This window comes from Cibotium barometz, chromosome 20, assembly GCF_041138505.1.
Source record: "Cibotium barometz isolate CiBa-2024 chromosome 20, ASM4113850v1, whole genome shotgun sequence".
NCBI classification, from domain to species: domain Eukaryota; kingdom Viridiplantae; phylum Streptophyta; class Polypodiopsida; order Cyatheales; family Cibotiaceae; genus Cibotium; species Cibotium barometz.
In genome coordinates this window covers 7080780-7152868 of record NC_141065.1, presented here as the reverse complement: position 1 = coordinate 7152868, position 72089 = coordinate 7080780, and the positions used below count along the sequence as shown (strand labels likewise).

Here is a 72089-nt window from a genome sequence, read left to right as displayed (position 1 = left end):
CGCAATCACTCACCAATTCTAATGGGTAGCCGAACCTCGAGATGATTTGCTCATATAAAAATTTTGCAGTTGTTCGCGCATCAACTCTCTTTGAGGCTTTGGCTTCTGCCCATTTCATGAAATAGTCCAGCCACGATCATGTATCGGGGATGTGTCACTGGACTAATTGGTCCCACAAAATCTATCCCCCATTTCTCAAATGGTTGTCTTACAATAATAGGGGTGAGAGGCATCTTGTCCTTTTGCCATGTGGAATAGCAAAACGTTGACATTCTTCGCATCTTTTGACAAATTCTATGGCGTCTTCGAATAATGTAGGCCACCATAGTCCTGCTTGAAGCACTTTTCTTCTGTGATTTCTCCAACAAAATGCCCGCCTGCTATCCCCGCTGAATGAGCTTCTTAACTCATCCTCTCTAACGCATCGTCTAAGCACATTATCTTTTCCTAGCTTATATAGTTCTCTTGCAATCAGTTGATAAGGTGCAGCCAGCTTGATAAGCCGCCGCATTTTATCTTTGTTCAATGTTATTTCCTGGCGGAAAACCATAAGCTAGATACTCAGAGATTTCCTCACTCCATTCGGGTACCATGTCCAACTTAAATAAACAAGCATCAGGGAGGTCATCATCAACACCAGTTGCTGGTTCCCTATTTGGAATTCTTGACATATGGTCGGCTAACACACGTTGTGTTCCTTTCCTTACCGTGACTGTAAAGTCGAATTCCAACAACAATAGTAACCATCGTGTGATTCTCCCCCCGTGGTGCAAGGTTTATTTACTAGGTATCGTAAGGCTTGATGGTCCACGAAAAATACGAATTTGTTGGCAATGTCGATATTTCTTGACCGCATAAACCATGGCCAATCCTTCTCTCTATGGTGGTGTAATTCACCTTTGCATCATTCAACTCATGACTAGCGAAGCAAATTGGATAGTCCAATTTGAACTCACCAGGCTGGGCTAGTACACAACCAATAGCAAAATTTGATGCATCAATGTGCACGTGAAATATGAGATCCCAATTAGGGGGTCATAGAATTGGTGCACTTGCCAACGCTTGCTTCAGTAGATCATATGCTTCTAAACACTCCTCGGTCCACTCAAAGACAATGAGGAGCTTGTACAAGGGTCTGGCTATTTCAGCATTAAAAATTATGAAGCTGCAATAATATCCCACATGACCCATAAACCTTTGCACTCCCTTGTAGGTGGTAGGCGGTGGCAGCTCCAATATTAGCTTGACCTTGCTATTGTCTGTGGATATACCATTCTTTGAGACAATGTGTCCCAATATCACACCATGCTTGACACTTCAAGGGGTTCAGTGATATACAATATAATCGACACTGCTCGAACACTTTCCTTAAGCAAGCCAGATGGTCTACCCATCGAGAGTGTGCACATAGATCGTCAATGAATATCCTTGAGAAGGCTGTGCACATCAATCGTGAGGCCGAATGGCATAACCTTGTATACAAATGTCCCCCACATTGTGTTGAAAGCTGTCTTGTACTTTAGTACTATGGAAACTTGATTGTAGCCGGAGAATCCATCCAAGAAGCTATAAGCTTCTCTCCCAACCACTCTTTCCAAAACATGTTCTATATAAGGCAATGGATAATGGTCTTTCCTAGTGGTTGCATTAACCTTTTTAAGATCAACACATACCCTAAGCTTTCCATTCTTTTTTGGCACTATTACGATTGGTGACAACCAATCCGTATGTTTGATTTCATAGATGAAATCCACAGCAATGAGCTTGTCAATTTCCTCCTTTACAATTGCCGCATACTTAGGATTCATCTGGTATGGTTTCTGCCTGGTTGGTCTCGAAGCTTCCATGATTGGAATCATATGTTATACCACCTCAGGCGGTACCCCCTTCATCTCCTTGTAGTTCTAGGCGAAACAATCCTTAAATTCCTTGAGGAGAGCAATGAGCTCATCTTCTTCAACCAAAGTCAAATCCTTAGCAATGTATACGGGCCGAGCTTCTTCCCCTGGTCCTGCAATATCCACCTCCTTGACTTCTTCCGGGCCATCATATGATGTGGACAGCCCATCCTCTTTCACTCTTGTAGCTATCAGTCGGACCACCCCCCGTTCGTTAACAGTGTAGGTTTTGAAGTGGTCGGGTACTGAAAGCAAGTCTGGTTTGTCCTCATTGTCACTTTTGGCTTTAGCCATAATCTTTTTAGCCTCACGTTCTGCCTGTGCTAGGGCTTTATTGCGTTTTTAGCGCCCAGCTTTTGTAAGCTTGGGTGTTTTTGGCTCTTAAAGGATGATTTTCTCTTTGTGCCTTCCCCTCCAACGATATCTTACTCAACTCCTCGCCCCAATCCTTTGAGAACTCATCGTGTACCTTAGTGGCCTCAAGGTACCTCAGCCACTGGGCATCCGTGGGTTTCTTCATAATAATAGGGCATTTCGTCGGGCTATATACCGTTTCTGTTTTCGCCACCGTCTGAGGCGCTAAGCACTGGTGTACGACTTCGTGCTATAGTACCTTCTATACTTGATGTCTCCTCTCCTGATTCCTCATCAATGATTTGCCAATTAACCATGTAGATAGAGGTCGTAGGGGATGGTTCCAGATTCCAAATACTGGGTTCCTCTGGGTTGCATCGCATCAATGGTGGTGGCCAACACATGCATCTAGTTTTCACTAAAGTTTGGAGAAGGGAGTGACGCATACATTTTCATTTCCTCTTCATCCTTGTGGGACCTCCCTCCGACGAGGGTTGGCATATCTATATAGAGGTGGTTCGCTCCGTTTTGTGACTGAATCATTACCAAACAACTGCCCCTCCATGGGGTGTGCTTTCCATGTTCTCAGATCGATCTTTAAGATTTGTGAATCCCTGCGTACATACACATGATCCAAGGCCCAATCATGCACCAATTTGGATTCCCTCATGAAGGGTCTCCTCGATATTATGTCCTATGTGTTAGGTTGGCGCAGGAAGTCCATGACCACAAATGTATGATGATAGCGAAACATAAAAAGTCTGAATTTAACATTCTCCAGAAGCCCAATGGGCCTCAAAGATGTTCCATCAGTCATTTTTACGATCAGATCTGCTTTTTTTAGTTCGGGTTTCCCCCAGTTTTCCTAGCAACGTTTTGTAATGAAGCTAACCCTCACCCCACTATCCAAGATAGCCAGTGCGCTGCTGGTACCCATTATGATGAATTGGAATGGTAACATTTATGTCGCCACTTTTGTAGTAGCGTCCCAGTTGGTTAATTAGTATCTTAACAACTCGGGTTTCCCTTGTATGCCTCAAGGCTCTTTCTGCCAAAGGTGGCAGAGTCTCATCTCTAGTATCGGCCGCCCTCTACCCATTCTTTTACATCTATCCATAAGGTTGGTGAATTGCGTAACATTTGCCCTAATGAAATTTGGACAGGCGTGGATAGCAAAGCCGCGAGACTTCCTATGTCTCTAGGTTTTTTGGAGATAGCAGGTTCTTCCCATGTAGGTGTCTCATATTCTTCCATAGGGAAGGAATGGATGGACTCCCCCAACCCATTTTCCTCAAACATTATGGACAATGTGTTTGATTGGGACTCCTCTTCTGTTCCTTCGAGAATTGGGGTTGGCACGTCCAACTCCCTATCCCAGATTGACTCGTTTTGTGGATAAACTGTATCCCTTACCCGGTTGGTGGCCCTCAGCTTGGCTTCATGAAGTCGTTGGTACTCTTCGACTAAGGCCTTGGCATCTTCGAGCTTTCTTATTTCCTCGTCGGCATTGGGATATTTACCGACCCCCTTAGGAGTTATTGGTTGCTCTCTTTGCTTTTCCTGGTCTGATCCTCTATGATTGATCCCTTGACACCCCTCTTCCTTCAATTGGGTGGATCCGGTATCAATTGTATCTTCTTCGGATTCGTCTTGGATTGTGACCCTTGTATCACCCTTACCTACTTTTTTCACTCTTCTCCTGCGGCCAGTTCTGGAAATAGTCGCATCCGCTCGATTTCTTCCCTTGTCTCCTAGTTGAGCTTGAGCTCTTGTTAGGACATTGAGCGGTGTGATCTTCCCAGATTGTACACTAATGGTCCGGATGGTGGCCTGATTGTTGTTGGCAGTAGAAGTAGAGCCACTTGCTAGGTATAGACAATCCTTGATCAAATGATCAATTCCACATTTAGTACATGTGAGCAATGGCATGTCATTGGGCAAAGCCGCCACTTGTTGTGGTGGTTGATGTGTATGACCCATATTCTTGTTTGGGCACTCGGCGACTCGATGCGGCCCTCCACAACCAAAGCATTATAGTAGTTCTCTTCTCAAATTCGAGTTCATGTCCTTGCCCTTCCATTGTACCGTGGTTTGAAACACATGTATTGGTGTGTTATTCTGTAGGACGTAGTATTCCGGTGTAACCTCAATCGTTTCCTCGTAGTACTCCCCACTAAGTTCTATTTCCCACACCATGTCAACATCTTCTGTCGGCTCTTTGATAATAATTGATTGATCTTAGCCTGTGGTGGTTGTGGTGGTAGAACTGGTGGCGGCAAAGGTGAAGCATCTTGTACCCGGAACATCCCCCTAGGTGAGTAGGAAGAGTTGGGTTGTCCAGTAGTAGCGGTGATTTGTACTGGCACCGGTAAAGCCAATGGGGCTCTAAGTGCTGGTAGCTGTGCAACATTTTGAAACCTTGGAGATCTACACATTGAAGTGTCATGATTTCCTAATTTTACACAGTGAGCACAATAGAGTAATGGCCTTGCTCTTAACTATGGACACTCGGTGGTGGTGTGATTTAATCTGCACATAGAGCACCACACCAATTCCCTGCGGGGGTAACGGTGATTATGCCCATGCCCAAATGCTTCTCTTCCCTCCTTGACTTTCAATTTCTCTATTATGGCATTATTGTGCTCATCCACCATCATGTTTCCCACTTGCTTGCTTCAAGTTCCAATTTCTTGGTGGCTCGAGACACGCGAAGTCGTAGTTGCTGAAGATGTTTTAACATCTTCTGGTTGCGGCAATTCCAACATGTTATCTTTATACTCGATTGCCAATTTGCAACATGCATCAAGAGTAGCAGGTCGGGCTAGTACCAAGCAGATAATCATGCATTTTATAGTCTCTAACCCCTCGAAAACAAGGCAACAACTGATCTCATCAGTTAACCTTTCCCAAAGTTTGCACCTCGAATTTAAGTGCTTCAGACGAGAAACATAGTCTCTCATCGACTCATCTTCCTTTTGTTTGATATTATGTAATTGTGCCACAGGGCTCCATCTGTCACCACTTCGGGCAAAATTGGGCACAAAAACATTCTTTAGCCTTGTGAAGTTAACCTTATCCTCACGCTTAAGCGTTCGGAACCACTGATGAGCTTTTCCTTCCAAGGTCAGTGAAAAGGCATGTATCATTGTCACATAACTCACTGGCCCGCAGGTTTCACATGTGAATTCAAAAATCTCTACATGTTGGATAAGATCCCTGTTCTCCCCAGAGAACTGTTGTACAAGTTTTGAAATGATATGGGGTTTCATTTGGGAAGGTCGGGATTCTAGAGCAATGCCTAGTTCTTTGACCATTCCCCGGCCCATCTCTGCCGCCATATTTAACAGGTTTACTTGTCCCCTTCTTGTATTGGCTCTTCTAGGTATTTCGGGTCCATGGGATGGTCTAGCCGCAGTACCTTGGAGTGACTCCCCATTAGTCGCCTTCATACGTCTAGGTATTTCAGGTCCATGGGATGGTCTAGCTGCAGTACCTTGGAGTGACTCCCCATTAGTCGACTTCGTACGTCTTTGCAGAATCAGGAGTTCCATGTCTTGTAGGAATGTAAAGAGCAGTGCTAGAATTAATTGTCATCTTCAAAGTGTGAGGGACCCAGATTGCTTGATGATTAAGAAAGACTCTATTACTCCTAGTAGATGATGAACCAAAGTATTACACAGGCTAAAGTAAGTATGCCCAGGGTTAGACCCCAATCACCCATGTTCCACCCATCAATCAATCCCATTTTGCCTCTCAGTTCCTCCCACCTGTTCTTCTCTTGGCCCATCAAAATGGTGCTCCCCCCACACCTATCCAGTTGCTTTTCAACCATATTAAAATCTCCCATAAGGATACAATGGCCTTGAATATTTAGATTAGCAATCCATTCTCACATTCCACTTCTAGCACTTCTAACCTTATAGTTGTGAGCTCCATAAGTAGTCACCACCCACATCCTTTCCCCATTAACTTGGATCTCCACCACCAAATCCTACCATTAGGATGATTAGCTACTATATTAGGGTTTAAATTATTTTTAATAATAGTCATTACTCCACTATACCTACCATTCACTCCCCCATACAACACAGTATAGTCTTTATACCTATCCTTTCTAAAGGATTTTAGTCCAAACAAGTTATGCTTCTGAATAGCCATAATGGAAAGCCCCCAATCCTTGACTAATCCCCAAAAAGCAGAGTTCTTTTTCCTATCCTTAATCCCTTTTACATTCCATGTGCAGCCACTAACTTTTAATGACTTACTCGTGTTAAGGTTGTTTCTAGAACCATGTCCACCTCCTAATCATCTCACCTTTGTCATAGCACCATCTTTCTCCATCTCCTTCCAAGCTTCCTCCATATACCAATTAAACCTTTGTATAGAGGATGTCCCACTATCCACATCCCCGAGAGGGCTAAAAGGGTTTGAGTACATAGAGGACTCAGATTGCTTTGGGACTTACTCCCTCTAGTTTCTCTCGTAACCAATTTGCTATGGGCCTTTCTTACCTCTTCCTTAGCTTGTCTGAGATTAGCTTTCCCCTTCGATTTGATCCAAGCTCCCTCAACTTGACCCCCCCCCATTGACTAAAACCTCTTTCCCAACACCTCTGTGCTTGCCTCTCTACCCTTAGCAATGCCATCTCCACAGGCTTCACCAATCTTCCTCTCCTCGCTTATACGGGTTTTGCATGCACCCCCCGATACAATTCTTGGCTATATGCCCAAAGCCACCACACTTGAAACAGGGAATGAACCAAAATTTAGGCTCAACTCCAACTTTCCCAACTCCCCTAAATCTACCTCCAGGGTTTTAGGGGTTTCCACCATGGTGTTCCATGTAATACACACACTATTTGCCTAGTGGCCTCCTGTAAGATCCCTGTTCCCACCGAGCAACGGATTCGGGGTACTGGCAGCGGAAGTAGCGCTTCTCGCGCGGGACAGGGGTCCCACACTCGGGGCCTCGCCCACGGATATCTGGATAAGAGACTAGTCCGTCGGTTGTTCCAAAACCGAACCCGGAAAAACTTCCTTTACCGGAAAGCACGGGCGATTCCACCAGGATAACTTTTTACTCTAACGTAGTCAAGATCATTTCTGATCGAGATGATCCAATTACATCTATAAGGTACTTAGTCAGTTCAAGGAAGAAACTTGCACTTGGATCATTGGGATCAACGCTTTTTTCCCCATTCAAGAGGCACAGCCGTTGATTCCTATCCATAGAACAGTTACTATCCGGGATTTATTTTTTTTCTATCGTAAAAACAAAAGTTTGAGTCTCGATTTACGGATCCATCAGTCCAGCCTAACCCCATCCAATCCCATGGGTTAGCCAACCGCCCAACCACTGTAGTGATGGGATCCAATTAAAAATTTGGTTAGGTTTTGTCCCGGGTACCAAGGAAAAGAGTTCCAAGGCCCCCTAGCCGGATGTTCATGCAAAATAAAACTAGTCACACCACTCACACACCCAATATGAAATTGCCTTTTTCAACCAGATTCAACCAGTTTAAAACAATCCTTTAATAAAACCATAGTATCATTGATCACCATCTTCCAATTTATCCAATTGATTCTTAATTTCCCATCATTCCTTCATCAGAGTATCTATGGCATCATTGGCAACTAGAACGCTCAGGAGCCGTATCGATAGTTCCTAGCCCATAATACTTGGCAATATAATCACTTAACATGATGGACTCTCGTTGAAGATCAGCAAGATCAACCAACAGATCCATATAAGGAGCCATGGACTCATCCATTGAAGACCAGCAAGGTCAATCAACCAGATCCATGCTCGATTTCAGAAAACAACTCCAACTCTGTTCCAATATCTTCCTCGACGCACGCGTGGGTATCCTAGGCGACCCAGAGCCCGAGCACCGTATGGTCAGCACCCTCTAGGATCCTTCGCAGGTAACCTAGCGCTTCACGCATAGGCCGCTTCCTTGGCCCCTCATCCACCGTACCGGAAGCTCACCATTTTAATCGCACCGAGGCTGGTCAAGACCTCGGCCGACCTTGCTACGCGAGACGTCCTTCATTGACTCCCCGTCAGCAGTTGCAACTTTCTCATCACGACCTTAATCACAAGACGGTCAAAATGCTCCCCCCAGCATTCTTGACATAAAACAATCATTTACAGACAGCATTTACAAACAGCATTTACAAACAGTTTACAATACAATTTCTATTTTAACTTTCATTTTTCCACATTATCCCTCCTCAATCTACATTACTTATTCCATATTCCATTTATATGTATACTCATCCCATCACATCATTTCCATCTCATCACTTCAGATTCCCTCACATCACAATCGTATATTCACATCCATACATCCACAACTATATGCGTACATTCACATCTACATGCATACATCTACATCCCTATGCATACATCCACATCCACATTCACATTCACCTCTATACATCTACATCTACATGCATACATCCACCTCTACATCCATATCTACGTCTATACACCTACATCTACATGCATACATCCCCATCCACATCCACATCTACATCTATACATCTACATCTACATGTATACATATACATCTCCATTCACAACTACATCTACATGCATACATCCATATCGCCATTCCCATCTACATCTATACATCTACATCTACATGCATCCATCCTCCTCCACATCCACATCTACATCTACATGTATACATCCACATCTCCATTCACATCTACATCTATACCTCTACATCTACATGCATCCATCCACATCTCCATTTACATCCTCATCTACACATCTATTTCTACATGCATACATCCACATCCACATTCACATTCACCTCTATACATCTACATCTACATGCATACATCCACCTCTACATCCATATCTACGTCTATACACCTACATATACATGCATACATCCCCATCCACATCCACATCTACATCTATACATCTACATCTACATGCAACATCCACATCTCCATGCATAATAAAATTCTTTTAATTAATCTAGGATGATAGTTCCTAGAATATGGTAGGAATTCCTCTTTTTATACTTTGAATGAATTTATTTTATGCGTAATTTCTATAAAAATTTTACCATAGCTCCGCTACTATGACTGATAAATCTCAATTTTTTTCTAAGGGATAAAGCTCATTATTAAAGAAATAATTAGAATGGTCTCTAATTGGATCATCAATCCATAATGGTCTCTAATTGGATCATCAATCCATAATGGTCTCTAATTGGATCATTAAGAAAACAATTAGAATGGTCTCTAATTGGGTCATCAATCCATAATGGATTGAATCATCAATGTGCATAAACTAAAAGCATAGCAAAAAGCCAATAATTTGGCCTCAAGCATAGCTTAATCTTGGATTAAGGAAAGGCTTTATGAAAAGCTTCATTTGGATTGAGAATGGTTCATGAGTATGACCATTTCTTGAGTGAGAGAGAGAAATTACATAAAAACCATTAGAATTTAAACATAAATGGAATTTAACTTCTATAGCATTTATTAAATTATGTAACTCTTCACTACTATTCACCAATTAACTTCAATAGCATTTAAAAAACCATACCAATTAAACTTCTCAAGCTTGAGAGGGGTTGAGAAGAGAGAATCATTGAGAAATTATAGAAAGATCAAAATTCAATATACTTACCTTATAATTTGCTTGATTCTTTATTCACGGTAGAGGCCCCCAACCAATCAATTGGTTTAGTATGTTGATGGAGCCACCAATGGGGATTGAAGAAAGAGAGAAGTATCAAAACTAGTGAATTATTAAAGAATTCACAACTCTTGGCTTAGGTAGAGTAGAGTAACAATGCATAAGACACTCTATATTTTGGCTTAGGTGGAGTAGAGTAACAAGCATAAGACTCTATCTAATTTGGCTTAGGTGGAGTAGAGTAACAAGGCATAAGACTCTATCTAATTTGGCTTAGGTGGGGTAGAGTAACAAAGCATAAGACTCTATCTAATTTGGCTTAGGTGGAGTAGAGTGACAAAGCATAAGACACTATATTTTTTTCAACAAGGGGAGGCTTCTATTTATAGGAAAATTTGAGCTCCTAACCAAACAAACTGATTCTAGAATTTTCCAAGTCAGTTTGGTTGAATTTAGACTAGATTTGGACCTAGTTTGGTTAACTTTTTGATTCGGTTTGGTTCCATTTTGATTTGGTTTGGTTCAAGAGAGATGAGAGATAAAAATATCACATTATTTTTGAGTTTAAAACTCATTCAAGCATGTGAAATATGCACCTCCTTTAAAGAATTCCCCTTCCTTACATATGTGTCAAAGTTTTATTGCTCATAGTTTTTTACTAATAAACCTTGTACATTTTCAACTCTTCATCTTATGTGAAATATGCACCTCCTTTAAAGAACTCCTCTTCCTTACATATGTGTCATAGTTTTTTTACTAATAAGCCTTGTACATTTTCAACTCTTCATCTTATGTGAAATATGCACCTCCTTTAAAGAACTCCCCTTCCTTACATATGTGTTTATTTACTAATAAACCTTGTACATTTTCAACTCTTCATCTTATGTGAAATATGCACCTCCTTTAAAGAACTCCCCTTCCTTACATATGTGTTTATTTACTAATAAACCTTGTACATTTTCAACTCTTCATCTTATGTGAGCATTTACTCATTTTTGGATACCCAAAATATCTCATATTTTTAATATTGCTCATAGTTTTTTTTACTAATAAATCTTGTACCTTTTCAACTCTTCATCTTATGTGAGCATTTACTCATTTTTGGGTATCTTCTTTTACAAATTGGATTTATCTCCTCCCTACACATGGATTGATGCTATTGGCCCATAGGAACCTTAATTGGACCATAATCTAAAAATTTCTGAAAATCTAGACCCTTAGACTAAGGTTCTTTATACTTATTTCCATTTAATTCCAATTGCACATTGGAAAATTCTTTTTGAATTTCTATTTCAGGGGAACTTATTTTAATAAGATGAGTTAATTTTCTATCCAAAAATATTCATAATCTGAATATTCTCTCTCTAGCATATTTTCTCTCTCTAGGTTAAAACAGCCACAAACAAGATCTCTTATATTTCAGAAAAGGAATTGATTACAGGGGAATATACTAGACATCAAAAAGGGGTTGGGGGAGGAATCTTACATTCTACCCCACTTAAAAAACGCGAGATGTCTTTATCTCGCAACTTGGGATAATTTCGCAAGGTGAACGAATATGAGACTTAGAGGAAAATTTTAATCAAGATTAACCACCAAGAAAAGTCTTAAAGAGAGCAAGATTCAAAATAAGAACAAGATTTAAACTTTATTCATTCTCGGAACTTATACAGTAAAGATAGAAGAACTCTTTACACTTCCATAAGCCCGTCCATCATATGGTCACAAAAGCAGTCCTCACAAGCTGCACAAGTATAGGGTAACTCATCTATGGGAATGATTCTGCTGGTTATTGCCGCACCTATCTCAGTGGTATGAGGTGATCTAACAAAAGGACCTCTGAGAGGCAAGCCAAAAATGGGATAAAGGCATATCTTCTCATGAGGAAGAAAACACGCCAATAAGAAGACCCGCTCAGAAAACCCAAGATGCCTTGATCTCATGACGCAGTAGTATCGGGGACCCAAACCCAAAGCTTCAATAACCATGGCCAAGCGGACATTGTTACGAAAGTGCTGCTGACCCCAGGGTGTTACCCTAGTTATGTTTTGATAGGTCCACCATTTGGTCTGCGCTACAGAAGTTCCTAGGTGAGGAAAAAGTGAGCGCTCATACTGTTCTATAAAGTCTTTCTTCACAGACTCTCTTGCGTCTTGAAGGTGAGAAATCATCAGGGATAAAACTAATTCCTGTTGCCAAGCCATGAAGGAGATTAAGAAAGAAAGGAGATTGATGGGAGTAAGATTACTGTGAGTGGCAAGTAAAAATTACGACTTATATAAAGGAAGGAGCTAGCGTAACCTAGAAGCCAACGGTAACTTGCCACTGAAGTTTTACCGTCTTTCCATGATTTGAGTTTGACACATTTTTCTATAGAAGGCATTAAGAATTTTGAGATGAGGGAATAAAAGAAACTTGTAGGCTAAGTCACCTACTTTCATTGAATTCAGATATAAGGGTCACAATATCTGGGGGATAACTTCTTATACTCCCCAAGAGATAAAGAACTTCTTTTGGGCCGTACTCGAATGAAAACCAAAACCTTGGTATCCCAAAACACCGATTCTCACTTCTGGACTCATTGTTCTAAAGCCTTAAAACAGGTGGGACTCCTGAGAAGTATTCTAGGGAAAGGGTCTTCCTTTTTTAAACAGAAACTTTCTTTTATTTTAGAGAGGGAATAATTATAAGATCAGAAAGGAAGATTCTTACCCTTGTATGCTTCGAATGTTGGGGAGGAATCTTACATTCTACCCCACTTAAAAAGTGCGAGATGTCCTCATCTCGCAAGGTAGAGGACAGCTCTTTTTCTTAAGATCCAATTTTATTCTGGGGTTCCTTATATTCTAGTCAACCCAACAGAACACTGGGATAAATATCCCTTATATAGAACTCATCATTAAATAACAATTCATTCAGATTATATCATTCATATCTTTAACATGATAATGGTCCATTAGACTGCAAAGTTTCCTTCGGAACATTCCTCCACGGAAATTTCAGTCAAGTAAGTTCTCAATTTGACATCCCTTAACTCGATCTACCGGTCAAGTATTAACAGTAGCAATCTGACAGCACAACCCACTAATCTCATAGTGATTTGTTGAATTCGTTATCATCTTTCTAGTTATGAATATCATCACAGGGACTCGTCCCATTCCCCCTCATTGAGGTTTCATTATATTTCAACTAATTTTTAAAAATCAACATTTTTCAATCAGCATTTTCAATCAGCATCCAAATCAATTCATCAATTCTCAAACAGAATTAAAAATCATATCAATCACATTCAAAATCATCATCTAGATAGCATTAACGCTTATAATTTCAAGTCTTAGATTTACTCGTATATACTGTCAGTAAAGAGCTGCAGTATACTCTCGGTATATAAGGGTAATCACGGCCCTTGGAATTATAAGGTAAATACTATCATGTCTAGGCCTCAAGCAAGTCAGGGATTCTATATAATTGTGGTACTTCCATCTGAAGACCCAATTACCAAATTACGAGTTTCAGTTTGAATATCAAATTGTATGAATTATCTCACATAATTATAATCTTTTTGTGTCTCTTGATAAATTTTTGATATATTTGTCTTCTCAGTTGATCTTTATTAACCAAATGCGCTGATACCAACTGTAAGATCCCTGTTCCCACCGAGCAACGGATTCGGGGTACTGGCAGCGGAAGTAGCGCTTCTCGCGCGGGACAGGGGTCCCACACTCGGGGCCTCGCCCACGGATATCTGGATAAGAGACTAGTCCGTCGGTTGTTCCAAAACCGAACCCGGAAAAACTTCCTTTACCGGAAAGCACGGATAACTTTTTACTCTAACGTAGTCAAGATCATTTCTGATCGAGATGATCCAATTACATCTATAAGGTACTTAGTCAGTTCAAGGAAGAAACTTGCACTTGGATCATTGGGATCAACGCTTTTTTCCCCATTCAAGAGGCACAGCCGTTGATTCCTATCCATAGAACAGTTACTATCCGGGATTTATTTTTTTTCTATCGTAAAAACAAAAGTTTGAGTCTCGATTTACGGATCCATCAGTCCAGCCTAACCCCATCCAATCCCATGGGTTAGCCAACCGCCCAACCACTGTAGTGATGGGATCCAATTAAAAATTTGGTTAGGTTTTGTCCCGGGTACCAAGGAAAAGAGTTCCAAGGCCCCCTAGCCGGATGTTCATGCAAAATAAAACTAGTCACACCACTCACACACCCAATATGAAATTGCCTTTTTCAACCAGATTCAACCAGTTTAAAACAATCCTTTAATAAAACCATAGTATCATTGATCACCATCTTCCAATTTATCCAATTGATTCTTAATTTCCCATCATTCCTTCATCAGAGTATCTATGGCATCATTGGCAACTAGAACGCTCAGGAGCCGTATCGATAGTTCCTAGCCCATAATACTTGGCAATATAATCACTTAACATGATGGACTCTCGTTGAAGATCAGCAAGATCAACCAACAGATCCATATAAGGAGCCATGGACTCATCCATTGAAGACCAGCAAGGTCAATCAACCAGATCCATGCTCGATTTCAGAAAACAACTCCAACTCTGTTCCAATATCTTCCTCGACGCACGCGTGGGTATCCTAGGCGACCCAGAGCCCGAGCACCGTATGGTCAGCACCCTCTAGGATCCTTCGCAGGTAACCTAGCGCTTCACGCATAGGCCGCTTCCTTGGCCCCTCATCCACCGTACCGGAAGCTCACCATTTTAATCGCACCGAGGCTGGTCAAGACCTCGGCCGACCTTGCTACGCGAGACGTCCTTCATTGACTCCCCGTCAGCAGTTGCAACTTTCTCATCACGACCTTAATCACAAGACGGTCAAAATGCTCCCCCCAGCATTCTTGACATAAAACAATCATTTACAGACAGCATTTACAAACAGCATTTACAAACAGTTTACAATACAATTTCTATTTTAACTTTCATTTTTCCACATTATCCCTCCTCAATCTACATTACTTATTCCATATTCCATTTATATGTATACTCATCCCATCACATCATTTCCATCTCATCACTTCAGATTCCCTCACATCACAATCGTATATTCACATCCATACATCCACAACTATATGCGTACATTCACATCTACATGCATACATCTACATCCCTATGCATACATCCACATCCACATTCACATTCACCTCTATACATCTACATCTACATGCATACATCCACCTCTACATCCATATCTACGTCTATACACCTACATCTACATGCATACATCCCCATCCACATCCACATCTACATCTATACATCTACATCTACATGTATACATATACATCTCCATTCACAACTACATCTACATGCATACATCCATATCGCCATTCCCATCTACATCTATACATCTACATCTACATGCATCCATCCTCCTCCACATCCACATCTACATCTACATGTATACATCCACATCTCCATTCACATCTACATCTATACCTCTACATCTACATGCATCCATCCACATCTCCATTTACATCCTCATCTACACATCTATTTCTACATGCATACATCCACATCCACATTCACATTCACCTCTATACATCTACATCTACATGCATACATCCACCTCTACATCCATATCTACGTCTATACACCTACATATACATGCATACATCCCCATCCACATCCACATCTACATCTATACATCTACATCTACATGCAACATCCACATCTCCATGCATAATAAAATTCTTTTAATTAATCTAGGATGATAGTTCCTAGAATATGGTAGGAATTCCTCTTTTTATACTTTGAATGAATTTATTTTATGCGTAATTTCTATAAAAATTTTACCATAGCTCCGCTACTATGACTGATAAATCTCAATTTTTTTCTAAGGGATAAAGCTCATTATTAAAGAAATAATTAGAATGGTCTCTAATTGGATCATCAATCCATAATGGTCTCTAATTGGATCATCAATCCATAATGGTCTCTAATTGGATCATTAAGAAAACAATTAGAATGGTCTCTAATTGGGTCATCAATCCATAATGGATTGAATCATCAATGTGCATAAACTAAAAGCATAGCAAAAAGCCAATAATTTGGCCTCAAGCATAGCTTAATCTTGGATTAAGGAAAGGCTTTATGAAAAGCTTCATTTGGATTGAGAATGGTTCATGAGTATGACCATTTCTTGAGTGAGAGAGAGAAATTACATAAAAACCATTAGAATTTAAACATAAATGGAATTTAACTTCTATAGCATTTATTAAATTATGTAACTCTTCACTACTATTCACCAATTAACTTCAATAGCATTTAAAAAACCATACCAATTAAACTTCTCAAGCTTGAGAGGGGTTGAGAAGAGAGAATCATTGAGAAATTATAGAAAGATCAAAATTCAATATACTTACCTTATAATTTGCTTGATTCTTTATTCACGGTAGAGGCCCCCAACCAATCAATTGGTTTAGTATGTTGATGGAGCCACCAATGGGGATTGAAGAAAGAGAGAAGTATCAAAACTAGTGAATTATTAAAGAATTCACAACTCTTGGCTTAGGTAGAGTAGAGTAACAATGCATAAGACACTCTATATTTTGGCTTAGGTGGAGTAGAGTAACAAGCATAAGACTCTATCTAATTTGGCTTAGGTGGAGTAGAGTAACAAGGCATAAGACTCTATCTAATTTGGCTTAGGTGGGGTAGAGTAACAAAGCATAAGACTCTATCTAATTTGGCTTAGGTGGAGTAGAGTGACAAAGCATAAGACACTATATTTTTTTCAACAAGGGGAGGCTTCTATTTATAGGAAAATTTGAGCTCCTAACCAAACAAACTGATTCTAGAATTTTCCAAGTCAGTTTGGTTGAATTTAGACTAGATTTGGACCTAGTTTGGTTAACTTTTTGATTCGGTTTGGTTCCATTTTGATTTGGTTTGGTTCAAGAGAGATGAGAGATAAAAATATCACATTATTTTTGAGTTTAAAACTCATTCAAGCATGTGAAATATGCACCTCCTTTAAAGAATTCCCCTTCCTTACATATGTGTCAAAGTTTTATTGCTCATAGTTTTTTACTAATAAACCTTGTACATTTTCAACTCTTCATCTTATGTGAAATATGCACCTCCTTTAAAGAACTCCTCTTCCTTACATATGTGTCATAGTTTTTTTACTAATAAGCCTTGTACATTTTCAACTCTTCATCTTATGTGAAATATGCACCTCCTTTAAAGAACTCCCCTTCCTTACATATGTGTTTATTTACTAATAAACCTTGTACATTTTCAACTCTTCATCTTATGTGAAATATGCACCTCCTTTAAAGAACTCCCCTTCCTTACATATGTGTTTATTTACTAATAAACCTTGTACATTTTCAACTCTTCATCTTATGTGAGCATTTACTCATTTTTGGATACCCAAAATATCTCATATTTTTAATATTGCTCATAGTTTTTTTTACTAATAAATCTTGTACCTTTTCAACTCTTCATCTTATGTGAGCATTTACTCATTTTTGGGTATCTTCTTTTACAAATTGGATTTATCTCCTCCCTACACATGGATTGATGCTATTGGCCCATAGGAACCTTAATTGGACCATAATCTAAAAATTTCTGAAAATCTAGACCCTTAGACTAAGGTTCTTTATACTTATTTCCATTTAATTCCAATTGCACATTGGAAAATTCTTTTTGAATTTCTATTTCAGGGGAACTTATTTTAATAAGATGAGTTAATTTTCTATCCAAAAATATTCATAATCTGAATATTCTCTCTCTAGCATATTTTCTCTCTCTAGGTTAAAACAGCCACAAACAAGATCTCTTATATTTCAGAAAAGGAATTGATTACAGGGGAATATACTAGACATCAAAAAGGGGTTGGGGGAGGAATCTTACATTCTACCCCACTTAAAAAACGCGAGATGTCTTTATCTCGCAACTTGGGATAATTTCGCAAGGTGAACGAATATGAGACTTAGAGGAAAATTTTAATCAAGATTAACCACCAAGAAAAGTCTTAAAGAGAGCAAGATTCAAAATAAGAACAAGATTTAAACTTTATTCATTCTCGGAACTTATACAGTAAAGATAGAAGAACTCTTTACACTTCCATAAGCCCGTCCATCATATGGTCACAAAAGCAGTCCTCACAAGCTGCACAAGTATAGGGTAACTCATCTATGGGAATGATTCTGCTGGTTATTGCCGCACCTATCTCAGTGGTATGAGGTGATCTAACAAAAGGACCTCTGAGAGGCAAGCCAAAAATGGGATAAAGGCATATCTTCTCATGAGGAAGAAAACACGCCAATAAGAAGACCCGCTCAGAAAACCCAAGATGCCTTGATCTCATGACGCAGTAGTATCGGGGACCCAAACCCAAAGCTTCAATAACCATGGCCAAGCGGACATTGTTACGAAAGTGCTGCTGACCCCAGGGTGTTACCCTAGTTATGTTTTGATAGGTCCACCATTTGGTCTGCGCTACAGAAGTTCCTAGGTGAGGAAAAAGTGAGCGCTCATACTGTTCTATAAAGTCTTTCTTCACAGACTCTCTTGCGTCTTGAAGGTGAGAAATCATCAGGGATAAAACTAATTCCTGTTGCCAAGCCATGAAGGAGATTAAGAAAGAAAGGAGATTGATGGGAGTAAGATTACTGTGAGTGGCAAGTAAAAATTACGACTTATATAAAGGAAGGAGCTAGCGTAACCTAGAAGCCAACGGTAACTTGCCACTGAAGTTTTACCGTCTTTCCATGATTTGAGTTTGACACATTTTTCTATAGAAGGCATTAAGAATTTTGAGATGAGGGAATAAAAGAAACTTGTAGGCTAAGTCACCTACTTTCATTGAATTCAGATATAAGGGTCACAATATCTGGGGGATAACTTCTTATACTCCCCAAGAGATAAAGAACTTCTTTTGGGCCGTACTCGAATGAAAACCAAAACCTTGGTATCCCAAAACACCGATTCTCACTTCTGGACTCATTGTTCTAAAGCCTTAAAACAGGTGGGACTCCTGAGAAGTATTCTAGGGAAAGGGTCTTCCTTTTTTAAACAGAAACTTTCTTTTATTTTAGAGAGGGAATAATTATAAGATCAGAAAGGAAGATTCTTACCCTTGTATGCTTCGAATGTTGGGGAGGAATCTTACACCTCCCGCCTCATCTTTTGGAAGGTACAGAATCAGTCCAAGAGCACATGAAATCTCACTCGGTGTAGGTATAAGCCAGGGAGGCAAGCCCTCTATTTCTACCTACACAGGACAAGCTTCTTGCAAGCTTTTATTCACATCGAAAAGAGGATCGAAGGGAATAGCATGTACAAGTCTATGCCCTATGAACAGTGGCGTTTTCGCAAATAACTCAGAGACGGCTTGCCCCTTTGGTGAACAAAACATTGAAAAACCCCTTGCCTAGGTAAAACACCTGAGAGACTACCTTGTCATGGAAGATGTCTTCTTGTAACCACTTGCCAATGTAAGCTTTGGATGGGGGCTTGCCTATACTACACATAGAAAAAAGGCGAACTTGACTCCATGCATACCTTATACGCCCTTGTCTGAACTCGTTGCGTATGGGTGCTGAGCCTCGCTACAATCCAGTCAGGCAGAGTCTTCTTTCTCTCCCTCTCCTCGTCGTCTCCGTCACGTAGGCGCTACATGTCCTCAGGATCCTCCAGCTCTGAGTCCCCCCTAGCCACCATTATATGCCACCTCGTGTGCCCATTCCCTCTCCATTTGGGTTGCCAGCATGCATGCACACTCTAGACGTCACCCGCATGCACCCCACACACGTGAAGTAAATGCCCGTACTCACATGTTGCCACTCACACGTCACCACTTCCTAATATTATCGCCACTCTCACAACTCTCTTGCTTCTATTTTTTTAAAAGGAGTGCTCTTACAATTGTAACCCCATCAAAGACTTATTAAACTTGTATAGTACAAGTGACATTTTGGATGATTTAACCCTATGTTTACTTGTTAAGAAGTGTTTGGAATTTTTTGTGGACAAAAGAATGCAAAAAAAAAAACCATTAAAAGAATACAAAAAAACACTAACTATTAAACTTACACTTGACATTTTTGATTATATGCTTATTTGTTACCTTATGTTTACTTGTTGAGGAATGTGCCTCTATTCAAAAGTCTCCCAAAGAATAGGAAAAAAACCATAAAAATATGATTTGATGGCCAAAATAAATCTTGAGAAAGGGCAAGTACCCATGGCAGGCTACTTCATTAAATACTGGTGGTATAAAGAAGCATTTTAAGAATAAATGTCATGGGCAAATTTGTTTGTCAATTCAAAAAATAGAATAAAAAACCTTAGTTATAAAAATAGTATTTAAATGTGGGATATTCTGTGGAGGGCCCCTGGAACCCCAAAATTGAGTCCTTTTTTTCTTTTGGGGAAAAAGGACCCAATTTTGCCGATCTGGAGCTGAAAATGCTGTTGCAAGGTGCTCAATCGGTAGGGCAAATGCTGCGTGAGACTTTTCTGAACAGGCGATTTGATATGCGTATGCGTGTGCGTGCGTGTGCGTGTGTGTGTGTGTATGTATGAGACCTTAAGGAAAAACTCTGTTTAATTTGCAGGTGGCATGCAAGTCGCTGCTCCTACAGAAGTCTGAATCTCGTCGAGAATGTTCTCGGAGTGGAAGTGCTCCAACTCTGTATCCTTACAAGCTCTCAAGGCTCTACAAGGGCTTTTTAACTGTTGCCTCAAGTGAACGTGATCAGGTTCTCACCGTAGCTGGTTCTGATTCAACGAACGGTGCAGGAATTCAAGCTAATATGAAACCCCTTTCAACCATTTCCACCAGTGAACGCCATAGCTCAAGTGCGAAAATGCCTCACGTCCTCACTGTTGCTGGTTCTGATTCAGGGGCTGGTGCAGGAGTTCAAGCTGACATTAAAGCTTGTGGTGCCCTTGGTGTGTACTGCTCCACTGTCATCACAGCAATAACTGCCCAGAACACACAGGGAGTGCAGGTACCTTTCCTCCAAGAAATGCATGGATGATCTTTATGCATGTTAACTGCTGAATGATACTTTTGCTGAGCATGGTCCTACTATATGCTTGGCTTATCGCATGTATTGACTTGGTAGCTTGTCATTGTTCAGGGTATTCTTGTCGTACCAGACGATATTTTTGCCATGCAGTTGGAATCGGTATTGTCTGATATGGAAGTAGATGTGGTATGCACTGTCTGAACACTTTTTTGTTTTTTTTTAAAAACAAGTTGTGCAAAGAATGAAGCTTCCTTTATATGGCCTCTCCTTGTGCTAGTAAAGCATAACTTGTTCTGGACAGACAAACCCGTCACAAAGTACAATCGACGTTGACAAGTTTGAGATTTTTGTAACGTGGAGAGGTTAGAACTAGCTCTGCAAATTTGCTGACATGGAAGTAAGGAGGAGTTTCATAAGATGGAGACAACAGTTAGAAACCAATGCTCCACCCTCATTATGTGGCCACAGTAGTATTGGCCTTGGTTAGAGGTGTCTCAATCACCTTTCCGATGCACCATCCAATTGTGGGAGAAGGGCATAGTACTTTTTTAGCAAGTAGGTGATAAATGGAAAGCCAACCACGGAGGCCAATGGGTCTAAGTGGGGAATGCAGCCATGGTGTCATCTAGTGAACTACATGTGTGTGGTGCATTCTTTGACTCTACTACAGAACTTTGTCCATGAAGGTGGTTGAATGGGTTTGCGTTGGCGAATCCTTAAAAGAGAGTGGTTGCCTATATGGAGGCTATTGATGAAGACAAAACCTGGACATCCGCTTCCAAAAAGGGGCAATTGAGGGTGGCCTAAATCATGGAAGGTGGTGTGGTTCTGTGAAGGGGGGGGGGGGGGGCGGGGCCAAGGGACACTCACAGTCATCAAATGAGGAACACCACTAGCTATCCTGCAACAACAGAGAAGGCAGGCGCAGAAGAAGACAGGGAAAGGTGAGAGAAAAAAGTTGAGAAAGAAAAAGACAAATGGCAAGGAGGCCAAAGGGCAGAAGTGAGGGGGGCTACCCACAGCTAGTTGCGGTAGGTGGAGATGGTTGGATCAGGAGAGGGCAAGAAAAGCAGAGGAAATGGGACACAAGCTTTAAAAAAAAAAGGGGAGGGAAATGCAGGGCTGGGCAGGAAGTGCAGGGGGCAATGTTAAGGGTAGGTGTGGGTGGGCTCAGCAAAGAGGGAGGAGGGGCTGCATAGGTGGAAGAAGTGGGGCAAATGGGCAGTGTTGGAGGGCAGGGGGGTGCTGCCAGCAGGTGCACTGGGAGGAGGAGGGTTGGGGGATTGTGCATGGCTGGGGTGGGCTTGGGGCCACTGCACGCATGCTATCTCCTTTTTTGCACTGGAGGTACTGGTGTGTACAGGACATTAATGCAACCATTGCTTCCCAACTTTGAGCTGTTATTAGAAGCCCCTTTTTGGAGCTGATTTTGCAATAAATTTAGGGTTGGAGGAGCAATTTTGAGGCAAAATTAGGCACTTAACTTTTTGAGGCATGGCTGCAATCATTCGAAGATTTGGAGGCTAGAGTAGGGCAATGAATAGTGAGTACTGTCTGGGCAAGCAAGGTACAGAAATAGAGACTTTGATGTAAAGGTAGGTTAGAAAGAGATGTTTTGAAGTTGTGAAGAAAGGCTTGCTTCTAAAGGTGGAGGATGGGGAGGGCTATCCATGCATGCAAGGGGCCAGCATGAAATAAGCAAGGTCAAGGGGAGAAGAGACAAATGCTGGCTTTCTTAAACAAGAAATTAAAACCTCTAGCTCCAAGTTGTGTATGACTTCACACCATGCTTAGGCATCTAAAATCGGAGCATCACTTTCAAAATTCCATTTTACTAGGCCTGAAGTGTAACCTATACAGAAAGATTTTGAACACACATTTTGGGCTCATTGTGAGTTGGTTTTGGCCCTTGAAAAGAGCTGCAGAATTTGTGCAAGATCGTCAGTGATGTAGTTGTACTCCAGGAATCTCACTTTCCATCTTTAGTTGTGGCTCAACTCTGTGGAGGCTCAACTGAAAGCCAACCTTCACACTGGTCAAGTAATAATATTTTTGAAAACAATCATCTAACGGGATACGTCATCTTTTATCATAGTTTTCGTAAAGCATACCCTAACAGTAGGCCAAGGTGTAACATTGTGATGGCTGATTCCCCTGATTTTAAGATCCTCCTTCTCTCCCTTGGCTGGCTGCTCCAAAAGATACGTGGAAGATATTTAAAATGGCTATTAGAGACCTCAGAAGGCCTACTTGTGTTAGTTTGGTAGGTGATCTACTATGGTTTGTTTAGGTTGCCCTCCTTCACACTCCTAGTCTCTTTTGTCTATAAATTAGGGCTCACGACATGGTCTGAACCTTTTGCCAATGATTAGCTCTAACTTGAGCTCTAGCATTGGATCTTCTGAGAGCACACTAGCTTAGTGAATTGTTAAGCTGTGAGAACATCTAGCACCAATCTTTGTAAACTTGAAAAAATCATCAAGTCTCCCTTTTGTTATTTCACTTCCTCATGTGTCTATTGCGCACTTTCATTTTGGCTTAAAGGTTTCCAATGCTTAAGAGCTGTCATCACCCCCAATAACTCCTTGTCATACACATAATAATTCTTTTTTGCATCATTTAATTTTTGGCTATAATAAGTCAGTGGGGCGTCCTTCCTGTTGGAGGACAACTCTTGTGGCTAAATTGTTGGCATCAGTAATCACCTCGAAAGGATCATCCCATGAAGCTAATTTGAGAACATGCCCTTGAGCAGACCTGTAAGGGGTGCTACAAGGTTGGAAAATTTGTCCATATGTGATGTGTATGCTTGACAGAGACCTACAAAAGAGCGAATCTCTTGAGCTTTTTTTGGAACATCCATTCGAGAATTGTCCTTACCTTTTTAGGGTTGAGACTAACCCATTTGCACTGATAACATATCCCAGATAGTGAATTTCTTCTACTCCAAGTTTGCTCTTTTTTGCATTGATGTAGAGTGCATTCTCTTGCAAAAGTTGCAAGACCTTTTCAACATCGTTAACATGCTACTCTGCAGTAGCAAAAAAGATGAGTATATCATCTAAAAAGATGGACACACACTTTTCTATAAGCTCCACAAACACCCGAGATATCATCTTGTTAAATGCCGCTGGTGTTTTAGTGAGGCCGAATGGCATCACCACAAACTCGTAGTGGTCACGTTCAGTCCTGACGGCTATTTTGGGAATGTCAACCGTAAAGATCTGAACGTGGTGATAGCCACTCTTTAGATCTATCTTCGAAAAGAACTTTACACCATTGAGTCGCTCAAGGATATACTCAATCCTGGGCATTGGGAACTTGTTTTTCGTTGTGAGCTTATGAAGTGTCCTGTACTCCACACATAATCGTGTGGACTTGTTCTTCTTTGCACAAACAAGATAGTTGCAGCAAAGGGCGAGGATGAGGGCGGGATAAATCCAGCTCGGAGTAACCGGGAAAGATATTGCTCGAGTTCGCCCTCCAATGCCTTGGAAAGGCGATAGGGGAACTTACTGGGCGGTTCTGTCTTGGAGACCAACTCAATGCGATGATCCTCACGACCACTGGGTGGGAGCTACGGTGGGAGATCATCCTTCAGCATGATGTCTTGAAAGTGTGCTAGGAGACCATCCCGCTTTTGCTTTAAAGGGGTTGTTGACTCCTCTCTTCCCGTTTGTTTAATTGGGAGTGTACTATTTCCTATCAATGCAAAGTACATCATGAAAATGTGTGAATAAGTGGCTCCTAGAAGGTATAATGCAAGCCATCTCAAGTCATACAATATAATCATGTAGAACCTCATAAAATTGATGGTAGACCAAGGAGATGGTGGGAAGATGATTTCCACTAATCTGATGAAGAATCCACAAGCATATGTTGATGAAGAATCTTATCCATGGGCACTCAAGTGTGCTACCATTTGTGCGCCGGTGAAGCTTGTCAGCCTAGGCCATCAACGTAGGCCTCCACATACCATAAAAAAGCACTCCATGAGGTAGGCAAGAATCATGTAGTGATAATGGTGTCAATGCTCCATGAGCATGGAATGCTCAAAATGTGGGCCATATCGACCCTATCATAAGTCGGTGTAGGTGATTTGATGTAGCCACCTACTACTGGCCCATGTGTCTGGAAAGTCAGCTTTATCTCCGGAAGTTCGTCTCTGAGAGTTCGGAAAGTTTGCTTCCGCTGTGGGTATCCACAAAGTGAGTCTTTCCTTGGGTCTTGAAATTACAATACCCAAGTAACTGCGTTCTAGAAATCATTACATCATTTTCTTTTATGCTTTTAACATTTTCATTTTGGTTTACATTCTGTTTTTTCTGAACTTAGAGACGACTTGGTAGGTGTGACCGCTCCCTACAGGAGGCCTACAGATCGGAAGACAATATACACATATTTAGAACACTTAATATAACTGTTATTAAACAATGGAAATAACATCAGCAACACAAATACTGGAAATACTGAAAATACAAATGACACCAGCATTGGGGCCGGAAAGGGCCGGCCCCCCCCTCAATACTTTTTGTATTTCTTGGAGTATTTATATTTGTACAAGTGTCATGGGCCTGACAGGCCAGATTTCTCCACAAGGGAGTGAAAACAACCAAATAAAACTGGTTCAAGTCGATGAAGAGGTGTTGGTCGGAGTAGCCTCAAATGTAAAGCTTTTATAGCTTTATTAACATGATTAAGACTTAATTAATAAACATAAGACAAATGCTGTAGGAAAGACTAAGTTGTTTGCATTGAGACAGGGGCCTTTCTTAAATAGCTGTGCCTACTGCATGGAGAACATGCAACACATCCTTCACCTCCTTGGGAAACTCGAGGAAGACGACCTAATGGACATAGACGGTGAGTAATTTGCGAATTGCAAATACATCAATTGTTGAACGTTGCCTTTCAATATTATATGAATTTAAAAAAAACATTAAAAAAGAATGTGGCATGAGGGCCAGAGGAGGTCCCTACCGTGTCGTCTGTAAGTCTAGGAATAAGGCATGAGGGCCGGAGGAGAGGCCCAACGAGGTTCCTATCGAGTCACATGTAAGTCCAAGAATAAGGCATGAGGGTCGGAGAAGAGGTCCAACAAGGTCCCTACCGAGTTGCCTGTAAGTCGAGCATGAGGGCCGCAGGAGAGGCATACTCGGTCCCTACCGAGTCACCTGTAAGTCGAAGAAAAATAGAATGTAAACCAAAATGAAAATGATAAAAGCTTTAAAAAAATTATAGAGGAAAATGATGTAATGATTTATAGAATGCAGTTACTTGTTGGGTGTTGTAATTTCAGGACCCAAGGGAGGACTCACTTTGTGGACAGCTGGAGCGGAAGTAAACTTTTTGGACTCTCAGAGACGGACTTCTCGGAAACATGAAGCAACTGCAGGTGGCTATATTGAATCACCCACACCGACTTATGATGGGGTCGACATGACCCACATTTTTTAGCATCCCATGCTCATGAAGCATTGACACCATTATCACTACATGATTCTTGCCTACCTCATGGAATGTTTTTTATTGTATCTGGAGGCCTATATTGATGGCCTAGGACGGCAAGGTTCACCGCGACACAGATGGTAGCACACTTGAGTACCCATGAAGGAGATTCTTTGTCAACATATGCTTATGGATTCTTCATCGGATTGGTGGAAATCACCTTTCCACCATCTCCTTGGTCTATCATCAGTTTTATGTAGTTCTACATGATTATATTGTATGACTTGCATTGTTTCTTCTAGGAGCCACTTATTCATAGATTTTCATCATGTACTTGGCATTGATAGGAGATAGTACACCCGCAATTAAACAAAGGGGAAGAGAGGTGTTGATTGGTGTGAACACCCCCTAGCATTTTGGCATTAGCTTGGGTGTGAATACCCCCTAGCATTACTAGCATTAGCTTAGGCTAATGAGTTGTGGGATTTGGTCATTAAAAGATGTCATATCAAGAAGTGGTTACAAGAGGACTAGTGGGGAGTTAGGATCTTGTGGAGGTTATGGGAGCCCAATAGTCACATGGGTATCCCAAGAGTCACATGGTTGGATGGCTATATAAAGCCCTCCTTGTATGCAAATTGGACATGGAATATACTATGATGTTTTGCTTGTATCTTTATCTTGTTCTTGATCCATGTCTCTTACTCCATGCTCATTTGTATATGTGTACTCCATGGCTATGTGTTTTCCACCATGTTAGCAAGGTTATGCGCTAATACACTTAACATGGTTCCGGACCACCTAGTCGGCTCCTGAAGAGCAGTGACTAATGCAAGTGTACCCAATGTGACAAGCCAACGTTGGCGCGTTGAGCTGCCGGGCTACCTAAGCTTGGAAAGTTAGTCATGACCACAAGTAGGTTAGTTTCTAGGTCCTTCATGATTCTGGATAGAAGTTAACGTCTGGACAGGAATGCAATTAACAAAGAATAAATACAGAATAGACAGAACTATGCAGTGCAAAATAGAGACAAGTCACAGATCAACCCATGAGACATTCTTTAATATTAGCTTGGAATCATAGAGTACAATACACTGGCAATCACTCAGCTCATGAACTCCTGAGCTCCACTATCCACTCAGTTCTCTATCCTCTAATCCACATGCTGGAAATAATCCCCTTTGCTGCTTACATCCATCTCGGTAGTACCCGTTTGCAAGAAACCGTTACAAAGTTGTTACAAAGCAAGAAAGCTTAACCCATAATAGTTTGTTACAAAATGGGACATTCTAGGCGGCGTCCTGGGTGGTGGCCAAACGGGTTGGTTAGCCGCCAACACCCAGTGATCACGGTGGATGCAACGAAGCCCACAGTTGTTATTGCTCTAAAAATTTTCCAGATCCGGATTGTTTTGGACTCCAAACCATGTTGTCCAGACTGCTATGGCTTGTTCCATCCTTCTCCTTCTAATTCAGCCTGTTTAGCAATGCTCCCTGAAACAAACTTTATTGGTCGATCTTGGCCATACTTGGACTTATAAGCTCTTTTCCGGGTGCTCCTCAGGCATGCCCGAGCCTTGTCTTTTCATCTACTCGTCTGAACTGCACGTTGATGGGTGGTGCCTCTGGATACTTTGCTTTAGCCCTTTTCATAGTATCCACTGCCATGCCGGCCGCAAAGGCATGGGACTCTGTCTGTTTCTGGAGTAATAACATCGTCTTCAAAAACAGTATGGTCCGGTTCTCTTGGCTCTCTTCTCCTGTCTCGGCTCCACTTCCAGCCATAGGGTGGTCTTGCCGATGATTCTGATTTTGGTATCCCCTTCTCTTTGTCTACTAGATGACTCTGTTGGTGAGGGGCACTAGCAGCGTTGCTCTTTGAATGAGCCGTTGCCTCCTCACCCGGATCTGCGAGTCATAAGAGCCCACTGCTTAAATTTGGCAATGGCATCCCAGTTGGAAGGCCTCATGGCACCCGCCTGTCGCGCCAATTGCACCAAATTCTGCATGCATTTGAGGGAAGTTTCCTTCCAGGCACTTAGGCTCTTGTGGCCTAGTTTCTCCTGTAGCTTCTGTTGCATATCTTCCCGTGCCCTCTTTTCTCTTTTGGCCCAACTTTGGAAGTCCCAAAGCATCTTTTCTTTGGACTGTCTTTCCTCAGCATGGGCTTTCTTCATGGCCTCCATCTGCTCGGCCTTCTTCCTGATGTCTGCATTTGGTGTCATCAAAGCGATGCTCAGCTCTTTTAAGCCCATCTTTCCACTCTTTGTCAGAATGCACAGCGGAAATGAAGACAACTGTTGTAGAGAGCAATACACAGATGCAAGAGAGAGAGAGATGCTAGTGTAACTCTGCTATATACACCAAAGAAATCCCGAAATACACAATGTACAGTGTGGGGGGCAAGGGGCCATTTTATATGGCCCCAAGCTGCTGGTTGGCTAGCATAAACACAACTGATAGCAGCCCACGACTTGCTACTGCCAGTCGGCTAGGGAAAAGGTAGTCGACCAGCATCTCTCCAGTCGACCAGGGCAGAGTAGCTAGTCGGGTGAGAATCCGTCAGTCGGCCAGCACACAGAGGTAGCCGATAGCCCTCCCACACCCAGAAAGAACTGGGAAAAAAATACATGGAAGTGAGGAAAAATGGGGACACACCAAAACTGGGCGGGCACACCCACAATAGAGGCACTGACATAGTGTACAGACAGGAGATGACTGCTAACACCCCCTCTCAGCTCCTGGATGTGGAACCAACCCCAGTGAGCTGGAGTGCCGCCAGAGCATAGCCTAAGGTAGAGACTTCGTGAAGAGGTTTGCCGCATTGTCCTCCATCGAACAATAAAGAAGCAAGATGTCACCAGCCAAGATCTTCTCACGAACAAAGTGATATTGTATCTCTATGTGCTTGGTTCGGGCATGGAAGACCGGGTTCCGAGCAATAGCGATACAGCTTTGGTTATCGCACTGGATGACCGTGGGCTCCTTCTGTGGAAACCCAATCTCGCCAAGCAACCTCCGCAGCCACACAACCTCGCAAGCAGCACCACAAGCAGCTTGGTACTCTGCCTTTGTAGACGACAAGGCAATAGTCGGCTGCCTCTTGCTGCTCCATGAAACCGCTCCTGAGCTGAGGGAAAAACTGTAGCCTGATGTGGATCTCCTCGCCAATCTGAGTCACTCCAACCTTGGAGTCGAACTTGTTCCTTCGTGTCACCTCCAACGGTGTAGAAGAGTCCAAGATCCTTCGTACCCTGCAGATACCGCAAGATCCGCAATCCTGCGTCCCAATGTGACTTCAACAGCGTCTGCATGAATGAGCTCAACAGCCCCACAGGAAAGCTCAAGTCCAATCTGGTGTTCAGCAACCAGATCAATGAACGAACCAGCTTCCGGTGGTATAGAGAGGCATCAACTAGCTCACAAGGATCATTCACTGTAAGCTTCGTGTTCGGGTCCATCGGCGACGTGATAGGCTTGCAGTTCTCCATCCCAAAGGCCTCAAGCAACTCATGAACATACCGCTGCAGAGAGACAAAGAACCCCCTCTGGGGCTGCCAGATCTCCAATCCCAAGAAGAAGTGGAGTAAGCCTGAATCGGTCATCTCAAACTCCTTTGATAGGGCAGCCTTCGTCACTGCAATGTGCTCCATATGACCGCCGGTGAGAATGAGGTCATCCACATAAAGGATGATCAATGTGACCATGCCGCGTTCCCGAAAGAGATACAGGTTGGGATCTGCAACCGGTCTCTGAAATCTAGTCCGTAGAAAGAAGGAATCAATCTTCTGATTCCAAGCCCTGGGAGCTTGCTTAAGACCATACAAGGCCTTCCGCAACCTGTAAACCATCCTGTTTGATCCTGGAACCTCATAGCCTGGAGGCTACTCAACATACACCTCCTCCTGCAGGTCACCATTAAGGAACGCAGATTTAACATCCATATGATATACGAGCCACCGCTGAGAAGAAGCAAGGGCAAGAACGGTTCGAATCGTGGTCATCCTCGCTGTCGGTGCAAAGGTATCCTCATAGTCGATGCCAGGCCGCTGGGCATAACCCTTAGCCACAAGTTTGGCTTTGTGTTTGTCCACCGACCCATTTGATGTATACTTGGTCTTAAAGACCCACTTGACTGTCAGAATACGCAGCGGAGATGATGACCAAATCTGGGAACACGAGCAAAAACGCATGCAGAAAAATACAGCACAAGAGAGAGAGAGATAGAGGCGTGTAACTCTGCTCTATATACACAAGAAGATCCCAGAGTATAATACAAAAATGGTATTGGGGCTGGGGGCCTATTTATATGCCCCCCCATAAGCATTCGGCCTGCTGCAAGGCAGCTGACTGGACACAAGAATCATCCACGAGTGAATAACACAGTCGGCCAGCATCAGAATGGGTCGGCCAGCATCAGAAGAGTCCCACGACTCATGCAGTGCAGTCGGCCATGTCACAGATGCAGTCGGCCAGGCTCAGGGTCCTCCTGCCACTACTAGACTGCCTCCCATGCCACAGAAAAATAGGGAAAATAGGGGAAAAATACGGAGAGTGGGGAAAAATGATAAAACACCTCATAAGGGCGGGCACACCCACAACAAAGGCCCTGGTGTATAAAAATAAACAGGAGATGACTTCTTACACCCCCTCTCAGCTCCTCGTTGTGAAACCAACCACAGGGAGCTGGGGTGCGGCCTGAGCAAATCCTGAGAGAGCGACTTCGTGAAGAGGTCCACCGTACTGTCCTCCGTCGAACAGAACTCTAGCAAGATGTCATCAGCAACGATCTGTTCACGAACAAAGTGCCTCTGGATGACCATGGGTTCCTCCAGTGGAAGCCCAAACCTGCAATGCAACCTCTGCATCCTCACCACCTCACAAGCAGCATCACAAACAGCCCGGTACTCTGCCTCTGTCCTCGACAAGGCAAAAGATGACTGCCTCTTACTGCTCCGTAAAACTGCTCCTGGGCCTGAAGTAGATCTCCTCCCCAAACTGAGTCACTCCAACCGTGGAGTCGGACTCCGTCCAACAATCCCCCTCCTGTGTAGAAGAGTCCATGATCCTTTGCATGCCGCAGAAACCACAGGAAACGCAATCCTGCCTCCCAAAGAGTCATCCGCAACCATGAGCTCAACTGCCTCATCAGGAAGCTCCCGTCCAATATGGTGTCCATCAACCAGATCAATGAACCATTCTGCTTCTGAGTCAAAGAGGCATCACACTACTCACAAGGATCTACACCTGTTACGGTGTAAAAACAAGTCCTAGAAACCTGCCGAAGACCATGCAAGGCCTTCTGAAACCTGTCAACCATCCCCTCTGATTCCGGAACCACAAAGCCTGGAGAAACCACCTCCTTCTGCAAGTAATCAACTGCCACCTGCCTGGCTTTTCGAAAGGTCCCCGTGGAAAGAACATCCTCAGCTACAGGAGGTTCTTTGTCCCGAATACTACGAGACATCAGAGCATAAGTTACCTCTCCAGTTTCCTCTGACTAACGAACACAAGAACTACCAACATCAGTACTGGAGAGTTCCTGCCAACTGCTGCCATCTACTGGCAAGCTATCCACCATCTGGTCCCGGAAAGCCTGCACCTGCAGCGTATCCACACACCAGTGGCCATTACCAGTCTGCCACTCATCACAAACCTGAGGACCCGGGAGAGAGAGTGCTGAAAGCTTGTAAACTCCATTCTCCACTCCGCCTTCCCAAACCACCTGGCCTGTTGCTTTGTCCCGGAGAGCAACGAAATGCTCATCAAACTCCACCCGTACGCCAGTCTTCAAACCTGATGCACTGACAACAGATGAAAACCAAGTGACGGAACATACAACACCTGGGAGGAATGCTTCCCCCCTCTGCCATCAGGAACTATCTCCCTCCTGCCCTCACTGTGAACTGGGATAGTGGATGTATCCCCAGTAAGTATGTGACCAGAAAGCCTGGAGAGATCCTGTAAACCGGAACGGGAAGGAGTCATGTGCCTGGAAGCACCACTATCGAGAATCCACTCCCGAGTATCCGTTGCGGAGAGTCCTCCAATCTCCTCCCTGCCTGAAGAAAATGAAACATCGGTGTCCACCACCTCCAGGTGCACAAAAGCCGGAGTCTTCATGATTGCTGCTGAGGAATCTTCACCCTTCTCGGTCTTCCGTCAGTAATGGACTTCTTCTCAGAAGACTTCTCCGACGAAGCCTTCCCTTTGCCCGTGTTATGGCCTTTTGACCGTTGCCAATTAAGGCCTTCGAACCTCCACCCTGAGGAGGGTTCGTGAATCGTTCCTCCTGGTCCAGGACCATGGGCACAAGCTCCTCCCACGTGATGGTGCTGAGCCTGCCACTGGTAATCAAAGACGAGTAAAATGCTGAGTACGAAGAGGGCAAGTGCGACAGCAACGTTATGGCCATGTCCTCTGACGATATCTCCTTCCCAGCTTGAAGAACTTCCTGCTGAAGAGCCTGCAGCTTGTTAATATGCTCCCGCATCGTCGCCGACTTTGCAGGGCTCATAACCCGCATCTGTACTTCCAAGGAGATCCTCTTCATGGGCGATACCCTGTTGTAAAGAGAGGCCAAATGCTGCCATATACCTCTGGCATAGTCACAAGGGACGGGGGACGGGGACGGGGATGGGACGGGGGACGGGCATAAGTAGGGAACGGGGACGAGGGAGGGAACGGCACTCAAAAAATACTTTTTTTTAAAAATTTTTCTACTCTACACTTATTCTACTTTGGAAGTACATCAAAATGAGCACAAATTTACACTAAAATGGTAAGCTTTTGAGTCATATTAATAATTAAGTAGATACAAAATGAGTCAGGACTCAGGAGTCAGGACTAAGCCTTAAGGAGGCAAAATACATGGACGGACTCAAATGAGTCAATGACAAAAAAGTGCTGAAGACTAGAGGCTAGAGGCTAGAGCTAAGTAGTAAGGCCCATGAATCATGATCCATGAATGATCATCCACGTGAAGTACTCGCCTCATGGTCATGGGTAGCTTGTGCCAAAGAAGCATCAAGCTCATCCTCAGTCTCATCCTCACTGGCATGCTGCTCCTGCACCTCATCCTCTTGTTGCTCTTCTTGTTGACTCATCTCCCACTCGGTGAAGGAATCTGCCTTCTTGGTCACGCTCTTGCAAAGCATTCGCAAGTTCGCGCTGACAAAGACAAGGTCATTGGCACTCTCTACCCCGAGTCGGTTCCTCTTCCTAGAGGCAATGTGGCTGTAGGTACTCCAAAGTTGCTCCAAGCAAGAGGAGGTGGCGGCCTGGCTAAGTATGCGGATGGCAAGCTGCTGCAGCTCCGGTCCATCTGAACCAAAGTCCTCCCACCATAGAGCAGCACCAACTTTGGAGCGGTCAACCTGTGCATCATGACAGCCATAGGAGCCATGAAATGACCTGTACATCGAAAGCTGGTCCCTGATCTTGCGCCTAACCGATGCATCAGGCACAAGACGATCCAAGATGATCCTCCATCCAGCGCTCACCTCCCGGTCGCTCTCCTGCTTGTTTCCTTGGAATTCTGGGTCCACCACATAAGCTGCTGCATGCAATGGAGAGTAGTAGGAATTCCACCTTCCTAGACACAAGGCATGGATCTCCTCGTATCTGTCTTCGTCAGGCACGAAGTCTTTCAACTTCTCTATCATGCGATCCATGGCCTCGTAGACCTTGCCTATGCATGGTTGCATAGCGTCTACAATCCTCAATAGGTGGACTATGGGCCTCACCATAGCATCTGTGGTCTTCACACGCTCCCACCAAGAGGCGTCATCCGCCCGTAGCCTACACTCTTGGCCAGTGTTTGTATGGGACTCTTGCATGGCGACAAACTCGTCGCTAAGGAAAAGCCCCCTCAAAGCACCGCTACAATCCTTCAACCGGCCCAACATGAGAAAGTTGTAGGCAAACCGGGTGTCGGAATATTTGAGGAGAGAGAGACAGGACCTCTTGTTGAACTCATGCCGAAGTCTTTGGTGGTTGAGGACAAAGGAGACCATGGTGTTGGCCTCCTCAATGAGCGGGCTGATCCATGGTAATGCCCCGATGTCCTTGAGGACGTTGTTTAGGCAATGAGCCATACAAAAGGACACCGTGACATGTCCATACATACTTTGGAGAATAGCTCCCGCCGCCCTATTGGAAGGCTCCCCATCCGCAATAAAGCCCACTACATGCTCGGGGCCAACGATCTCCATGGTGGTAGCCCACTCCGCCGCAAGCACATCCGCGCTCTTCCCAGTGCCAGATGCATCATGAGATGAGATGAAGTACATCTCTCCGTGGGAATATGCAACCATGCCGTGAATACTCCTCTTGCGGGTGTCACTCCATCCATCCACAATGAGGGAGACTCCGTTCCTCTCCCATTGCCGCTTTGTGTTGTCGGCCGCTTGCTCTACAATGCGCTTCTCCTTGTCGAGCAATGTAGTGCGCAAGCTCTCGGATGAGGGGGGCGTATAGGTTGAGCCATACTCCCCAATCTTCTTAACCATGACCTTGAAGTATTCCGACCTATTCAAGAAAGTAATTTACTAATGAGAAGGGGACTAGGATGATGAAAACATGAATGATGAATTGGCAATGACCGATTGCACTTACCTAGCCGCTTGAAAGGCAATGTGGTCGTGGAAGAAGAAGCAGGCCACCGCCATATCCACCTCCTCCTTCAACTTGGGGTTCCAATTTTCCCCAAGTGTAGATTGTCGCCGTGGGCCACGTAATGATTGAGAGGCCGTGGAGATGGAGGGTGCCGGTGTCGTGGATGGAGTAACATTCCGACTTGATGGTGAAGGTGATGGTGTGCATGATCCCGATCCACCACATGACTCCATTGTAGAGGCTTGAGTTCCTCTCCCCATCGTCACGGGATCCACGGCCACTCGTGGTGTCCTTGTCGCTTCGACCGCTTCGTAGACGCTAAGCTTGTCAAGAAGTTCCCGTCTCTTCTCGGGCGTGACATTCGTGCAAAACCTCACCTCATGCCCACTCTTATGCAAGAGGTGGGCTCGCACTTTGTCGGCGCCACCCGTTCGCTGGTACGGGCAAAGCTTGCATACCCATGGCCAAGAACTGCCTCCATGAACGGATGTGGTGTAGTTAACCTCCTCCCACCATGTCCATCCCGTTGTCCTTCTACGAGAAGCCCCGGCACGTGAGGAGGATGCCATGGTTGAAGATGGCTTGACTCTTGAGCCTTGAGGAATGAGAGAGAGAGAGAGAGAGAGAGAGAGAGAGAGAGAGCCTAGAGGCTTGGAAGTTGGAAGAGTCAAGACTCAAGAGGCTTGAGGGAGAGGTGAGAGCCTAGGCCCTAGAGCTTGGAACTTGGAAGTTGGAAGAGAGAAGATTCAAGAAGCTTGAGCCTTGAGAGTTGTGAACTTGTGTGTGCTTGTAGCCTTGTAGAGGCTTGTTCTTATATAGATAGGCAAGAGAGAGAGAGGAAAGCCTCAAGGGCAAGAGAGAGAGAGAGGGCCAAGCCTCAAAGAGCCAAGGCCCAACAGCCATAAACGGCTAGAAACGGGCAGGCAGGCGCAACGGCCAAAAACGGCAGGCGCAACGGCTCTCTGCCGTCCCCGCACAGCGCCGTCCCCGACAGCCGTCCCCGTCCCTGCGCCGTCCCCGTCGCCGTCCCTTGTGAGAAACGTCCAGTGGGGCACGTCCGTCCGTCCCTCCGTCCGTCCCTGTCCGTCCCCATCCCTGCGCCGTCCCGTTTCGCCGTCCCAGCGTTCCAAGCCTCCGTCCCCTCCGTCCCCTGTGACTATGACCTCTGGCCAGCGTCATATGCTTTACATGATTGATTACTCTCAATGCGCTTCCTACATTCCTCAATAAGATGGCCAGGTTTTCTGCGATAGTTGCATCTCTTCTTTTTCTTGGTTTCACCCTCTTTAGATGAGGTAGAATCTGAATGGGCATGTGGTTTGCCCTTAGGCTTACCACTAGATGCAGCCCCAGATTTACCTTTGTTTCAATCAAAGGCACCAAATGCCTGATTAGCAGAAAGCATAGTAGTCCTGTTAGAACGAGACTGCTCCTCCTGCAATAAGAGAGTCACCAACTCATCAAAGGTATACAAATTTGGATTACCCTTCATGAGTAGATGAAGAGTAGTAGCAAAACCCTGATAGGATTCTGGCAAACCTTGAAGCACTATAGATACAAGTGAACCATGTGGAATGAGCTCATCAATGTTGATGAGCTGCTCTTGCAAATCCTTGATGCGGGTAAGGAACTTGTCCATTGAATCACCGTCATCCATATGCTCAGACTCAATCTTCTTGCGAAGATAGGCAACACAAGCCTCATTGCGAACCTGATACAAAGAAGCAAGTACATTCCATGCACCCTTAGCAGAAGTGCATGAACGAATGTGCGGTATGACCTGCATCTTGCATGAAAGGGCAATCAAAGCATGTGCCTGAGCATCCTTGGCATCCCATCTGAGCTGTTTTGGAGTGGGTGGCAAAGGTGCAGAAGATGTAGCACCACCTGAAGATACATCATCGCCTGCATCAATGGCTCCTGAAGTACTAGCTGCTCATGCAGGTACAATGGGCCTGACATCAGCTGCTGATACATAGACCCACAAATTCTTTGCAACTAAGACCAATAGGAGGTGCCACTCCTGCTTGGTTCTTTCGTATTTTGGTATCCTTCCATGATAAGGCTTCAGCCTATATCCGTTCATCAGTTTCTTTAGCCTTTCACCATCTAGGCTTGCCAGTTTGAAGGTTTCCGTTCCCATTTTCCTGACGATTCTGAATGGGCATGTCCATCCCATCTTCAGCTTTCCTGGGTGAGGTCCCATTCTTGATGAGAATAGCACGATTGTCTCCTTCCTCGAAGATTTTGAACTGTGTGTTTCTGTCCACCTGGAGCTTCTTTTCTCCACAATCTCGACTGTCCACGCACTATGCAGTCTCTTTTATCCAATTGAAGAAGTTACTCGATTCTGTGCCCTTCTGACTCTTCCAAAGAGAGTCTTTTTGCTACAGCTATCTTGAGGCTTTGTGTAAGGAACTCCATGGGCACTGCTGCTTCCAGTCCATACACCATGTTGAATGACGTAAGTCCCGTTGCATTCTTGTTGGGTCTCTCTCCATCTATGATGAAGAGGTGAGCATCTCAGAAGTCATCCTCCACCCCATCTAGAGTTTCTCATGACTCTAGTTTGGACAGGAAATCTACCACTACATGTTTGTTTCCTGGGGTGTGCTTGATGGTGAACTCAAAACTCTTGTAACAACAGCATCCATCTGGCTAACTTTCCTGCCAGGTCTGGTTTGTTTACTAGGTACAAGAGCGCTTTGTGGTCCACATGAAATTCAAAAACATTACCTAACAGATAATGCCTGAATTTCTTGATCGAGTAGATCATCCCCAGTGATTCCTTTTCTGTGTAGAATAGTTCCTCTTTGGCTTTGACAGTCTTCTGCTTGCATAGTAGGCTGGTCGGAACCAGCCTTCATGTGACTCTTGCATCAAAGCACTTTCAATGGCAAAATCAGAAGCATCCACGAATACATGGAATACCAGATCAAAATTTGGTTGTTGAAGAATTGGTGCCGATGACAGTATCCGCTTCAGATTCTGGAATGCCTCCTGACAAGATCTTGACCAGACATTCTACATCCTTCATGGTCAGACTTTACAAGGGTACTACCACATTCGCCAGGAACCTCATGAATTTGTTGTGCCATTTGATCGGTCCCAGGAATCTGGCTAGCTCCTTGGGATTCTTGGGCGGCTGCAGTTTTATAATGATCTCGACTTTTGCCGGATCTACTGGCAGTCCTTCTGCAAAGGCTGTTTTCTCCTTATCCTCTGGAGCCATGTGCATGTGATTGTATCTATTGAACCCATCCAAAAATAAATGTCTCATGGCCTGCTACCGCACCCATTACAGAATCTATGAATGGAAATGGATCCGATATGGTGGAGGCATTCAGTTTGCAGTAGTCTATACAGACTCTGAGCTTCCCGTTCTTCTCCGAGATAGTGACTATGAGTGATAGCTATTCTGCTCTGTCAATCGGATAGATGAACCCCACTCTCAACACCTTATCTATCTCCTCTTTGACCTGCTTGGCGTAGTTAGGGTTCATTCTATATCTACTCTGCCTGATAGGAATTGCATCCTCCTTTAGATTGATCTTGTGCTGATAAAAGCTGGGATCGATTCCTTTCATGTCAGAGTAGTTCCATGCAAACACATCCTTGTAGGATCTCAACAACTCCAAGAGTTTTCCTCTGAATTCCTTATTCATTTTTGCATTGACTTTGACTGTTCTAGGCTCTTGATCATCTCCTAGTTTTACTTTCTCAAGCTCATCTTCTTGAACCCTGATATTATGCCTCTTCAGTTGGTCTTCTTCCTGCTTGTGAGCAACCATAGCCTTCTCTTGCTCGGCCTGCATTTCTTCCATCCTGTCCTAAGTGTCTTTCTCATCTTCCTTTGTACTTTCTTCATTCATGAGCACCTTAGGACGAGCGACCATGACTTTTGGATCGTATCTCTATACAATCCGCTCAATGTCTACTTTGGAGTTGATAGTTATATAGTCTTGTGGGTTGACTACCATGAGTATAGAACATGCACGTTCCTAAAAGGTGAATTTGGGCATGTTCCTGGATTCATCTAGGTATATATAAGACAATAGGTCTAGATTTTCTTTGAGGATCTGCTCTTCCTCGTCATCTTCCACCCCTTCCAAGTAGTTTAGGCCTTCTGTATGCAACGGTCGGCTGGCCATATTTAACTTGTCTTTCCCTACAACCGAGATGCATACCTTCTTTTTCCCTCTCCGGATTGTAATTGTTTTCGTATCCCAGTTGTATTTGATCTTCCACTTCTGAGCCACAGTCTTTCTAACAACATGGGATATGCATCTGCAATATCAGTCATCTTCAGGACTATAAACACGGCAATGAATATGCATCATGCCATCTCAATTTGGTCTCTCGTGATGATTCCAATTGGTCAGACTCTTCTCTGATCAGCCATCTGGATCTAGAATGGAGCAGGCTGCATATGTGTAATTCCTAGCTTCTTGGCGAGGCTGTCTGATATTATATTTACTCATGATCCTCCATCGAGGATGACCCTTGACATTGTCTTCCCTCTGATTTTTATGGTCACCTCCGGAATGGTTGTGTCATAGTCCTGGACTGTTTTCACATTCTTGCACTCTATGGCCGGAGTTTTCATTTCCTACACGGGCATCTGTGCCAATCTTTCACTTGGCACTATGACTTGGAACAGCTTTTGCCTGTAATTAGGCACCGGATTTAACATTTGATCCAATGTGTTGTTCAACTTCATCTTGTTGAGATTCTTCCACAGGTCATATTCCTCCACGAGGTTGTTGCTCCTCACCTTGTCACTGGGCATACTCTGGCCTCTGTACACTTTTCCTTCTTCCTCCTTTGCTTCTCTTTCTTTTTCTTGACCTTCCCTTGTCAGTTTTCCTATCTGGACGTGCTCCAGGTTTCTTTCCATTTCCTTTTGCAGGATTCTTGAACTGCTCTGGGCTGTAATGGGTTCCAATTGTCACTTCAGTGTTCTTTCTTCACTCGTCTTATCATTGCATAGTGTCTTCTTGCCTGCTGCAATTTCTTTCCTCTTCTTGACCAAGCTTGTCCGTGTCAGCATGCTCACTCAGGAGCGGGCTCTTGTTGTTTTCCTGCCCATTGGTCCACTTTTACCGTATTCATCGCTGCATTAGTTCTTGTTGGGTTTGCCTCTCTTTGCAGTCTTACCTCTTGCAATTCCTGCTGATGGCGTTGTAATATGGAGCACTGTAGTAGTAGCATATCAGCTCGACTTTCCTTTGTCCAAATCTTCCACCTCCTCTTCCATAGGGTCTATTGTTTTTAGACCTGGTGACGACTTAGTTGACAGGTGGGGCCTATTGCGGGCTGACGCTGCTGCCTTTCCACCACTCTCGGATTCTTGTTTCGAGTGTTGTAAAAACACGTGTCAGTGGTGTCACGTGTGGTTGCTCTTCACAGATAGCACATGCCTGCTACGTGCTTTTCATTTGGGACTCTTCCTTTGTATGACCTTGGTTGTTACACTTCGTGCACCAGACGCCATTGCCTGCTTCCTGCCTTTTTTCTTCCGAGGCTTTCACTCTTCGGTATCCAACTCCTGATTGGAATCTGATTCTGAGGTGTCTTCTCTAGAATCCGACTCGGAAGTTTCTTCTTTCTTCTTTTTCCTCTTGTCCTTCTTTTTCTTCTTGGGTCTTTGCTTGTCTACTTCAAGATCTCTTCTGCCCTGGTTGCTTCTACCACCACTTGTTCAAAGGTGAGGGTCTCCAAAATATACGAGCTACCGCCGTCTAGAGCTTTTTCCTCAGTCCTCTCATGAACCATTGGCTAAGTGTGGCTGGGGCAGGTTTGTTGGGCTGATCCAGAGGCATTAGCAGTGCTTTGAATTCTGCCACATAATCCTCAGTTGGCCTCTTCTTCTAAGTCAGTTTTCTAGTACTTCCGTGATGGTCTTCTCTCTCCTGAATCTTTTCAGGAAAGCCTTGCGTGTGAACAGCAAGAACCTTGGTATTGCACCAGGCTCTACTTGTTGGGAGCACACTTGGTCATGCGCTAGTTTGTTGGGCTGATCCAGAGGCATTAGCAATGCTTTGAATTCTGCCACATAATCCTCAGTTGGCCTCTTCTTCTAAGTCAGCCTTTGCAGCTTTTCTAGTACTTCTATGATGGTCTTGTCTCTCCTGAATCTTTTCAGGAAAGCCTTGCTTTGTGAACAGCAAGACCCTTGGTATTGCACCAAGCTCTACTTGTTGGGTGCACACTTGGTCATGCGTTGGTGTGATGCACTAGCTGCGGGGGCTTATATCAAATCAAACACTAAAAATGGGGAGAAAGTAGTTGTGTCACGACAAGGATCACCACACTAAAAATTGTCAATTCTATTTGTGTAAGCACTGTAATGCAAGGGGTCACCGGAAGTTGTGTTGTGCACTATCATTGGCGAATGAGTTCAAGGAAATCTTGCATGCCTTGCATGAATCTAAATCACATAAAAAAGTTAAGAAGGCAATTAAAAGTCTAAAGGATTTAATGAGCATATTAAAAAAAGCACACATATGGCATACGACATGTTGGCTTTGATGATCCAACTCATCTATGCCTACTGCATGGCATATTGTGTCTAAGCATGGAGTCCGTATGGATCCAGCGAAGGTGGAAGCAATTCTTAATTGGCCAGATTTGAGGACCGTGCATGATGTACGTAGCTTTCTAGGATTGTGTTCCTATTACAGGCAGTACATACAGTATTTTGCTGAAATTGCTTCGCCTCTTCATGCCTTGACAAAGAAGACAACTCCGTTTAGATGGGCTAATCGGGAAATTACAGCATTCAAAAAGCTCAAAGAAAAGCTTACTTCGGATCCAGTATTGGTGTTACCGGACCTTCGAAAGGCTTTTGTTGTCCAATGTGATGCATGCGGAAGTAGCATTGGGGCAGTTCTCATGCAAGAGGGACATGTGATCGCCTATGAGAGTAGAATATTGCAAGATGCCGAGAAGCATTTACAGGTTTATGAGAAAGAGATGTTGGCTGTAATTCACGCTCTTTCTACATGGAAACACTACTTGCTTGGGGCTGATTTCACTGTGCAGACAGATCATCAAACCTTGCGTTATTTCCTCACGCAAACTAAGCTTTCAGAGAAGCATATGCGTTGGGCAAACTTTTTGTCTATGTTTCACTTTCAGATTGTGCATGTGGAAGGCAAAAAGAATGTAGTGGCAGATGCTTTGTCACGCAAGCCACAGGTCTCCGCAGTTTCACTTGCTTATCATCATGAGCTTGATGAAATGAAAGAGCAGTATGCCCATGATGAGGACTTTGAAAGGTTGTATGATCAAATGTCTGAGGGTCAGCGGCATGAGCATTACACTCTCAGAGATGGATTTTTATTAATGCATGGCAGACTGTGTGTTACCAGGCCATTGCGACTCAAGGTTATGATTGAAAGTCATGCTCCACCGTATGCAGGTCATAGAGGTATTGACGCCACGGTAAAAGCAATGGAGACTTTCTTTTATTGGCCAACCTTGAGAAGAGATGTTGATGTCTTTGTGAGGCAATGCATCGTATGTCAGAAGGTAAAGTTTGACCGTCAAAAGACACCAGGGTTATTACAGCCTTTACTTATTCCAGATAGACCTTGGGAGAGCATTGCCATGGATTTTATATTTGATCTTCCACGGACACAAACGGGCAATGATGGCATTTGGACTATCATATGCAGGTTCAGTAAGCAGGCTCATTTCATTCCCGTGCGTAAAACGATCAAAGTGGATCATATGGTGAAGTTGTTCATGGTGAACATCTTCAAGTATCATGGCTTGCCTACGACTATCATTAGTGACCGTGATCCACGGATGACGAGTTTGTTCTGGAGAGGATTGTTTGATAACATGGGTACAACTCTCAAGTTCTCATCGTCATTTCATCCACAAAGTCAGAAGAGGCTAACTCTACATTGTTGGATCTCCTTAAGTGTTATGTGTCAGAGCACAAGCAACAATGGGAAAAATATCTTCCTTTGGTGGAGTTTGCATATAACAACACTGTACATACCTCGACAATCAAGGCGCCTTTTGAGATTGTGGAAGCTTATCGGAGAGTTAAGTTGGCACTCCAGAAAACTCAGTAGAAGCAAAAGAAAGCCGCAGACCGTCACAGACGTGCTTTAGAGTTTGCATTGGGTGATTGGGTTCTTTTGCGCTTTGAAAAGGCTAGACTCAAGAAGATGAAGGGTAAAGAGCGCTTATTCCCTAAGTTGAGCATGTGTTATTATGGGCCTTTTCAGGTATTGGAAAAGATTGGTGAGGTAGCCAATCGTTTGAAGCTACCAGATCACTGGAGGATTCACAATGCTTTTCACATGAGTCTCCTTAGACCTTTCCGTGGGGATGTGCCTGAGGATGTATCAGATGAGGCTCAGCCAGAAGTTGAGGAACTTGATGAGGTTCTTATTCCAGAGCAGATACTGGCACATAAGGAAAGAAAGGTACGAGGTAAAGTTTCCCGTCGCTATCTTGTGAAGTTCAAGAACTATTCACCGATGGATGCGAAGTGGATGGAGGAAGGTGACTTAACAGATTCACCTCAGGTTTTGCAGCTTTATCTCGATGCCTTTGAGTTAGAGCCGACTCTTGTTGTGGCTCATTCAGGTTCAGCAGAGCATGGGTCTGGAGCATTGCCTGATGCTCAAGAGGGGGGTAGCACCTCCACTCCCTTGATACAGACAGGCTCAGATGACATCTAGAGGTCGCTTGGTGCAGTTTTTATCTCACCCGAAGGAACTGCTGGCTGACAGTACATCTGTTTATGGGACTTCTATGATATATGTGTACTAGTCACATGGGATATTGTGGTTGTGTATGGTTCATAGTGGTATACAACTTGGACTATTACTACGCCATTGGTTTACAGTGAATGTTGATACATGTGCATTGCTTAGGGAGATTGGGACGCTGATCTTGCCATATTGTATATTTCACTTTGGATATTTTGCTGTATCACCAGAATGCAATCGAGGACGCTTGCCATTTTTCAAGAGGGGGGTATGTCATGGCCCAGTGAAAATGGAACATCACAAGTGTGGGCATGGTGGTTGCTGAGCCAAAATATTAAATGATTCACATTTGGGGTGCCTGGACAGAGATAATGATGTGTGGACATCTTCCGGTGTGAAGGGGGGGGAACTAGAACATTAATATTTTAATGTTTTATGTATGGTTGCCCCTAGGCCTTAGTGGCTCCTAGGGAACTTTAATGATTATTAAAGTTGGGGTCCTAGGATAAGTTTGGAGAGAGGCCACTCCACTTTTGGAGTTACATGCCTCTCTCACCTCTCTCTCTCTCTCTTGCTTTTGGGAATCGTGCAAGCTCAAGCGTGGAGGAGAGGTGAAGCAAGTCGGCTGCTGCAGAGAAGTCTGATTGCTGTTGTGTGTGAGAAGAAAACAGACCGTATAGAGCTGTACGACTGCAGGTACAAGTGTACGACTGCAGGTACAGGCAGCGCTGACAGGAATCCGTACTGTGGGTGCTGGCGGCGGCTGTTGCAGGCGGCTGTAGATGCTGGTACAGGCAGCGCAGACAGGTACGACTGCAGGTACAGTACTGTACGATTGCAGGTACAGTGTACGGACAGTTCAGGAGCAGGCGGCGCTGGACAGTACAGTTGCAAGCTGTGTTGACAGGTACAGTCAGCAGGCGGCTGCTATTAGTTACTGACCAGTGCAGTGCTGACACGTGGAAAAACTGTACGGACAGGTACAGTAGTGTTCTACTGACCTGTACGGGCAGCTACAGCTGGTGGCAGATCTATTCAAACCTGAACAGTAGAGCACAGTGCATCTCCAACTGCAGGCTAAGCTTTTCCAGAGTTATCTGATACATCAGACAAGTGGTTGCAAGAAGGCAAGTACAGATTGGTACGACTGGCTTCGCAAGTGCAGAACCACGAGCTGATTTTGGTAAGCTCTGAACTTGTTCATCTGTCTTTCTTTCCATTGGCTTATGTCTGCTGCAGAGTTGTGCTATCTGGCCCCTTGTGAGAGGAGGGGTATGGCAGATTGAAAAGGGTGGAAACAGAGATTGGACGGTGAATGTATGTTTGTGCTGAGTTGTTGAATCATGTGCATGAGATATGCCAGATGTATGCTCAAGGCTGTCCTGCTAAATGGTCTTGGCTGATCAGAGGGAAGCACAGAGTGTTGCTTTGAGACACAGATCTGTGTGTGTGAATCCTCTGTGCTAAGAGGTATTGTGGGCTGCCAGATTGGACATACAGGTGTATTCTCTTGGCTGGTTTTGTTGTACTCAGCCTTACATATTTTTGAAATTGAATAAAGAAATACCGCAAGGGCCCCCAAGCTTTGGGGCCAACAGGTGTCGTTCTATTTTCAGATTTGGGGCACTCTAGCTCCAATCAAATTTTGTTTTATATCTGGACTACAAGTGGAAGGGTGACTGCTAGTCTACCGCACTTTGGTTTCTACCAGAGGCCGGTTTCGGCACATGTTCTAGACCATTTACTGGATGATATTGCCATTGTAAAAGCCTCTTGCTACATAACATGATGTTCATTGTTTGATGTCTCTCTCTCTCCTTTGCTCTCCCTCTCTCCTATGTGTTTGCTTCCGCATTGTGCAACTTTATCATGGTATCAATCGCTTAGGTGACCGGCACTTAAAGGCAGCGGCGGCGAGTTTCCTTACTGCAAGAAGTTCAGCGTTTTAGGAGTAGAAGCCTTGCGTTTTTGCTACATATGTAACAGAGGGCTGCGTTTTGTGCAATTTTCCAGGCGGCTGTGTTTTCCTCACCACTTTCTGGCTGCGATTTCCTCTGGTTGCTGCGTTTTCATCCTAAAGGCTGCATTTTTCACATTGGTGGCTGTGTTTTTCTTCTAGGGTGCTGTGCTTCAGCTTTGGTGGCTGCGTTTTTGTGGTGGCAGCAGCTCTTTCTCTCCTATGCTATCTTCTCCATCATCCTCTGGTGGTGGTGGTGCGTGGGCTGCATTTTTAGCCATGGGCAGCAGTTGAGGTGTTTCTTCCCGTGTGCATCAGGCTATCAGCCTTGCCCATAGCTCCAAAATGAGCTTGTCTCGCTAGATATTTTTAATGCTTGGAATTCCGACTCACGAATCCCATGCACCAGAGATGACTAATAGCCCCCTCTCCCACCCACAAGCCTCCTCTGGCTGGAAGCACATGGGGGAGAACTATCTATATAACTAAAGAAGCTGAACATCTAGGTCCTCCCTGGCTTTTATAGCCTTGGAGACACTAGAAGTAGATCATCTTATATATGATCATTGCATGTCTTTGAAAACTTGGTCCTGGCCTGGGTTGTACCTTTGGTCTTGCAATCTTAGCCAAATGAACCTGTTTTCCAGAAGAGTAGCAATGACACCGTCCTGTCTGTTGCACTATAGCAAGTGCCTGATCATGTCCACTAGGAGGGAACCTTACTGCTCTTGCGAAACAAGGATAGATGCCTCCTCCAAGAGAAAACCCATATCCACGGCAATAGCACACCTCTGCAAGCAAGCCTTCGTGCCACTGATGATCTAAACACTCCACAACCAATCTTCAATACTTCTCCAATGGAACCAAGTACGAGGAACAAACAGCCCCCTCTTAAAACTGAGAGAGAAAGTGGTTGGACAGTAGCAAACATGCCACCAAAACTTGCCGAAAAACACTAATAAAGGAGGTAGATCCATCAAAGAAGAGGCAGCAGGCTGAAGATGCCACAAGTCTTGGACGCTCCACATGCGAAGAAGAGGACCATCAACTTGTCAAAGTCACGCAGCAGTAGCACACACACCACCCTAGGGCACTGAGCAACGTTGGTGGCTGGGCTCCCATCTCCTAGCCGTTGCTCCCCCCCAAAAACCCGGCTGGAGGAGATATCTATGACAGGGTGCCGCCACACCCCATATATGGCTCTTCGACTTCCCATGCTCTTGCATATGGGATAATCCACCACAACTTCTAGTCATGCGATAACTCGAGAGTAGCTACGAGAATTGCCACCTCCAACACCCTCCTTCAATTCGAGCACCTCGATCAAACAAAGGCTAGGACTGCCAAGGACCACATAGGCCGAGCTCTGATACCATGTCAAAGTCACGCAGTAACAGCATGCACACCACCCTAGGATGTGTTCCAAGTATGTTGCTTGGTGTAGCAAAGATTATGGACTGGATGTGTTCTAGGTTTTTGGGACGTGATGTGTTCACAGTCCACTGTTGGGGGATAATGGGCGCGGTGTGTCAAGCAGGTCATCATTTTATTCTTGGAGTTCACTGCATACTTGTGTGGGAATTCGGAGCCAAGCAAAGTTCCTTGCTGTTCGTGGTGGCATTTTGTTTCAAGGAAATAGGTTAGCGGGTGCTCTTTCCGAGGTATATCCGGTACTGTGCAATACTGGAGTGTCCATGGTTGCATCTTCACCAGCTTATCTTCTTCAAACTCTTGCACACTATGAGCTGTAGAGGGGGTGTTAGAAATCGTGCATCTCAGTGTATTGGGGGTGTGCCCATTTATTGGGTATTTATTTATTTTTCTCCTATTTAGTAGGTCGTGGGCTGACGGCCAGCTCTTAGGGACAGTCGGCCAACTTCCCAACATCACTATATAAAGGGCCTCCTCTATTCACTTGTTCATCCATCTAACCTATTTGACAAGCACATGTTCTACACCATTTGCTGGCTAATATTGCCATTGTAAAAGCCTCTTGCTACATAACATGATGTTCATTGTCTGATGTCTCTCTCTCTCCCCTATGTTTTGGCTTCCGCATTGTGCAACTTTATGAGTTAGGTGTTATAATTTCAGGACCCAAGGGAGGACTCACTTTGTGGACACTGGAGTGGAAGCAAAGTTCTTGGACTCTTGGAGACGGACTTCCGGAGATAAAGCTGACTTCCCGGATACATGAAGCAGTTGCAGGTGGCTACATCGAATCACCTACACCAACTTATGATGGGGTCGACATGGCCCACATTTTTTAGCATCCCATGCTCATGGAGCATTGAAACCATTATCACTACATGATTCTTACCTGCCTCATGGAGTGTTTTTTATTGTATTTGGAGGCCTATGTTGATGGCCTAGGTTGGCAAGCTTCACCGCGACACAGATGGTAGCACACTTGAGTGCCCATGGACGAGATTCTTCATCGGCATATGCTTGTGGATTCTTCATTGGATTGGTGGAAATCTTCCCACCATCTCCTTGGTTTCCATCAGTTTTATGTGGTTCTACATGATTATATTGTATGACTTGAAATGGCTTGCATTATACCTTCCACTTATTCACAAATTTTCATCATGTACTTGAAAATTGATAGGAGATAGTACATCTCAATTAAACAAAGGGGAAGAGAGGTGTTGTCTGGTGTGAACACCCCCTAACGTTTTGGCATTAGCTTAGGTGTGAACACCCCCTAGCATTACTAGCGTTAGCTTAGGCTAATGAGTTGTGAGATTTGGTCATTAAAAGATGGCATATCAATAAGTGGTTAGAAGAGGGCTAGAGTGGAGTTAGGATCTTGTGGAGGTGATGGGAGCCCAATAGTCACATGGTTGGATGGCTATTATAAGCCCCACTTGTATGCAAATTGGACATGGAATACACTATGATGTTTTGCTTGTATCTTTGTCTTGTTTTTGATCCATGTCCCTTACTCCATGCTCATGTGTACATGTGTACTCCATAGCCGTTCCTGATTTGGTTGGGATGGTTCATGATGATAACTTGGGAGGTGAAGTTGGCAGCCTCCTTGGCGGGGTTATTCTTGGAGTCGTAGGCAACAAAGCCACGGTTGAGATCCGATACTGCAACGCTCTTGACATTGAAGCCCACATTATCACTAGGCAAAGCCTCAACCAGGGCTTCATGGTGCATTTCCACACGTCAGGCTAGTGGGAGCAAAAGTGACCACCATACTAGGCTTGAGCATGCCTGTCTCCACCCTACCCACAGAGACAGTTCCAATGCCAGCGATCTTATACACATCCTGAAGTGGGAGACAGAGGGACTTGTAAGAGAGCCTCTTCGGCTCCTGGATCATGTCCAAGGCATCCTGCACGGTTGTAGCCGACCTTCTTCAAATAAGCAGACACTTCCTTAGTAATTTCCTCATATCGGGCCTTCAAATACTTGGGAGTGGTGGCATCCATCTTGTTGCAGCAGTGAATCATTTGTTCACTCCAAGAGTAAAAGCCAAGAGTGCATACTCGTGGGTCTTGCCATGTTTGAAAATACTAGCTCCAAATCTACTAGTGCTCGAATCAATGATTAACACTGCACAATCTGCCAGTGATGTTCTTGTAATCATGTTCTTGATGAAGTCACGATGGCCAAGTGCAATGCTTTCGCTTTTGTGTTGGAGATATACTCATCGTCATGCTCTGGCAACACGACCACGACACTCTGGCATCATTTGCGCTCTTCATCATGCGCTGCAAGTTCTCCATAACTACTTTAAGATAATGCAGAAGCTGGCGTTTTATTTTTACAAGCCATTTTTTCAAGCGAAAATGTTATGTTTGAATAGTATTTGAGCTTGTTCACACAATCATAGAGAGTTCACACCACCTATGTAAAAATTAAAAGCACTTTAAGCATTTGTTCACACACATTTTAAGTGCTTGCACTTTTAGCATTTGTTCACACACATTTTAAGTGCTTGCAGTGAATCTCAGGACAAGATCGGACAAATTAGTCCGGAGGTTGACACTAGCAGAATTGATTCCGGAACTTCATAGGGTCCAGGTGGCCTTCCATCTCACGGAAGCCAGTCAACTTTGAAGGTAGCTTGTTTAGGCAATCCGAAAGCCTAAAAAGAGTTTTTAAACTCTTAACAACCACTTATCTGGGTGCTCCAAAAATTAAAGGAGTTTTTAAAACTCTATCCTTATGAGATTATCGAGGAGTAACACCCCAATTAAGTGTCCGAGAGGGATTTGCATATAGAAGAAGTTTTTGCCCAAGGAAAATTTTGTGGAAAATCCTAAAAGTTAAGATCAAGCAGCCTTGCATGTGAACAGCAAGAACCTTGGTATTGCACCAAGCTCTACTTGTTGGGAGCACACTTGGTCTTGTGCTTGTGTGGTGCACTAGTTGTGGGGGCTTAGATCAAATTAAACACTAAAAATGGGGAGAAAGTGTGAGTTGTGTCACGACAAGGATCACCACACTAAAGATTGTCAATTCTAATTGTGTAAGCACTGTAATGCAAGGAGTCACTGGAAGTCGTATTGTGCACTATCATTGGAGAATTAGTTCAAGGGAATCTTGCATGCCTTGCACAAATCTAAATCACATAAGAAAGTTAAGAAGGCAATTTAAAATCTGAAGGATTTCATGAGCACATTAAAAGTACCACACATATGGCATATGACATGTTGGCTTTGATGACAACCGTGCTCTGATACTAATGTAATACACTCCTCAATGTGTAAGGACACGGTATCATGATTTAGGAACACTTGAACTCTTAAGATCCTTATGTGATAGTTTAATACAATAAACGAAACTGAAAATAGAAAGATGCTTTGTAACACCACACTGGGGCCGGAATCCTGGGCCAACCCCCCCTCAATACCAAGTATATTATTGGAGTATTTTATTGGTACAATGTTCCACGGACTTTTAAGCGAGATTTTTCATAAATGCACCAGGCATGAATATAGATACCAAACAAGTGGTCGGAGAAGAGCTCCCTTGTAGTCGATGTTCCTGGAGAAAATCTTCCTGCCCTTCACTACAGAAAACAGTCACGATAGTGGTTTTCCGGGTCCACGCACGATGCTAGCGTGGCTGTACTGGCTCCTGGACTGGGCACTCTCAGTGGGAGACAACTCGTTGAAAGATGTCGATGTTGTCCTACTTGTAACACAACAGCCAGCTTGGCTGCAGCAGACCGGTAGCCTGTAGAGAAGTGATCAACAGCACGTTTGGCACCGGCAGTAAGTAATGGTGATTCAGCCAACCAGCAGTAGCACATGTTGGGAAGCAACCATTTGCAGCACGTGCAGGGTAGCGACCAGCAGCAGTACATATTGGGAAACAACCAGCAGCACTTGAGCAGCACCTTCAGAAAAGCAACCAGCAGCACTTTCAGAAGTCGACCTGCGTATGGAGAGCTGGCAGCCCAGGAAGAAGAGAAAAACGTTCCTTGTTTTTTTTTCCAATCACCTCAGCCCTCGAAGGTCCCCTCTCACAAACCTTGGTGGTGTGAGTGCCCATTGGGTTGGGCCCCAAGCACATTTAATTAAATGCCCACTCACATACTCCCGATGCGAAAGGTTATAACACTACAAAGAGATTTTAATGAAATAAACAAAGGTTTCGGGCATACTTACCACCTGTTCATAGGCCACAAAACATGTCAGAATACAAGACACTCGCACGGTTCACGGGTAGGCGTCTGAGGCCCGTGGACTGGACATTCATAGCAGGCAAACACACGAATACAGGTCACGTGAAAACAATGTCAAGCATGCGAACATGTGTGCATGTGCACTTGATTTATGGACAAATCTCCCGGTCATGGAACATGTACATCACTGGCATTTCCGGGCATGAATCTGGCACATCGGAAAGCACGGAACTGGGACCCAGAACGCTCGGATCCACACACTGGCCACATTTGGGCGCGAGAAACTGGCCACATTTGGGCTGGAGAAACTGGGGGAAACCATATAAATGGCCAAATGACGACAGCTACACTCTCAATTTACTTACTTTCTTTCACTAGTTATTTGCCTTATTGTCTATTGTACCCTAGCTTTTGTTAGCATACAGCCTTCCATCTTGCAGTTCTAGATTAGCCATCGAATATCCTTTCGCAGGAGCACACAGGTGTGGAGCTTAGCCATATATTTTCTCACACCAGTATTACAACATTGTTCTCCTTTTTTGCTATTGTGCAATTTGAGTTCAAGTTTTTTGTGGTGAAAGAACTTATTTCTTCTTGTAGGTATTGCATGCATACACCATACCATACACATTGGGTCCTCTTACATCCATTCATAGGATTGCACCACACGACATGTCCTCTTACATCCCATTCAACTAGGAATCTTGTCAAGGCAAGCCATCTTTTTTTGATGCTCAAGCAAGCAGCCATATAGTTGTTTTGCAAGAATCTTCGTAGAACTCCCGCTTGTAGCAGACATAACAAGACTGGTGCCATTGATAGCAATCGGCCGTAAATGTAGTACATTGCCTTTTCTAGTTGCTTTCTCTAAACTATAGATGATGATTTATGAAGATTTATATAGATGTCCAGTGCGTATAACTCACAGCAAACTTTAAATTGTGGCAGGTGAAGACAGGGATGTTGCCATCAGCTCAAATAATTGGTGATTTATGTTATAAGCTCAAATCACATCCAGTTCAAGGTACGCCATTCTTTTGTGTGAGCCATCATTGTGCATCATTTCCTTTCCACACGGATTAGACTTCAATGCATGTGACATATTTTCTAAATGTGACATACATAATATTCGACTAAAAAGAAACCACTCTATGATCAAGGCCAGGGCTAGTTGTCGATCCTGTGTTGGTTGCTACAAGTGGTGATAAATTGGCTGGTCATGAAATATTGGAAGCATTGTGGTATGATGTGACTTTCATTGTCTTTGCTATGTTAGTAATACAATGTAATTCTATCACATAAAGTTCACCTAGTTCTTCTCAAATTGCTATTTTCAAAATGCAGCAAAGATCTCCTACCAATGGCGGATGTTGTCACTCCAAACCTGGCAGAAGCATCTATTTTATTAGGTGGACAAAAAGTTCATACACTATCCGATATGCATGAAGCCGCCAAAGCAATAAAAAAATTTGGTCCACGGTGATAATCTTTATTCATTTTCCTAGCATATTAACGCTTCTCAAGGCTAATAAATTGGTTTTTCATCATTAATGAATTATCTTTCAAAGCAATGCTAAATTGGAGAATCTATCTTGGGCATCCCTTGCAAGGTGAACTAAACAGCTTTGTAATCCATGCAGCTATGTGCTGATCAAAGGTGGCCACTTGGAGGGCTTTGATGATGTTATCGACGTGCTTTATGATGGTAAATTATTTCCATACACCAAGTCTGTATATGTGATTTCCTCTTTAACCGATGAGTTGTTTATGAACTTGAGATGTCTCAGGCAGTTCCAACCATACTTTTGCTTTAATTCATGTCATATGCATGAAAAGTTCCAGTAATTAAATCTATTTGCTAGGAAAAACAAATTTTCTTTTGAATAAGGCATAGAGGACAAGGATTAGTCCTTGGTTGAACATTGGCCACGCTAGCTGCCAGCAAGAGCTTGTGCCATGGATATGTTTTGGGTTAAGCCATGTTTGGCCACCTTTATGCCACTTGTATGCCACTTATGCAAGTCGGTTTGCTGCAGCCGACCTGCTCAGTAGCCACCCTCAACCAAGCTGCCTTGCTGCACAAGCTGTCTGCTTGCATTAGCGCTGATGTATGCACTCATGCATCACTGCTTACCTTAGCATTAATGTATACATGCCTGCATCACTGCTTACCTTAGTGCTGATGTAAGCATGCTTGCATCATTGCTTACCTCATGCGCACCTCCTCATCTTAAATGCCCTTGAAGCTGCTCTTAACCTTCCTATATAAAAAGGCACCTCACTCTCTCTTCCAACACGCACACCAAATGGCATGTAGTCCCACACAAGGTGAAAGAGGGAGCACAAATGCTGGCTGCAGGATGCAACTGTTGTAACAGGGGTCCTTATGCATCTATTTCTTTTTAAAATATAATCACATTTTCTTGCAATTCTTGTTATTCAAGCATTTGCTTTAATTATTGTGATTACTATCCCAATCTAGGGCTGTATGGAACCATACAATAGGAAAGAGGGGCAGGCAACACTTTTTTCCAAAAATGATGAAGGGGAAGAAGGCAAGTTGGCACCCGATTTCCTTCTCCCATCCTAGGGTTGGTTGATTATTCCTCTGCATAGGTGAGGGGGCCACTTTGGGTAGCTAGCCATCCCCTTGCTCATGCATTCGGAGGGGCCCCAAATTAGTTGGCCCCCTCACCCTAAACTGACATGAGAGGATTTGATGGGAATGGCTAAAGAAAGATCTAGAAACTGGGTCCTCTGTTTGACACACTAACTATGTTAACTGTCTATTTGGGTATGGCTGGAAGCTCTGGTTTTCCAAAAACTGCTGTAGTGCGAGCAAGCTCCTCCACACTCCCTTGCTCAAACTCTGAGTGGACAATCGTGATACCAATGACAAGTACACACTAATCTTTGTCTCAAAACTTCTCTCTACTATTTGCAGTTTGCACAGTAGCATCTATTCTAGACAGCTTGCCTCTGTAAGAGCCTGTTGCTCGGTAATGCTGATGTCAGTAACATTATAAAAAACACGGTTAAGTGCAGTTACCATTATTAAGAACACGGTTAAGTGATGTTGATGGCACCAAGAATACAGCATCCAAAATTTGCTGCACCTATATCCACGTTCTCAATCAATGGAACAGGAACAAAGTGATATTGATTTGTGGAGAGTGCTATACCCACCTATTTAGCTTCGATTACAGACACAAAAAGATGATTCCTAGTATGTGGATCCTGATGGCGGTTAGACAGGTGAGCTGAACTAGGGTCGTTGGTGGATAGAGAGCCATGCTAGTGATAGAGAGAGAAAGAGACAAATACGAGAGAGAGAGAGAGAGAGAGAGATGTTTGCATGACTCAATGTGATTGATTGATGTGATAGAATCTTAACCAAGTACAATGCTTTTATAGCCTTTGAGGCTCCTTTGAGTGACATCATAGCTCATGTCAAATAGGTATTTAATATCTAGATATTATTCCACTTTAAGAGTGGATTCACACTCTTACTCACTTACTCACATAAGTGAATGATCGAAGTGGAGGCCTTGGAACTGAGTACTATACGCGAGCTAAAGGATGAGATGGTGGAAAGCCTCAGATCCGCACTAGTAGAATGTCAAGAGAAGACTGTTCAGCTCCATGATGCACGTGAGCAACTTCAGGTCATTACCACCAAGGTTGATAGATCCAAGCATAAAGTCAAACAGCTATGATGGCATGCTTGAACTACGTTGCAAGCTTACATAGGTGGAGTAGGACTTATAGAGCCTCTCTGATGGAACAACTTAGGAAAAGCAGTGGGTCAAAAAGATGGTGGCAACCCATTTGATACCCTCCGGGAGATCCATGCTTCTGTGGATATTAAGAAAGTGCAGAAACATTTATACACACACATGAAAGAACAATAGCCTGACCTAGCTTCTTGGAGAAGGTGCACTTGACAGCTTTCCCTTTGTTTCTGTTTTGTGAAGAAACCCTTCTCTAAGTCAATGCTGGTAGAAGATACTGATCTTGAATTCTTCCAGGCCACCACCATGTTTTCATACAGCATCTCCCTAGATACCCAAAGTGTGGATAGCACTTGTTTGAACCTATTGCCTGTGCGGAAGCCTTCTTCTGTGATCCAGCCCTAAGCCTGATTATGGAACCCCTGTAGATGCTTGATGAAATGATTAGACAGAGAGAGAGAGAGAGAGAGAGAGAGAATGAGAGATGGTTGCTGGTATTCAGTATACTACTATGTTACAAAAAGATGTATGACTTTAAACCTTCATTGGGCCTTTGGCCTGCCCAAAAGGTGGCTGATGCACTTCTATTGGCCACATGATGACCTAATCCCAAAGAAGTGAATAGATGATTTGTACAAATGATGCCTAATGCTTATATAGGCCTTGGGAGAGCAGGTCGGCCAGATGAAGGGGCTGTCAGCTTGTTTATATGTCCACGACTTGATGGAAATCAGCATTAAATGTTGTCTCATGTTCACATGTGTGGCCTTGATGTTGTTCATGCTGCCGACAGTGCCCATGATGCTATCGATTGCTCATAAGACCATATACTAGGCTTGGCTAATGCCCTAAATGTTGTCTAAACCAGGGAAAATGCTGAGATTGTGCCATGGCACAGGGTGTGCATGTGGCATCCCCTGCTGCTAAACTTGATGACGGGGTGGATACTCTGTCATCCTTCCGTCCTCCCTGAACTACTGACTTTGACTCACTGCTTCGACTGCTAGATTTTAACACTCTGACTAGACACCATCCACTTCTAAACTTCACTCCAAGTCTGGATGAAGAACTGAGCATCTGTTCCACTCCTGTCCCCATGCCGGCTATCCCTTTCTCTTAACAGAGTTGCGGGTCACCTACCAGAACTGATCATACTTGTTGCTATTTCTTTGGAATTGATCTGAGAGCTAACTGATGTACAGGTTCTGAGTACATACTCCCAGAAATGCTTTCCTCCAGCTTTGCCTGGTAGACCTCTCCATCTACTACCTTGGTTTCATTCTTTTGATGGACCTATACACCCTCTTGGGACACTGTGCTTAGTGGCTAAGCTTGAATGCTCTAATACCAATGTTGCATGCACGGAAGCCTTCTTTTGTGATCCAACCCTAAGCGTGATTATGGAACACCTGTAGATGCTTAATGAAATGATTAGACAGAGAAGAGAGAGAGAGAGAGGATGGCTGTTGGTATTCAGTATATTGCTATGTTACAAAAAGATGTATGACTTTACAACTTTAGGAGGCCTTTGGCCTGTCCAAAAGGTGGCTGATGCACTTCTACTACTGACTACATGATGACCTAATCCCAAAGAAGGGAATGGATGATTTGTACAAATGATGCCCAACGCTTATATAGGCCTTGGGAGAGTAGGTCCGCTAGATGAAGGAGCTGTTGGCCCGTTTATATGTCCACGACTTGATGGAAATTAGTATTAAATGCTGTCTCATGTTCACACGTGTGGCCTTGATGTTGTTCATGCTGCCGATAATGCCCATGATGCTGTCGACTAGTCGCTCATAATACTAGCCTTGCTAATGTCCTAAATGCTGTCTAAACCAGGGAATATGCTGAATATGTTGAGATTGTGCCATGGCACGGAGTGTGTACGTGACAGAACCTTTCAATCTCCTCTAGGCTGGAGAAGAGTACTGCCTTTTTGTCATCTTCGTCAATGTTGGCTTTCGGGGCTCCTAGTTGTTGCAAGAGAGAACCTATGGTGCTCTTTTGTTTTGAGACTAGCATTTTTGTTTGAGAAAGACTTCAGAATTGTTAATTTTATTCCCAAATAGATTCATTGCTCCTGTGTAGATCCATAGTGCATGTAGAGGCTCAAAAAATGACAGCTCATCAATGGTGATGAGGTATGGATCTCATTAGTTGTGAGCTGGAGTGAGTCTTTGTTGAAGACAACAACACATAAACAATGAGAGAGGTGGGGTAATGAGGAGTAGTGCTATAAGCAAGAGCTGCTAGTGAAGCAGTAGCATCAGACCCAGTAGTAGGAGAGAAGCAGTGTGGGTTTCATGGAGAGATGGCGCAGGAGGAGAAGCACAGCAGCCGGGCCCGTGCGGAGCAGAGGTACCCGCACAGCTTGGGCGGAGCGCGGATGCCGGGCGAAGGAGGGAGAAATCAGCCAGGAGTACAGGGGGCGGCAGGAGGCGCAAGTCAGTGTCGAGCAGTTCGAAGAAGGCGGTGCAAGTGCTCAGGAGCTTCCAGCAGCAGCAATGTCAATGTTGTAGCCAGGCGGTCGAAGCATTGATGCTGTGTAGTCGACAGTAGGCGATTCTGATAGACACCATGTTGAGCTGCTGTTTTACTGGTGCCTACAGCAGCAGGCGACGTGTAGCAGCGATTGGCAGAAATCTTCAAAGGTATCAATAGCACCAGCAGCAGTTGGGTGGTGGCATTGATGACAACAACGGCACTGGCAAGAGGCATAAACCTTAATCCTAACCTGCTCTGATACCATTTGATGGTTTAGGTTTAGACAAGTGAGCTAAACTAGGGTGGTTGATAGAGAGCCATGCTAGTGATAGAGAGAGAAAGAGGCAATACTCAAGAGAGAGAGATGTTTGCACAACTCAATGTGATTGATTGGTGTGATAGAAGCTTCACCAAGTACGGCTCCTCTGAGTGAAATCATAGCTTATGCCAAACAGGTATATAATATCTAGATATTATTCCACTCTAAGAGTGGATTCACACACTGTTACTCACGTACTCACAAAAGTGAATGTTCACACATAACCAGTCCTGTGAGTCATCCATTGGCTGCTTTCTACTGTTACTCAATTGTATCAGATAATGCCTTTTGAAGCACCGTAGGCTTATGAAAATCACGCGCTTCCTTATGCATAGATGCTGATAGATAGATGGGAAAACTGAGGCCCTATCCACTACTAGAGTTTGTGTCACCATTTGGCCACCCAATTGGTGCACCTGTGCTTCTCATTATGTATGTACATTGGACTGGCGTCCATGGGAGTTGCATATGTCGGGGATTGATGCCACTCATGTGATATTGGGGACTTGGCTTTCTGCTGGGACTTATGTCTGTGTGTACATGCCCGGAAATGCCTGGAGGATCGGTGTTCCATTGGGTGTGGTACCTCGTGTACTTGCCTAGAGCACGTCTATTTTTTTGGTATAGTTTCATGACCGGGATTGTCCATACCAATGCTGCATTGCATAGCATCTTTATGTGCTTACTTGCAATTGAAATTGCATGCTATTTTCATGCTTGCTTGACCAATGTGTAGTTCCGGGTAAGGGGACGCCCGCCCGTGAACCGTGTGTGTAACTGTCTGCTAACATGGTTATGAGGCATGTGACAGGTGGTAAGTATTGGTCATAAACCTAGCCTTAGGAATTGGCACTAATTTATAAGTGAGTGTGTACACACTTCATTAAGTTTTGGGCGACCAAAACTCACTTTTAAGATATGACCAGCCCTGTGTTCGCACACACTGATGTCCCAAGGTGGACAAAATCCAATGCCCACCACCCAGACCTTATTCCCTTTGTACAAAGGGAGCAACCAACCATGTGTCCGTTCTAGCTTGCACTACAAGGCACTTGTCCTCTCTCTACTTGACACGTAGAGTGGACAACTCACCATATCTCTCTCTAGAAGTAGGCGCCCCTTCATGAGGCCTCTTTGGCTGTATTTTTTGCACTTTCTCCTTCCCAACTCCATATCCAAGCTTGCTAGTGTGTTTTCCAAGCTTCCAAGAGTGTTTCCAGGTAGTGTTCACTCTCCCCCACACTCCCAATGACTGAAATTCAGTAAAACAGCTCTTATGTTTGCTGTAATTTTTGGTCTTTTTGCTAAAAATCCTAATTTCAGCCTTTCTTTCTCAAGTTGAACCATAGGGGAAGCTTTCCCTGGATTCCCTTCATCCTCTTGAAGACTTTTGTCGTGAAGGATTGCGACAAATTGAAGGTTTCAACACTCCAAACGCTTCCATTACGAAGACTTTCGCTGTCATCGACTCTACTTGCAATTGGTAAGCTTTGATGCTTAAATATGGAAACAAGTGGCAGGAGGGAGGAATCGGGCTCCATGATCACATATCCTGTGTAGTGTTCTCTTGTTCTACGTGCTCTCTTGCAGATAGTTGCTACCATATGCTAGTGGAACAATAGATGGAAACATGGGCACTTGAGAGAGTAGTGTGAGTTGCAAGTCTACACCGACAACCACATTGTTTGCAATACTGTATTCATATGCATTGGTATGGAAACCTAGTTAGAAATGCTCATGTCACTATGTACTTGATTCTCCCAAGATCAATAAAATTTATTTGAGGGAGGGGCCAGCCGTTCCGGCTCATTGTGCATCTCTTGTTAATTCAGTAAATTACTTCTTGTATTGAGTATGTTGTCCATTAAATCTTGGTGTATTTAAGTGTATCGATTAGTATAGTGTTCAACCAAGTTACATTGGTATCAGAGCATATGGTTCTCTTTCATGAATCACTTCTATCGTGAAAGACGATCACCGCGAACACTAGCTATCTCTACACTTAGAACACTATGGGCAACCATACAATGAATGTTGGAGATGCTATCACAAGAGGCGGGGACAATGAAATGCATGCTTCCAATGCTTTACAGGATGAGCAAACTCATGTGGTGCACATTAGGAAACAGAAACATGTGGGACAGCCGTCCCATGGCAAAGAGAAAATGAAAATGTAGGAAGAAGTAGAGTTGACCTTACTTGTATGCAGGCTCTTCTTTATGCACAACAAGAAGAATTGAAGCTCTACCGCCGTGAGGATCCATTGGTACATGATCGTTTGAAGACCAGGAAAGTTGAATCTTATATGGATCATGCAATGGCAATGATAGCTCAAGAGCACATGCAACCGAGAGATGTAGCACGTGCATACTTGGTTCGTTACCGAGGATGCCTGTGTAGAAAAGACAACCATCCCACATGTCTTGGTATCCCCACGGGTGCCCAAACAAGAACTTATGTCGAAGAGGATGAATCCTCATGCTATTGAAGATGAACTATCGGCAACTTCACGCCATGTAGGATTACCTTATGTAGCCCGTGAAGGATACAATGTTTATGGCAATGGTCAAAATGTATGTCAAATGCCATTGTCGGCTGAAAATGTGCATGCACAACACATGCAACATGGGCTGTGTTTTTCCGTTGGTGTAGGTATTCCGCATATCTCTCATGCCACTCATGCCTTCGAGTGTGCTGGTGAGAGAGAAGCTATGGATGAAAATGCACCTAAGGGAGAAGCTATGGGTGAAAATGCACCAATGTGTGTTGAGGGCCAGGCATGCCTCATGCTTACAGGGCACATGTATCTATGTCTAATGGATCACCTTTTGTTCCTAAAATGATGCCAGTCACAGGGGCTGTCCCAATGGACAAACATGTTGAGATGCAGGCTAATGCATCAAAGTCTCGCGACTTCAAAGCCGGAGACAAATTTGTGAAGTTTGATGCATATCATGGGGAATATAATGCATCAAAGGCACTTGCTTTTATTGCCCAGTTTGAGATTGCTTTTAGTGATGAGGATTTCACTCAAAAATCCATGATCGAGTATGTAAGCATGTTCGTGAAAGGCACTGCTACCCATTGGTGGCTCACAGAGAAGCTCTCTCCGAATCCTGTTAGATCACGGGAAGAGTTCAAGGAGAGGTTCTATGTCCAGTTCTTGCCTCCCAATGCATTGAATGAGATAACAATGAAGTGGGTTTGGGTGAAGCAGAATAAGGGAGAAACGGTGAATGCATATGTGCAAAAGTTTTGGAAAGTGCTTTTGGAGGTGTCTCCATTTATGCATGTCAGTGTGTCACCAAGGTGGAAAGGAAGAGAAGATTTCAATCGGGATTGCAATCCGCGTACAAAGCAGGACTACAAATGTATCCTGGTCACACCTTACACCAACTAATCGCAACCACCATTGCCACCACGCAATTGGAACTCAAGTTGAGTCGATCCAATAAGGCTAAACCCTCATTTCAAGGCAAAGAGAGGGTTGTCCAAAACCTGCAAAATAATGGGCAGCCACCTAAAAAGGACCAAAAGCAAGATAAAAATGGTCCAAAGGCTGAAAATAAGTCTATCAAGAAGCGTCCCTTCAAAGTGAGAGACTATGGTCTCACTCCGGAGTAGAAAAAGCAATATATGAGCGAGGGGAGATGCTTTACTTATTGTAGCACTGAGCATATTGCAAATGCATGCCCAAATAAGAAAAGGCGTGATAACGCGAATGCATCAAAGCCCAATGTGCATATGGTTCCGGATGTGCAGTACAACACTTTACATGATAGTAAAGATAAGGTTGTATGTAACGCTTGGGGACAGCTTAAGGATCAGTCCGCTTTGTTCATGTTTGATGATTGTGCAACTAAAAACTTTATATCTACATAGATGGCAGCTGTTTTGGGTATTGAAGTGGAGGACATGAATCCACAATTGAAGCAAGGGCTACCTTTGTTGGTAGAGAAGTGCGGGTTATGCCTATTATTGGCAAGTTGCTCATACACATTCAAGGCTATGTGGATCATGAAGACTTTCTTGTAGCGTGTTTGAATGGCTGTGATATATTGCTTGGAAATCCTTGGCACACACGCATTGATCCGTGCAAGGCTTACAAGACCAACAAGATCACCTTCATGCATAAAGGTCGAGAGTATGTGATTGATGCTAGTGAAGAGGGTGATACCATTCTCCTTGTATCTCATATACAAATTAAAGTAATGAAAAAAGAGTGTTTTTTAATATTTGATTTTTATACGGGATCATGTTGAAGAAAATAATGTGCTTGTAAACACTCTTAGTAATGATAGGCTGAAATTCTTGCGAGACTAAAATGATTGTTTTGCTAATGAGTTACTAAATGAGTTGCCACCCGTATGACTGGAAGATAATCACATTGATCTTGTGCTAGATAGCTCACCACCTAATAGGCCAGCCTATCGTGTAAGTGCATCCCAAAAAGAGGAGATCATGAAGCAGGTAAATGAGCTTCTTGAGAAGGGTTTGGTTCAGCCAAGCTCTTCCCTATATTGTTCACCCGTCCTCTTGGTTCAAAAGAAGGATGGATCTTTTCGTATGTGTGGATTATAGAGCTTTGAATAAGCTTACCATCAAGAATCAGTTTTCGATTGCACGCATAGACGACATCCTTCACAAGTTGGATGGATCGGCATGCTTTAGCTGAATTGATCTCAAGAGTGGGTATCATCAACTGCTTTCAGGACAACATTTGGGCTTTATGAGTATCTTGTTATGCCTTTTGGTCTTACGAATGCCCTGGCTACATTCAATAGAATGATGGATCGCATATTCCGTAGATACATGAAATTTACAGGTATCTTCTTTGATGACATCCTAGTCTTCTCGAAGACCGAAGAAGAGCATAGAGCTCATTTGGCTATTGTTTTTGAAGAACTCTGTAAGCATAAACTCTTCATAAATGCAAAGAAGAGCGAGTTCTTCTTGTCAGAGATACATTATCTTGAGCATATTGTGTCCAAAGATAGAGTGCGAATGGATCTTGCAAAGATTGATGCAATTCGAAATTGGTCGGAATTGAGATCGGTGCATGAGATCCGTAGTTTTCTTGGATTATGTTCTTATTACCGTAGGTTCATTCGGCACTTTGCATGGATTGCTTCTCTTTTGCATGACTTGACAAAGAAGAAGGCTATATTCAAATGGACTAATGTAGAGAGGGACTCATTCCTTAAGTTGAAAGATGCAACTACACATGGTTCAGTGTTGATTATTCTGGATTTGCAAAAGCCATTCAGTGTGGAATGTAATGCATTTGGAAATTACATAGGAGCTGTCCTAAATGAAGAGGGACATGCCATGGCTTATGAGAGCCGTAGATTGCATGATGCAGAACTCTCTCTTGGCATTTATGAGAAAGAGCTCCTGGTTGTAATTCATGCACTTATCATATGGAAACATTACCTTCTTGGGGCTGATTTTACTGTGAAAACAAATCACCAAACTAAATTGTTAGCATACAAGGATGGGCAATTTCCTCTCTATATTTTATTTTCAGATCTTGCACACCCCAAGAAAGAAGAATGTAGTGGCAGATGCATTGTCACGAAAGCCGATTGTAGCAGCTATCTCGGTTGTCTCTCATGAAGACTTGTCTACCATGCGTGATTTGTATCATACGGATGCTGATTTTGCCACTATTTGGGCTGATTTGATGGTTGGTCATGCACATGCCTCATATGTTATCAAAGAGGGTTATCTCATGAAAGATAATTGCCTGTGTGGTGTCTGACATGAGGCAAAAGATTTTGGATGAGTGCCATGCTCCTCCATATGTTGGTCATAGAGACATAATGCCTACTACGCACATGATTGAGCAGCATTTCTTTTGGCCAAGTATGCGCAAAGACATAGAGGCACATGTACGTGCATGTATCACCTGTCAAAAGGTGAAATTCGATAGGCAAAAGGCACTAGGTTTACTTCAACCATTGCCTATTCACACGCAGCCATGGAAAAGTATTACAATGGATTTCATTATGTACTTGCTACGCACCCAAACAGGGTAATGATGCTATTTGGACAATTGTGGACAGGTTTAGCTAGCAAGCTCACTTCTTGCCGGTCAAGAAGACCATCAAGGTTGAGCATATGGTTAAAATATATTTTGCACAAGTGTTCAAACATCATGGAATGCTGAAGCCCATGTGGGGAATAGAGATCCCAGGACTACAAGTCTCTTTTGGTAGGCCTTATTTGATAATATGGGCACCAAATTGGACTTCTCGTCAACTTATCACCCTCAAACGGATGGGCAAAGTGAGGCTGCAAATTCAGTCGTGTTGGATCTCTTGAAATGTTATGTGGCGTATCAGAAGTCTTCTTGGAAGAAGTACTCACCGCTTGTGGAATTTGCATACAACAACACGGTGCATTCATCTACGGGAAAGGCTCCGTTTGAGATTGTCTATGGTAAGGTGGTTTTGCCACCCATGCTTCGCACAAAGGATGAAATATCTGCCAGCTGATGAGTATGTAAGAGACTTGGATATTGCTTTTTCTCAGGTGCGGATAGCCATTGCAAGGTCGCAAGACAAGCATAAAAAGACTGCCGACAAGCATAGAAGACAATTTGATGTTAAAGAGAATGATTGGGTATTGCTGAAATTTGAGAAAGCAAGACTTGCAAAGAGGCTTGGCAAAGACGGTGCATACCCTAAGCTTGCAAACGAGGTACTATGGGCCGTTTCAAGTAATCGAGAAGATCAATGAAGTGGCTTTCAGGTTGACATTACCTAGTCATTGGCTTATACACGATGCTTTTCATGTGAGTCTCCTTCACAAATATGTAGGGCTGGAGCCCAGCGAACCGATCATTGAGGATGCTCCACAAGTGGATGAGCTTTAGGAGATTTTGCAGCTAGAGTAGATTGTGTATCACAAGGAACACAAGCTGGCTGCTTCACGCTAAGTTGTTAGGCGTTACCTTGTGAAGTTTAAGAACTATCTTCCCATTGATGCTAAATGGGTAGATGAAGAGTTCTTTAGAGATTGCCCGCATTTGCTTTAGACATATTTGGATGCTTTTCACTTGCGGACAACTGTTTAGAAGTTGGGGAGATGTCACCATTTGGCCATCCTATTGGTCTACCCATGCTTTCTCATTATGTATGTACATTGGACTGGCGTCCATGGCAATTACATATGTCGAGGATTGATACCACTCATGTGATACTGGGCACTTGGCTTTCCGCTGGGACTTGTGCATGTGTGTACATGTCCGGAAACGCCTGGAGGATTGGTGTTCCATTGGGTCTGGTACCTTGTGTACTTGCTTGGAACACGTCTAATTTCTTTGGTATAGTTTCATGAACGGAGATTGTCCATACCAATACTGAATTGCATAGCATCTTTATGTGCTTGCTTACAATTGAAATTGCATGCTGTTTTCATGCTTGCCTGACCAATGTGTAGTTCCGGGTAAGGGAATGCCTGCCCGTAAACCGTGCGTGTAACTGTCTGCTGACATGGTTATGTGGCATGTGACAGGTGGTAAGTATTGGTCATAAATCAAGCCTTCGGAATGAGCACTAATTTATAAGTGAGTATGTACACACTTCATTAAGTTTTGGGCGACCAAAACTCACTTGAAAGTTGTGACTAGCCTTGTGTTCGCACACATTGATGTCCCAAGGTGGACAAAATCCAATTTCCACCGCCCAGACCTTATCCCCTTTGTACAAAGGGAGCAACCAACCATGTGTTTGTTCTAGCTTGCACCACAAGGCACTTGTCCTCTCTACTTGACACGTAGAGTGGACAACTCACCTTATCTCTCTTCCCTCTCTCTCTCTAGAAGTAGTCGCCCCCTTCATGAGGCCTCTTTGGCTGTATTTTCTGCACTTGCTTCTTCCCAACTCCATATCCAAACTTGCTAGTGTGTTTTCCAAGCTTCCAAGAGTGTTTCTAGGTGGTGTTCACTCTCCCACACACTCCCAATGATTGAAATTCAACAAAACAGCTCTTATGTTTGCTGTAATTTCTGGTCTCTTTGTTGAAAACCCTAATTTCAGTCTTCCTTTCTCAAGTTGAACCATAGGGGAAGCTTTCCTTGGATTCCCTTCATCCTCTTGAAGACTTTTGTCGCGAAGGATTGCGACAAATTGAAGATTTCAATACTTCAAACGCTTCCATCGTGAAGACTTCCGCTGTCATCGACTCTACTTGCAATTGGTAAGCTTTGATGCTTAAATATGGAAGCAAGTAGCAGGAGGGAGGAATTGGACTCCATGATCACATACCCTATGTAGTATTCTCTTGTCCTACGTGCTCTCTTGTAGATTGTTGCTACCATGTGTTGGTGGAACAATAGAGAGCAGATGGTAGGGAACATGGGCACTTGAGAGGTGAGTTGCAAGTCTACACCAACAACCACATTGTTTGCAATACTGTATTCATATGCATTGGTATGGAAATCTGGTTAGAAATGCTCATGACACTATGTACTTGATTCTCCCAAGATCAATAAATTTTATTTGAGGGAGGGGCCGGCCGTTCCGGCTCATTGTGCGTCTCTTGTCAATTCAGCAAATTACTTCTTGTATTGAGTATGTTGTCCATTAAATCTTGGTGTATTTAAGTGTATTGATTAGCATAGTGTTCTACCAAGTTATAGTTTGTGCAAACGTAATTGTTAAGAGAGCAACTTCACCTGCATCTTGTAGTGTTGGTAAAGACTCGTTCCTTGATGGGTCCTCATGAGGCTGAATGTGAACGCATTGACACAAAACACAAATTGATGCAACTAACACATTATAATGCAAAGTCAGCAAATAAGTTGGCCTACTTTTTCTATAAATAGAACCTTTCTTCTTGTTCTAAACATTATCAAGTAGTTTTTTGAAGCAGCAAGAAAAGGTGAAGTCATGAAGAGTAGGAGGTTCAGCCTGAACAAGAGCACTTAACGTAGGTCAGACCGGTGCTTCCTATTGCGGCAGATTTCAGCAATTGGGAGGACTGCAGAAGGGTTTCTTGCTGTGTGAAGAGCTAATTTATTATGTTCTTTAGTTTTTAGTAGATCTAGTAGGATTCTTTCTTCACATGCAAGAACCTCTAGGTCTAGCAATGACTCCACCTGGCCTATTGATGGCACCACAGAAAACTCTAGTACTTGGTCTAATGTAGGTGCTATATAATCACCTGAAAACGTCTCTGATGATTGACCGACTGAAGCATTAGCAACATTAGAAAACATCATCATGTGGTACTCACACTTGATCCAACTCTTGAAGAACTTGGGACTTGTGAATTTCTCCATCTTTCGAGGGCTCTCCCTTGCTCATGAGTTGAGGCCACTAAAGACACACTGATGTTACCTCTTGTTTCTCAAACCTGCTGAGTCTGTATTCACTTTTCTTTTGCTTGCTTATGGTAAATCTTTAGATCGGTTTGAGCTGTTCTTCAAAATATTGCTGGCAAGGCAAAACATCCTCCTGGGCCTTCTGTACTGATGGAATTTTGCTTTCTGTTTCTTGTCAATATCTGTATGCTTTTTCTTCTGAAGAGATTTCATGTGCATCTGAGGCCTGATGTCTACCAATAATCATCCATGATGAATGTGCTGAAGTCTTGGCCTGAAAACAGTTTGAAAATAAAGAGAGAAGATTTCTTACATGAGAGGGTTGTTGAATCTGCTCTAACTCACCACTGACCTTTGGGAGGCATGCAACTGCAATCCATGTGAATAGACAATGGATGGGTGCCACTTTACACATGAAAGGTACCACCCTCTACCAAACAACCACAGCCTCTTCCATGGCTAGTTTGGGATCTGTTTGAACTTGTGATTTCGTTGCCCTTCTGGTATCTGATTCACTTCAACCTTGTTTCTTCTTGCACAGTTTTGCACAGTGCCAGACATCTTACAAAAGACCATGATGGCGACACATTCATCATACTTTAAATTTAAAACATGTACTACCAAAACAATTACTGTGTACCTAGGAGTTACCAAGCAGAGATGTCCAACTACGTACCAAATAGTAGTACCAAAAAAGAGAATTTTAACTATGTGAAATGTGGCACTGGCTATGTAGAAGTATGCTTGTGTCCGTGCATGTGTAAGCATTCTTGTGCATATGCATTCATCAAGTGTAGAACTCGAAGAGTAAAAGCATTTAGCAGCCTTGAGAATAAAGACATTGTGTACACAGGCCAGACGATTTGTGAGCTGCGTGGAGCCCGTGTGGAGACTCGAAATACACATGGAACAGGTTGCACCTTAGCTTCTTACATTGCTGCTGAAATGGCAAAAGGTGCACAGGTACCAAAGGCTGTTCAGGTTTGTACCCTGGGTTTTTATCTAGTCTATTTTGAAGCCTCAAAAACGAAATATACAGAAATTTAAAAAACTTCTTTTCATCCTTGTGGGTTCAGCAGCTGCTTGTTTCGCAGGCAGCAAAACACTATGTTCAGGAAGCTTTACGACAAAGTAAAAGGCTAACTATTGGGAAGGGTCCACACGGTCCTCTCAATCACCTCTTCAAGCTCACTGAACAGAATGACAAGCCGGTACAAACACATTTCAAACCCAGTGACCTTCTGTTGTATGCTGTGACGGATTCAAACATGAACAAAAGGTGGCAACGGTCCACATCCGAAGCAGTGAAAGCTGTCATAGAGGGTGGGGCTACAATAGTTCAGCTGAGGTTTGCAAGATAACAAGGCTTTTGATGTTTTTTCTGGAGGCAATTCTATGCATTTGAGAGCAGTTATAAGTAGTGTGTAAAGCAGAACATTTTCTTTTTCATTCTGGGTTGTGCAGGGAAAAGGAAGCAGAGTCGGGGGATTTTCTTGAGGTACATGTTTTGTTCATCTTTTTAGCTTAGTGATGCAAACATAATACAAGTTCATTCTCTTACACCTAACTTTCTAAGCAAAGTTTACTCTCTTACACCTTACTCACGAAGCTTTGCATCCTTTTTTTCTTGGGGTATGCATGCTTCAAGGAAGCCTTAGCTTGTGTGAAAGTGGCACGAGAGAGCGGAATCCCCATTGTGATCAATGATAGGTTGGACATAGCAATGGCATGTGCTGCGGATGGAGTCCATCTTGGACAATCTGATATCCCGGTAAGCTGGGCAAGGGCTCTTCTAGGTCCACATAAAATAATTGGAGCATCATGCAAGACAGTTGAGCAGGCACAAAAAGCATTTCAAGATGGGGCAGATTATATTGGCTGTGGAGGTGTTTACCCGACTACCACAAAGAAGAACAATCGGACCATCGGGTTGGAGGGATTGCATATGGTATGTGAAGGGAGTCCACTCCCAGTGGTCGCAATTGGTGGCATAAGTGCTTCAAATGTGAAAGAAATATTTGAGATGCGACTACCAAATTTGCAGGGGGTGGCAGTTGTCTCGGCATTGTTTGACAAGCCTGATGTTTTGAAAGAAACTCGGGAGCTATTGAGGATTCTTAGATCTTAACACAATTTTGGAGTTTGTTTTCTTGTTCTCATGTTAATGGGCTGATAATTGGTGACAAACATGCCCTCCAAGACTGCAAGATGTTTTGCACGTTTTCATGCTTTGACTTCTAGTTTTTTCATGGAGAGGGAAGCGTCTAGGGAAAATCAATTTTGGAATTGCTCTATAATAGGCCTGTTGGCTGGCAGAAAACAGCCATGTATTAAACGCATGCGTCCAAGGTATATTTTGAACAACACATAAACGTGGACATTGGAAAACAGGATGTTTTCATTGCTCAATGAGACAAAATGATAGGATGTAGAATGGATCTCGAACAGAAACCCAATTTCTGTGGGAAGTTTTAGTGGCTCAATCCCTGCTGTGAAAAATCTATTGTATCTTCTACTAGAAGGACGTGTCCCTGCTGTGAAAAATCTACATTCAAATCACTTATTGATTAGCAGTTCTCTTTTGAATCTTCTACTAGGACATGTCCCTGATGTGAGAAATCTATGTCGTCCTCATGTAGTGTGAGGAAAGATGCTGCACCCTATTTAACTTCCAGTATTAGATATGATGATCCATTGGGTGGGAAATAGCATGTGGCGACAAATATTGGTATCATCCTCTTTTTTCACCCACATGTATTGTGCTTCTACCCCCTCCTCCACCATAAACATTCTCTCCAAAATATGCAATCTCAAGAGCATGGCAATCCCTTTCAAACCTTATACCCCACTAGATGAGAGTGTATGTTGCTTGAATGATGAGCCCTATTAATATCTCGTCACTAGTGGTATGCAATCTCAAGAGCATGGCAATGCCTTTCAAACCTTATACCCCACTAGATGAGAGTGTATGTTGCTTGAATGATGAGCCCTATTAATATCTCGTCTGGCCACATCATTCAAACATCCATGTGCAATTTATATGTGGTCCAATAACCCCTATGATGTCTTAAGAGAGGTAGTGTAGATATGCCATAAATTTTGTGACGAGAGAGATGTAGTCTAGATATAACCCATGATGTCTTAAGAGAGGTAGTCTAGATATACCCATAAATTCTGTGACGAGAGAGAGAGAGAGAGAGAGAGAGAGAGAGAGATCATATTACATCTATTGAGGTAAAGAGGCCTAGGTGTAAGTGTCCCTCAATGTTGAAGTGCCTCAGTAATAAAGGTGGAGAGAGCAATGCTCTCTCTTCTATTTGAGGAAAGTGTCGATGGTGTGTTCCCCCATTAAATAAGCAACAAATGTGTGTGGATGGTGGCATATGCAGTGTACATGTACTTAGGGACTATAATTCCCTCTATTGTACCCTAGTCTCATTTTGTAAATGTTGTGAGCTGAGTGGAAAGGTAGCAATGTTGCAAATGGCATATTGTGAAAGTTGCTCCTTCACGTAAGGGGGTGTCATACTTTGAGAAGAATGTAAGCTTGTTGGTAGGACTGATTGTTAATGAAACAAAGTAGAACACGAGGGCACACTCTTCTTCTCAAGTCGAATAAGTCATCATAGCCAAGATTAGAGAGAGCCGTAAATTGTGATTAGCATATTGATTTGCCTCAACATCAGCCTTATTTTCACTTATATACATTCACACATGACCACTTATATACATGGCCACCTTTTCACACTATACTTAAAAGTGTCCAAACTCGAGACTTCAACTTCATATAGTAGTGCATCACACCTACTAACAGGTCAAAAATATATTCCTTGAGGATCCATTTCTTAACCTCCACTTTATTGTGTACATTCTTATCAAATGAATATGATGCTTGCTTACTTGCTTCAATATGAGGGAATGTATATTGATGCCATCTATGGGGAGAGAGAGAGAGAGAGAGAGCTTGAGCTTTTCTCACACACACACACACTTATTATTAATCTTTACTACAAACTCAAAATCATTATATTTTATTTATTTCTCTCTATAATCTTATGTTTCTGTCTAAAAATTGTATTCTTATTATTAAACTTTCCTAGAAACTCAAAATCATTATAGCTCTATATATTTCTCTCTATAATTTTGTATTATAGTTAGAAAACTTGTTTGCCTTGTTTTTATCATTTTGCAATTCTTAACAATCTTACCCAATATAGGTACAGTACATACAATTGTAAATTTATATGTCATTCAAGAGAGATTCTTAACAATCTTACCCAATATAGGTACAGTACATACAATTGTAAATTTATATGGCATTCAAGAGAGATTCAAATCTTTCTTCATATAGCTTGAGATTCTTACTCGAGATGCTAAAACTAATTTGCCATTTTGATTAACTACTTTTCACATAAAGGTTGCATTAATCATCTATAAAAACTAAAAGCTCATCCAACTTGTCTGAATTTCATAATGTTTTTACTATGTTTTTTAATTTGCGAAGTAGGTTTCATTATTTTGTTGAGACAATGGCATGTTCTTACGCAAATTTATGAAATGTTTTGTGGTTATAGCTAAGGTGCGCTAGCTCCTTCTGTAACACTAGCATTTGCATGGTACTGTTACAGCGTTTGTATAGTTACCATGTAAATTTTGATTGCATGTTTTGGAGTTTCCTTGTTATAAATAAGTGCACATCTATTATATGAAATTGCACATCGCAACTATTTATACATACAGACACACAAACATATATATGTAAACAAGTGGCTAGGGAAATAACAAGCTTGACACTCAATAAGTTTGAAGGGCTGTATTCTCCTATATTAATTTTTTAGGAGGGGGTTTCAGAGAGACACACACACACGTACACGTGTGTGTGTATATATATATATATA

General features: G+C 43.3%; 1 protein-coding gene and 1 pseudogene across 1 annotated transcript; one reads left to right on the top strand and one right to left on the bottom strand.

The window, feature by feature from the left end:
• The first annotated feature begins 20289 nt into the window (after window positions 1–20289).
• On the top strand, window positions 20290–69771 carry TH1 (thiamine biosynthesis protein). The gene is made up of 11 exons (XM_086814410.1): window positions 20290–20388; window positions 20514–20909; window positions 21042–21116; window positions 52275–52350; window positions 52492–52567; window positions 52671–52805; window positions 52967–53031; window positions 68045–68172; window positions 68286–68539; window positions 68656–68689; window positions 68840–69771. Exons 1-11 carry the CDS (start codon window positions 20365–20367, stop codon window positions 69317–69319), a joined length of 1743 nt encoding a protein of 580 aa, XP_086670536.1. The 5' UTR covers window positions 20290–20364; the 3' UTR covers window positions 69320–69771.
• Window positions 48635–49280, bottom strand: LOC147627499 (elongation factor 1-alpha pseudogene; annotated as a pseudogene).
• Window positions 69772–72089: the final 2318 nt, after the last annotated feature.

Bases quoted from the DNA above. Each gene is read 5' to 3' on its own strand.
- TH1 (XM_086814410.1), top strand. From the start codon at position 20,365: ATGCTGTTGCAAGGTGCTCAATCG. The intron at 20,389-20,513 runs GTAGGGCAAATG...TTTAATTTGCAG, and splicing joins TGTTGCAAGGTGCTCAATCG to GTGGCATGCAAGTCGCTGCT. The intron at 68,173-68,285 runs GTTTGTACCCTG...CTTGTTTCGCAG, and splicing joins AGGTACCAAAGGCTGTTCAG to GCAGCAAAACACTATGTTCA.